The sequence below is a fragment of the Erythranthe guttata genome, chromosome 10 (assembly GCF_056151865.1).
Source record: "Erythranthe guttata isolate IM_541 chromosome 10, IM_541, whole genome shotgun sequence".
NCBI lineage: Eukaryota > Viridiplantae > Streptophyta > Magnoliopsida > Lamiales > Phrymaceae > Erythranthe > Erythranthe guttata.
In genome coordinates, this window is record NC_142542.1 from 16,856,738 (window position 1) to 16,927,421 (window position 70,684).

The window sequence follows — 70,684 nt, forward strand, 5'->3', positions numbered from 1 at the left end:
GAATTCCAAAGCTCCCAAATTGTGTTCCGAAAATCAGAGTAACAACAACAAGATTTATTTTGGAAGATTCCTTTTTGAAGCTACTGTAGAGCTAATATCAGTTTCAAAACGGGTTCTAAAAATTGGGGAAAATTAATTATTCTAACAGTATTCAGCCTATTGTACAATTTTGGTGAAGAAATAAATCCGAAATTGAAATTCGAAGTCAAAATACCTCAAATCGAATTATGAAATTAAAGTAGGCTGAATATCTTTGACAAAATCGAGCAATCGTCACCAAATCAAACGGATAGGAATTTCTACCGAATCAAAGCTTCTACAGCGGACTTTCTAACGCTATACCCCGCTCGCTGGAACTCCATAGGAAGAATCGTCAAGTGACCATCTTCTCTCCGTCGATTGAACCTTAGCTTCTTCTTACTTTTTATTTCTTTCTATGGTTTTTGATATACAATCTCTTGAATTTTTGGGTGGTGTGTAGTTTATATACTGAGTAAGAATGAGAGTCATGAAGGAAATTGAGACGAGGTGACGAGGTATTTATCGGAGGAAGAAGACGCTGGTGACTCTACACCTCGAGACACGCGGCTTTCTCTCAATTTTTGGAATAAACAATATTCCCTTCTCAATTATCTGATTTAAATAAACCTACGTCATTTCGTTCATTGCTTAGTTTGTAATTTTATTATTTATACTTGTACCCCAGATTTATCTATTAATAACACTTCAGCCACCTAATTCTCACTAAATTACTATATTACTCTCATTAATGAATAAACTTCAATAATATGCATGTATAAACTATTATTATACCACATAATAAAAATTAAGGGGTGCTACAGTATTGCTATAAAAGACGATGTCGTCCAAATAGACCACCACGAACTGATCCAAGTATGGATGGAAGATCTTGTTCATGAGAGTGCAAAATGTTGTCGGGGCGTTGGTTAACCCAAACGGCATGACGAGCCACTCGTAAGAACTATATCAGGTGATGCACGTTGTCTTAGGCTCGTCCCCTTCGGCAATGCGGACTTGATAATAGCCCTTTTGTAAGTCCATCTTCGTGTGTATCTTGGCTTTGCCAAGTCTGAAGAACATATCGACTATCAAGGGAATGGGGTACTTATTCTTGACGGTTACCTTGTTTAGCGCCCGGTAATCCACGCACATCCTCAATAAGCCGTCGTGCTTCTTTTGGAATAAGACCGGTGCGCCCTAAGGTGCCTTCGATGGTCAGATCTTTCCCGTCTCGACCAACTCGTTGAGTTGCTTTCGGAGTTCCTCAAACTCCGGCAGTGACATGCGATAGGGAGCCATGGCTCCCGGCTCCAACTCGATGCCATGATCCACCTGCCTCCTAGGTCGAAGCTTGTTGGGTAAGGTCGGCGGCATCACATCTTGATTGGCCTCCAAGACGGTTTGGATGATTGGTGGCACGTCATCCTCTTTGTTGACGGACGGGATGTCATCTTTTAAAGCGGCTAGGAACGTCGGCTCGCCTCGTCGAACTCCCTTGGAAACTTGCATGGCCGATAGTTGCCTTGGTTGAGTACTTTCTTCCTTAGTGATGTCGTTGGTGGTCGGCACCATGCAAGGTGTCCCCTTTTCTAAGATACAAACTGAATTGAAACAAGGCATCGGGATAGCCATTACCTTGCGGAAGAAATCCATGCCTAGCACCACCTTGAAGTCGTCCATTGGTGCTACCGAAAATTACACTTGGCCCTTCCAAGTGCCTAAGTGTAGCTCCACGTCTGGTCCTACACCGTTGAGTGGTTGTGCCTTAGCATTGACAGCTTTAAGGCAACCGTCCCCTTTGCTCCACCGTAGGCCAACCCTCTTGGCCTCATCCTCAGTGATGAAGTTGTGGGTCGCTCTCGTGTCCACCATCACCTTTGTTGGGGTACCGTTGATGGGGGCCTCCACGTACATCAGCCCCCTGCTTGATGTTGCCGGCATCGGATTAGCATTTAAGACGTTTAGAAGTTGGAGTGATCCCATGTTGCATATCGCTTCGTTTGTGCCTTGCTCGGCCTCTTGTTGTTGTAAGAGTGCCGACAATGACCCCATCTTGGGACATGGACTCATCGCGTGCGGCCCCAGGCACACGAAGCATCCTCCTTGGGCACAAAGGACTTCTTCTTCTCTTCAAGTTGTTGGCGTAAGGATGGCTTGTCTCCTCCCCTTGAGGTTGACGCTCGCCTTGGGTTTCGGTTGTCTCTATGGTCCCGACCATGATTGTCCCGTCTCTCTTCCCCGCCTTTAGTTGGGTTCTACTTCTCCTTTCGTGACGAATCTCTCGGTTGGTACTCGTTAAAGACTCGGCGACGACAATAGCTTCATCGACGGATTTGATGTCTCGTCGGTGGAGTTCTTGCTTGGCCCAACCTTGTAACCCATCGGTGAAGTGGAAAAGAAGATCTTCTTCAGAGAGGTTGGGAATTTGAAGGGTGAGAGTGGTGAACTCCTTCACGTACTCGCGGATTGAACTTCGTTGCTTGAGTTCCCTCAACATTTTTCTCCATCCTTCTTCAAGGGTGAGGGTGGAGGTCTATTTGACCGCTTCTTGTGTCACATGTATATGTTTTGCCTCTTTAGCTCCTTATGAATCTTTATTGCCTAATCATTGGCTCATTGATTCTGGTGCATCAAGACACATTTGCAACAACAAATCTATGTTTCTTAATTTTAAAGCTATAAATCATGCTAGAGTAGTCTTGCCTGATGCTTCTTTTATTGAAGTTCCCTTTATTGGGGATGTTCAACTTAGTTCAAATTTGTTGCTGAATGATGTGTTTTTTGTTCCTCAGTTCAAATTCAATCTCTTATCTGTTAGTGCTTTCCTTGGCAAAGCTCCTTACATTGTTAGTTTGTATTCCAATGTTTTTGTCATACAGGACACTTCATTCAAGATGATTGGCAAGGGTAGCAAGATTAATGGACTTTATGTTCTGGATCAAGCCCCTAAGCCCTATGATTTAACTTCTTGCAACCAACTTGGTTTTTGTAATAAAGTTTCTGCCAATGTTTGGCATAAAAGACTTGGGCATGTTCCCTTTCAGAAATTAGGTTTTTTAAAACAACTTCTTGGTTTGCATTCTGTATCTTCAGACCATAAAGACAATTGTTGTTTTGTTTGTCCTATTGCCAAACAGAAAAGGTTATCTTTTCCTACTCATATTCCTTCTGGTTGTCGTGTTTTTGATCTTCTTCACTGTTGATATATGGGGTCCATACAAGGTTCCATCTTACAATGGTTTTAAGTATTTTATTACTTTAGTAGATGATTCTTCCAGATTTACTTGGGTACACATGATTAAATCTAAGTCAGATGCTTTGATAGTTATTCCTAGATTTTTGTCCATGATTAAAAATCAATTTGGCAAGCAAATCAAAGTGTTTAGGTCAGATAATGCTCCTGAGCTTTCTTTTAAAACATTGTTTGCTGATCTTGGAATTCTTCATCAGTTCTCATGTGTTCAAACTCCTCAACAGAATGCTATTGTTGAAAGGAAACACCAACATATTTTAAATGTTGCTAGATCTTTATATTTTGAATCTAAAATTCCAATAGAATATTGGGATGAGTGCATTAGTACTGCTGTTTTCCTTATTAACAGAACTCCAGCCAAAAATTTGGGAAATCAAGCTCCATATAACATTCTTTATCCTAACCTTTCTGTGGATTATGTTGCTTTGAAGGTGTTTGGTTGTTTGGCTTTTGCATCTACTTTGCAGGCAACTAGGGATAAGTTTCAGCCCAGGGCTAGAGCTTGTGTATTCATTGGCTATCCAAGTGGTATTAAAGGGTACAAATTACTTGACTTTCATACTAGAGAAGTTTTTATTTCTAGAGATGTTGTGTTTTATGAAAATCAATTCTCTTTTACTGTTATTCCTAATACTGAATGTTTTGATGATATTCCAAAATCTGTGCCTTTGTTAGTCACTCCTACGTCCATTACATCATCTCCTTCTCATATATTTCATGATGTTATTCAGCCTATTGATCCTTCTTCTGTAGTTACTAATTCTGAAGTGTCTTCTATTGCTGAACCTAGAAGATCTTCCAGAAATGTTAAGCTCCCTGCTTATTTATCTGAATATGCTTGTTCGCAGCTTGTTAAATCCAAGTATCCTATTTCTAATGTGTTAGGTTACGAAAACTTGTCTTCTGACTATAGACATTTTATTATGAATGTTGCTACTGAAACTGAACCTCACACATATAAACAAGTTGCTAAGCATGATGTTTGGATTCAGGCAATGCATGAAGAAATTTCGGCTCTTGAATCCAACAGTACTTGGTCAATAGTCCCTTTACCTTCTGGCAAACATCCTATAAGTTGCAAATGGGTGTATAAAATCAAAAGAAAACATGATGAAACCTTAGATAGGTATAAGTCTAGATTGGTAGCTAGGGGTTTCACTCAACAAGAAGGCATAGACTATACGGAAACTTTCTCTCCTGTTGTTAAACTTACTACTGTCAAAATTTTATTGGCTTTAGCTGCTGTCAAGGGTTGGGAATACACCAACTCGATGTAAACAATGCATTCTTGAATGGTGACTTAAAGGAGGAGGTCTATATGGATTTACCATCTGGTTATCCTCACTCTGCTCCTAATATGGTTTGTACACTTAACAAATCTTTGTATGGCCTCAAGCAGGCTTCTCGGCAGTGGAATGAAAAATTTACAGAGGCTGTTTTGCAATTGGGCTTCATTCAATCTCAGTCCGATTATTCCCTTTTGACTTGAGGGCAAGGTGGTAAATTTATTGCTTTAATAGTCTATGTTGATGATATGGTTATAGCTGGCCCTTCTACTTCTAATATCAGTCAGCTTAAACTTGAATTGGGAAATATTTTTAAACTCAAAGACTTAGGTGATATGAAATTTTTCTTGGGCATTGAAATTGCAAAGTCAAGAGCTGGTATCTCTATTTCACAGAGACAATACACTCTTGATTTACATAAAGAAACTAGTTTTACAGATTGTAAACCTGTGATTTTGCCCATGGATCATAAACTTAAATTGAGTGCTAATGATGGTGATCTTCTTGATGATCCTTCTTTATATCGAAGACTCATTGGTAGATTGTTATACCTCACTTTAACCAGACCTGATATTACATTTTCTGTGCATAAATTAAGTCAATTTGTTTCTTCTCCAAGATCTGTTCATTTGCAGGCTGCACATCATCTTCTTAGGTATCTTAAAGCTGCTCCAGGCCAGGGCTTGTTCTACTCTTCGAAGTTAGATCTTCTTCTAAAAGGTTTTTCTGATGCTGACTGGGGCTCTTGTCTCGACACAAGAAGGTCTACCACCGGTTTCTGCATATTCCTCGGAGATTCTCTTATTTCATGGAAGTCTAAAAAGCAGATGACAGTTTCTAGATCTTCTGCAGAAGCAGAGTATAGAGCATTGGCATCTACATCGAGTGAACTTGTTTGGATTAATCAACTTTTAAAGGATTTCCAGATTCCTTCTTCTTCCACTCTACTTTTTTGTGATAACTTAGCAGCCGTTCATATTGCTTCCAATCCAACATTTCATGAACGAACCAAGCATATTGAAATCGATTGCCACTTTGTTCGAAAGCAAGTCACCCAAGGCACACTGAGACTCATGCCTATTCGAGGTTCTGACCAGCTAGCAGATGTTTTCACCAAAGCTCTTCCTTTACCAGCTTTTCAGTATCTTTTATCCAAGATGTCCTTTGTTAATATCTACAGTCCAAGTCCATCTTGAGGGGGATATTGAATATTATTTTGTGTTTATTATTTCCAGCTCAAGTTGTTTATTGTTAAAGTTGCTATTTAGTAAATAGCAACTTCTATTCTTGTAAATAAGTGAGTAGCACTTTTTCCTTATATTACTTTGTATATATAGTTGTACTCTTAGTTTTAGCAGATTAATAATAATAATAATAGTGAATATTAAAATACGAATAAAGTTGTATCTTCTTTCTCTCTTCTCAAGTCTTCAATGAAAAACCCTAATTGTTGGTTTCAACAATGTTTCGATTTTTTGGAATTACCGAAGATGATGCGACGAATAATTTCCAAAGATGCTTTAGGTTTTCAAACATTGAGGTTTTAGGTTTTTCGATGATAAAAGAAGTTCCACTTTGTATGTAAGCAATGAAAACGTGTGTTAACTTTAATTCTTGTCTATCTGTCGTTCTGTACAAACACGTAAATTTTTAAATATTTGAAAGGCGGACTTATGACAGAAATATTACAAAAATAAATAAATTTAAGAACTAATACATAATTAATTATTATTTTTTAAACAAGTCAAGAACTAATACATATTAAGTATACTATTCATAGCAGCAACATTACAAATCGTGGTATTTTGACTCATTTATTTGAAGTTTCTTTGTAAATATAATGCAGAACTAACACTTCAATTTTTTTTCCTTGTTATTGAATAAGTAATAATATATATATATATATATATATATATATATATATATATATATATATATATTATTTTTGACACCCTTGAAGTAGAAAAAGTGAAAAACCCGAGCAAAGTGTCAAAAAAGGGGCTGAACCGGTTGGACTTGGTAAAACTCGGACTGGACGCACTAGTATTAAACCGGGTTCAACAGGATCACATCGTGTTAGATCCAATTAAACCATTTTTCGTGTTTTTAATTTACAAATTTTAGTTACTTTAAGTAGTGTACAGTGTACTTAGTTAAGGGGATAATTAACTCTTTAAGTAGTGTACTAATTATTTATTACAGGTGCATGAGTCAAATTAAATGGTCCGAATGCAATTACTCAAATTAAACAAAACCTTATTGGAAAATTGGCCAACTGCCCAACATATTGTGTGTGACAAAAGTCAATCCATGAACTAAGCTCGATTGAATCATGATGATGTGTGGATCACCTTGATAGATTTAATGGGAATACGGAGTATGTTTCTTGCACGCGAGTAGATGATCCAGTCATATATGGAGAAAGACTTGATTATCCAATCTGTAAAATCAAACCAGGGTTGATTCGCCGGAAATCCCTCCGACGCTCAAGTCAGATGCTAGCACAGAGAATAGAGTAGAGAACAAGAGATCAATAACACTCGAGAGATTTGTTAGAACGTACATTTTTCCTCGGATTGGAGTGTTATTTATACTTAATTAATAGCAGACTCCTAATTAGAGTGATAATTATGCATTTTTTTTTATCATCCTTCATTAGTGCATGTAATCATTTATAAACCAGGCCAATTTCACTGTATAAAAAATTCCAACAAAATCCCAAAAAAGTTTGCATCAATACTTTGAGTGTTTTATAATATATTTATTGTAATACGTAAGGTGTTTATAGATCAAATTTAACAGTAGTTGGGCCAAAGAAGTTCTACTAGAGCAAGAAAATTAAGCCGAAAGAAAAAATCCAAAGTAGACAGCTTGAAAATCGGAATATTCTACAAATATGTAGATTCTAAAAATATGTAGAAGTTGTCATTAAGTTGTACGACAAATTCTAAGCTCCCTAGAAACCTTTTCATTTTATATATCGACCTTCACCTTCTAGAATGTACATAGAATTCTCATTGAGCCCGCCTCAATCATACGATTAAATCAATTCTCATTAGGCATTATGAAGGTTGAGCAGTATAAATTATGAGAATATTTTATTTGTAAACCAACCAAACATACATATATATAAACACCTAAATCAACAATAATTTGTTAGGTAAGAAAACATCAGGTCATGAATGGTAAAAATAAACACAAGTCTCTATAGCTCAAAGATGACTATTTCCATAGTAACCGGACATGCCAAGTGTAATGTAGAGGTGTATTATCTGAGACTGGATGTGAGATGACGTTTTTCGCTAGAGTTGGATTTGTCTTCGTTTACAGAGAATCCAATAGAGCGGCGGATTTCATGTCCAAGCTATTGAAGAAGGATGGAGAAAAATGTTTCGATTTTTCGGAATTACCGGAGATGATGCAAGGAATAATTTCCGAAGATGCTGGTGTCAAACATTGAGGTTTTAGGTTTTTGGATGATAAAAGAAATTCCATTGGATTGTACTCTTCAAGCTTTGTATTTTGTATGGAAGTAATGAAAATGTGTGTTAACTTTAATTTTTGTTCATCTGTAGTTATGTACAAACACCTAATTTTTAATTATTTGAAAAACGGAGTTATTACAGAAATATTACAAAATAAATAAAATTAATAATCAATTACTTTTTTAAAACACTAAGGGCTCGTTCGGTTACCTATATTGGATTAGATTGGATTACATGAGATTGGATTACCTCCCTACTGACTAATTAATTATTTAGTTAGTAGCATGTTCGGTTTCTTAGATTAGATTTTCTATTAAATTTGTTAAAATCGGTTATTATATATGAATATAAAACCACTTAGTTTACAATAATAAAATATGATTTTAAGGATAAAATTGTTTTTTTCCTTTTTAATCACCCTCTATTAAATTAATCTCAGGGGGAGGGGTGCTACTAATTTAAAGAAATAGTATCATTTAATAGCGGGCTTTGATTTTAGTAGTGGATTTGAAAAACTGTGAATCTTACCAACCGGACATTCTATTATCCCCTATTATTTAGTCAGTAGAACCTTATAGCGGTAACCGAACGAGCCCTAATACTTTAATTAAGTGTACTATTCATAGCAGCAACATTACAAATCGTTGTGTTTTAACTCATTTATTTGAAGTTTCTTTATAAATATAATGCAAGACTAACACTTCAATTTATTTTCCTTGTTATTGAAGAAGTAATAATACTTCAATTAATTAGTTTTGAATACAACACTTAAAATGAAAGGAAAATGAGGGATAACCCCCTCAGTACATAAAATAATAGAGTCCCTGCCCATTTTAATATTAGTCATTTGCAAAGAAATCTAAAATTAACATTAGGAATTGTGAGATCTCCTCACATGTTTATTATTCCAGTTTTGTCTTTTCTTCTCTTACTCTTTCTCACTCTTTCCCCCTCTCTTCTCAACTGTCTATTTTCTCTTATTCACTTTCTCTCTCCCCCTCTCTCTTCCTTAATACGTCTCTGATGATGCTAAATAATAGATCACCTTGAGTAGTGGAGTAAAATGAGTTGGGAGAGTGGAGTGGATCACTGATTCACGAGCTAAATGGTCCTGAAGTCCCGCGAATAGAACACACGTAAACTAAGTCGGGGGTTGATTCGGCGGAAACCCCTCCGATGCTCAAGTCAGACGTACGGATCGTGGAAATTGTAGAGAGAATGTAAACACTTAGATTGCTCTGAATAATAAAAACGTACCTTTTACAAATGAATTAAATCTTTATTTATACCTTGTCGATTGGGCTGAAATTTAATTAGTTGAGATTGTCGGGTCCAAACCTTAATTGAGGGTGATTGGGAGTCGGTAGTAGTGACCTTTCATACTGGGCTTGTGGCCCAGTAAATAAATAAATCGTAGGCCCATTGGGCCAGCCCAATTAGGCATATCAGTTTTTCTATGTTTCTATTTTCTTTATTTCGAAAAATGATTTGATGAGTATAATTGGGTTTCTCTAGGTCAAAAGATAGATGCCCAATCGCACGTACAAACCACGAGTGCATCACACATTGAGCTCGTAGGATTCTTTTTAACATTGACTAATTTTCAAAGGGGCTATGTGTTTATATTTTTAACATGGGGTATTTGTGTCATTAAATTTGTCCACATATCCACAATTCCCCTTTCTTTTCTAGTAACAAATGAAACTATACTTAAATATTTATAAATTAATACAGTCGAACTTGAGAAATTCTATTAATTTAAATAAATATTACAATATTAAATTTATAATATATCATATTCTCATCAAACCAGGGCTAAAAGAAAATATTATTTAAAGCGATATACGCCATTAATATATCGAAGTTCGTTCTGGGTAAGGGCGTACTTAGTTAAGGGGATAATAAACTCTTGAGGTAGTGTACTAATTATTTATTACATACGCATGAGTCAAATAAAATGGTCCAATCCAATTACTCAAATTTAAACCAACTTTGTTGAAAAAGTAGCCAACTGCCCAACATATTGTGTGTGTGACAATAGTCAATGTCTCTCTACTTCAACATTCATTATAATTTCTATTACAAACTTTTCTTGTTTTTCGAACCAATTAATTAAATTTCTCTTCTTTTTTTCTTTTTGTGTGTGTGGAGAGAGAGAGAGAGAGAGAGAGAGGTGGCCATGAATGCATGCATGGAGTTCATCACGTACTTGTGTGGGTATTCGAGCTGGCTTCCCTGTAAGTTGACAAAAAGGAAGTTGGAAAAAGTATTCAAAAGTAGAAAAGAAAGAAAGAAAAGAAGAAAAATTAGTTGGGAAGAGTATATAATTATGCTTGTAATTAATAGGAAGGTGGGGGTGTAGTTTGATTGGGTTATAAAATCTGGAATTGTTGAGTTAACTCTCTGTAGTACTTTTTCATACAATAATTCAATTGTTCATTCTAAGAAATATAATGCAGACCATAAAAATGGGGTTTTTGGGGGTGGTGGTTTTTGTTTTAGTGGTGGGTTGTAATATTAATGTGGAGGGCAGGAAGTTGGGGGAAAAAAATAATGGAGAATTAGTTGATAAAAAGAAAGAAGCGGAAGGGTTTGTTGATGGGGGTGGGTTGAGTTTTGGGCGGTCGTTTAGTTGGGGGAATGGGGGTGGTTTTAGTTACCATTTTGGTGGGAAGCCTGATTGTGTAGGGAAAGGCGGCGGCGGCGGTGGTGGTATTGGTGGTGGGGGGATACATAATGGTGGAAAACATCATCATAAGAAAGGGAAGAAAAAGGGTGGAGTAATTGGGGGTGGGATTGGAGGGGGTATTGGAAAGGGAGGTGGTGAACACCACCATGGGATTGGAAAAGGTATTGGTGGTGGAATTGGTGGTGGTGGTGGTGGTGGTGGTATAGGCAAAGGAAAAGGTGGTGGTGGTGGTGGTGGAATTGGTGGTGGTATTGGCAAAGGAAAAGGTGGTGGTGGTGGAATTGGTGGAGGTGTTGGCAAAGGAATTGGTGGTGGTGGTGGTGGTGGAATTGGTGGAGGAGCTGGTGGAGGTATAGGCAAAGGAATTGGTGGTGGTGGTGGAGTTGGAGGTGGGGCTGGTGGAGGAATTGGAGGAGGAGTTGGAGGTGGAGCTGGTGGAGGAATTGGTGGTGGAGGAGCTGGTGGAGGAGTCGGTGGTGGAGCAGGAGGTGGAATTGGTGGTGGAGGTGGTGCTGGTGGAGGAATCGGTGGAGGAGCTGGTGGAGGAATTGGTGGTGGAGCTGGAGGTGGAATTGGTGGTGGTGGTGGTGCTGGTGGAGGAATCGGTGGAGGAGCTGGAGGTGGAATTGGTGGTGGAGGTGGTGCTGGTGGAGGAATTGGTGGCGGAGCTGGTGGAGGTATAGGAGGAGGCATTGGTGGTGGAGCCGGAGGAGGAGGTGGTGGTGCTGGAGGAGGTATAGGAGGTGGAGCTGGTGGGGGTATAGGCGGAGGCATTGGTGGTGGAGTCGGAGGAGGAGGTGGTGGTGCTGGAGGAGGTATAGGAGGTGGAGCTGGTGGGGGTATAGGCGGAGGCATTGGTGGTGGAGTCGGAGGAGGAGGTGGTGGGGCCGGTGGAGGTATAGGCGGAGGCATTGGTGGTGGTGCCGGTGGAGGCATTGGTGGTGGAGCCGGTGGAGGTATAGGAGGTGGAGCTGGTGGAGGTATAGGTGGAGGTATTGGTGGTGGTGCCGGTGGAGGCATTGGTGGCGGGGCAGGAGGAGGAGGCGGTGGTGCTGGTGGAGGCATAGGAGGAGGAATTGGAGGTGGAATCGGAGGTGGAGGTGGAGGAGCTGGTGGCGGTATGGGAGGTGGACTCGGTGGAGGAATAGGCGGTGGTGGAGGATTTGGTGGTGGTGGTGGAGGTGGAGGATTTGGTGGTGGTGGTGGATTTGGAGGAGGTACCGGTGGAGGAGTTGGCGGTGGTTTCGGTGGAGGTATCGGCAAAGTAATAGGTGGCGGAATTGGTGGCGGTGGTGGTGGTGGTTTTGGGGGAGGAATGGGTGGTGGTGGTGGTGGTGGTGATGATGGAGGAGATGAACCAAAGAAACCTTGAAAACTAAACCAAAATGCTACCACATTATTATTCTTTTGGTCTTCAACAAATATATGCACTGTTTTGATTCTTCCTTCTATTATGTATTTGTAATTTGTCCTCTCAAAAAAATGTATTTGTAATTTGTAACCTCAATATTATTGCATCTGCATTAATTCCATTGAAAACCCTATGATTATAATCATATTTACCAAAGTAACAATATTTTTTTATTCCGAATTTCTAAAGTTTCAATTTTTCGGTTTTATTTGGTACATAACTGGAATACATATTATATTTCGATATTTGATATGAATTTCCTAAAATGTTTACCAAAATTTTGATTTTTTTTCTTTCAAAAATTACGTTTGTAATATCAATATTGTTATATGTTCATCGTCGTAACAAAATCTTTGAGCTAGTATAGATAATTGATAAGTATTCGATTTGTATATATTTGACTATAATTTTCCCGCTTAGAGCAACTCCAACCCATTGTTATCAAAAACTCATATGATAACCAGGATTATACTTTGATATCTCTATACAACTAGTGAACTCCAACCACAAGTATTAAAAATCAATTATCAAACAAATTTATGATTATTTATATATTATTTATTTTTTAGTCCATTTTAAATAACCATACAAACCGATTTTTCTGGTAAACTATCTTCAAAATCAATATTAATCAAAATTTTACCTTTTCAATAGACAAAAAAAATTATATATAAATAGAGATTATTTTTTTCCGTGGAACTTTGTTGAAGCTCTAGAGAAAGAAAAAAAATATATGTTGAAAACGTAGAAAATTTAATTTTATTCTGTTGAGATTTTTTTCCAGTGGAAATTTGTTGAAGATGTAGAAAATTTAACTTTATTCTGTTGAGATTTTTACGTAAAGAAAAGAAAACTCAATTATGTTGAGGTGTTTCTTTTTTCACATGCTCCTATTTTTTAGGAGAATATTCGATAACTATTTATTTGGGATGTATTTTTACCTCCCGAATGATGAATTATTAAAATAGAACCCTATTTTAATAACCCATTGGAAGAGAGAATTTTTAAAATTGGGGAGTCAAATGGAGGTTAAGAGATTTGATAACCCATTTAATAACTCCGTTGGAGTTGCTGTTAGTCATTTATTTACCACTTATTTTGGTTATTTATATATGTAGTAATTAATGGTTTTTGAGAGTTGTTGGAAGAAACAAGCAAAGGTAAGCAAAATAAATGATAAATGTGAGTTAGAGGAGATTTTGGTATTTCAAACATAATTCTCTCATACGACCTTCATTCGACAGTTCATTCAAGTAGGGTTGAAAAGGCCAACTTAAATGGATATAACTTTGGTGTTTTGAATTTTCTCCCATTCGGGCTGCAAGAGGATCAAATTTACGTTTGAAGTTGAAGTAGTGTCCATGTCGCGATTTAAGAATACATATCTAGAGCGCAAAATGCGCACAAATTTTCCCACGTCGAAATAAAATAAAAAATAAAATAAATAAAAATAAAAATCGCGACATAGGAGTGCATAACCGAAAAGTTGTAGTCCGGATTTGACATGGACAAGCCGTCATACCTTAGTTATGTAGGGGTTATATAAGGACTCTCAAGGGAACTTTTACAGTCGATCAGAGGAGAAAGATAATTCTAATTTGTTAGAATTTAAGGAAAACGTAGTTTATAGTTGTTGATTTCGAGAGAAGTTTCTGACTTTAGATATCACGTTAAAAAACTGTTTTAATACTTCCTCAATATCACTCGAGACAAGGATTACGACGAATTAGTGTTCTTGATTAATAAATTGAGAATCAATAATTGGTATACATGTACTAATTCAACATGGTTGATGCATTGGTCAAATTACTCTAGAGTGTTTTACAACTTAATGAAACTCATGTGCTCTTGTTCTTGAGATTTATTGCATTGGTGAAATCAAATTATTGCATCACGTGTCAATTCGAAGGCGATCAAAGTTGAATTTTCTATCAAAACATAATGAATTCAATAAAAAATGCTAAACTCTATACTAATTTTACCAAATCCTGCACATAACTGAAAATATTTGTCTCTAAAATTTTCTTTTCTCTTTCTCCACCCTCCTTTTTCCATAATGTTTTTCACAAAATCACACATTAAAAACGTCTCTAGCATTCCAATTTCGACTTTGAGAAAAATCTTCACATGTTCAAACTAAAATAATGTTGGAATTTGAGGGAAAAATTCGAATTAATATGAATTTGAATAATTAAGAAGACTTAATGAAATTGAATAAATATTAAATAAAACTAAACTCGTTTTTTATGTTATTCACGTCAAAAATTAATGAATTTTGAGTGACTTGGATAAAATCATCATAGAGAGAAGTTAGAGAAAATATGAGTAGAGATAGACTCTTTTTTAATTTATGTGTGGGATTTAATAAATTTTAATGTGGAATTTAGCACGCCCCTTCAATAAAATATATGAAATATATTGGATTCCCGGCCTAAAGTTGGTTTATTTTATTTTTTATGAATATTTTTAGTAAAAATAATAAAAAGAAAAAGAAATAGCATAAGATTGGGCTTTCCTAGTAGCGAGTGATATTCTAAATTAGGCTCCCGACCCACCATATAAATAAATGGTTAATCTCATTAATCTCGAAAGGGCGAATGACAAAAAGGCCCATCATATGGGACTTAAATGCATTTTAGTTCACAAAAAAAAAATAGTCTCTCAATTAAGCCCATCCCCTTGTCTTGAGTCCAAAATACCCTCAATAATATAATTCTTATCAATTCCACCCATTATGCTCTAACTTCCTTAATATTACACATTGACCCCGTATTTAAACAAATATATCACATTAACCCCCAAACCTTTTTTTTTTCAGAAAATAATTTTTTTTCAGAAATACTTTTTTTCCGGCCAGATTCCGGCGTTGACCGCCGGAATCCGCCGGTCTCCGGCGTTGACTTTTTTTTTTTTTGAGAACTTTTTTTTTCCTGAAATTTTTTCCGGCCGATCAACCACCGTTGACCGCCGGTCTCCGGCGTTGACTTTTTTTTTTTTTTTTTTTTGAATTTTTTTTTCTTAGAAGAAAAAAATATTTTAATTAATATTACTGTTTTAGCTACTAAATTACTGTCTCAGACAGTTATATTACTGTTTGGGACAGTAATATTATGAATATTATTTTTGCGAACAGTAATATTATGAATATTATTTTTCCGAACAGTAATATTATTGTCTAAGACAATTAAATTACTGTTGAAAACAGTAATTTAGCATCTAAGGCAGTACTATTAATTAAAATATTTTTTTTTAAGATAAAAAATGAAAAAAAAAAGTCAATTAACAGTTAAATTACTGTCTCCGACAGTTAAATAACTGCTGCAGACAGTAATATTAATTAAAAATATTTTTTTTAAGAATAAAAAAGTCAATTAACAGTTAAATCACTGTCTCCAACAGTTAAATAACTGCTCGAGACAGTAATTTAGCAACGAATACAGTAATATTAATTAAAATATTTTTGACGAAAAAAAAAGTCAATTAACAGCTAAATTACTGTCTCCGGTAGTTAAATAACTGCCGGAGACAGTAATTTAGCAGCCAATACAGTAATATTAATTAAAAAAAATTTAAGAAAAAACAAAATTATAAAAAAAAAAAAAAAGTCAACGCCGGAGACCGGCGGTCTCCGGAGGTCAACGCCGGAATCTGGCCGGAAAAAAAACATTTCAGAAAAAAAAAATATTTTCTGAAAAAAAATATTTTGGGGGGTTAATGTGATATATTTGTTTAAATCTGGGGTCAATGTGTAATATTCTGGAAGTTAGCGCATAATGGGTGGAATTGATAAGAATTAGGCTTAAAATTGGGGTCAAAATTGAAATTAGGGTTAAAATTGGTTAATTGATGAAATTGGGCTAAATTGGGGAGTAAATCATGAAATTGGAGTTAAATTGGGTTTCAATGAATTGGGGGTAATTTTGGTATATATAGAAGGATTTTTCTTATTTGCAAATAAGTTTGAATGGGCTGGATTTATTTGAAAGACAAAATAGTTGGATGTCCCTCTTTTAATTAAGTGCCCTTGTCATGGGCCTATTTGCCATTACCCCATCTCAAAAAACCTCTTGACAATAGGACTTAATTAAAAAAATTCATTCATTTTTTTGTCTTTCAAATATGGGTCCATTTGATATTCACCCCTAGAATGAAAAATATATAAGGATAGTTTCACCCCTAAAATTCTTCATTTGAGATACCCGCTGAAGAGGCAAAAATACTATTGTACCCTTAAGTGCAATTTTCGCCCAACTGTATTCAGTATTTTTGCCCCTGCATTCAGCATAATGCCAAACCGCATGTAGCATTTGTGGCCTCATTTATCATTTTTATAGATTTATTTAATAAAAAATAAAAAAATTTAATTTATTATTATTTTTTATATATACCCTATTTTGTATTTATTTATATATTTATTTATTTTTAATTTGTTTTAATTTTTATTTTTAGTAAAATGAAATTGGGGGACCACAGCTCCCTGCATCTTAGACATTCGGCCATGTTTGTAGTTATATTGTTTTTTTTTTACCCCAAAGTCATGGTCAACAATTATGTACACATACGAATATCAGCGCTTATATAAAAAAAATTCATAAACACCAACAATAAAATTCATAATTTAAATATTATATTATAAATCAACTCATACCAGCAAATACATATCAAAATACACAATTACATACATATGTTACTACTGTTACTCTATGGTACTTTATCTTTATGTTACTATATGTTACTAGTGATGTATAGAATGCGTATTAATATATACAGTCTATAGTCGACGGTAACCAACAAATACAGATGGGACAACACAATTACATGCATATGTTACAACATGTTACTATATGATGTATACAGTGTGTAGAACACTGTAACTTGAATAATAGGTCAAAATCGTCAAATTTGTCTACAACTTCAACCAAATTTTCTGAGACCTTCAAGGAGAGGATCAATGGCTTCCATTAAGTTGTAACAGCAAAATCAAAACAAAAAAAATTACTCAGTTATGTTATTTGGAAAAAAACTAGGTAGTAACATTGAATGGTGTTATTCCCATTAAAAGTTAGTGCACATTTACAAAAATTGACGAAACATAAAAACACTCAAAAATCAATGAAAATTAAGAGAGAGGTCATAGCTGCGGATGCTATGAATTTTAGACCAAACCGCCAAGGAGTCCTCACCCCAAGGTTCCGCGCACGCAATGAAAAAAATCACATAAATATATATAAGAATAAATATTTAATGAAATGACTATAAACATATAGATCTAGATGAAAGGAACCAACGGTGGGTAGCCCGTCAAATTCCGACAGACGAAAAACAAACTACACCTTTTGAAAGACCTGTCGTTGCTGAATTACGCACACACAGTTAAACGACTATAGAAATCGACCCAAAGCCTCAAACCGCTTGAAATCACCACCGAAATAAATAGATCGACGAGAGGAATATAACGGTAGTTAAACCATAAAATTACGACTACCGGAGAGAAAGTTATGACTTCGGAAAGCACCATTGTCAGTTGGAGACCTATGGCGCGGAAATTCAGATGTGGGAGTGGAATAAAAAGAGAGAGAGAGACGGTTGTGATTTGGCTAGGGTATAAAACTGACTATATAAGAATAGTTTAGGTACTTCAAGTCGTCCAGGGTGTATGTCAAATTTCAAACAAAAATAAGGGGGAATGCACAAGGTTGTAATTCAAACTATTTCCCATTTAAGGGGGTCCATAAAATAATTATAATACATGTACATATATGTTTGAATATGGGACGAAAACAGTATTTTAGATGATTGCTCATACTAAAGAACATTGAATGTAAGGACAGTTTAAGATGATTGCTTATATTAATGAACAACGATACTTATATGTAGTGATCCAATATTGATTTGAGATTCATGTGTTTCTCATGTCTTATACTCAATTCGAATTTTCCCACAGACGACGCCACTTGATGGTGTAAGATCTACACCCTCAAGACCTTCTCACAAAAAAATATTCCAACATAAATAAGTTCGCCAATTTTTCCAAAAACTAAAAACAGATTTAAAAGTCTAGAGCCTGGAATTAAGAAAAAGTTTTAACACAGTAACAGAAAACTAAAACCATACAACCTCGACAAAAATTACTTCGAGTTCCCTCCGTTTGTTTTCTTTTTACGGGTAGTGATAATTACTTCACGGTCCCATAGTTTTTTGGACAACTCATAAACATCGACTTCGTGGTTGTTTGATGCAAAATTACTGAAACCTCATTTCTCCCTAATTCTTCCGAATTTCAGTTTCATCCGACGTAAGTTTTCAGTTATTTGATTCTTACTGAAGTGGGGAAGATGACCATTCATGAAGATGTGAAAGCCAACCCAATCATGGTTTCTTTTGCGGATCCAAAAATGCTCAAGACCAATAAGGAGAATGAGTTCTTCTTGTTTTGAAAAGAGGTCACCAATTTTCTTCTTCTTCTCGTTAGTTTCGGAAGACTCGCTTTCTCCATTGAATTCGAGCATTTGCATCTCTTTCGCTGCCTCTTTTGGTTCAACATTCGTGGGAACACTTTTTTCATCAGATATCCCCATCTGATTTTCTTCTAGTTCAACATTTGTGGGAACATTTTTTTCATGAGACATCACCATCTGATTTTCTTGGCTCGAAGACTGTTTTTGGGGCGTCATTTTCTTGACTCGGATATTGCTTTGTGTTTGTGTTTGTATTTGTGTTTGTATTTGTGTTTGTGTTTGTAACAAGTCACCTCTATAAATAAAGCTGAATTTGGTGGGAATTTGAAACACAAAGTGTTTTTTTCATTCTTGATTAGCTGCCAATTTTTTCATCCTAAGCCGCTTAGGGTTTTTTTCCCTACAATCCCGTGTAAATCCTTGTTGAGTCGTGTATTGGATATTGCCGCAAAAATGCTGGCATTTGCACAACAGAGACTTAGATGTTTATGCATCATGTCAGGTAGTGGACCGGTTTCTTCGGTGACACTACGCCAGCCCACAACATCTGGTGTCAATATTACGTTTGAGGTTAATGCATTTTGTACTCGTACAATTCTTTATACTTGTTGAAACCAGATAATTTTTTTTGTTCGAGCTACCATTATTTTATTTTCTGACTTGCTATTTCTAAATAACTAGAGTTGTTTTGAGATACTGTGGTTTACCGGTTCGTACTTGCTCTCTGAAAGTGGCGGGCCCTGCAACCGGACAGGTGGCATCAGCATCTCTGTGTAGTCCTGATGGCCATATGATTGGAGGTGCAATAGGTGGTAGTCTTATTGTAGCGCAGGTATTTGGTCTATTTAGTTTGTTTTTCTGTTTGAAAACGGGTTAGTTTTCTTAGGCATTGTTAGGTTCGTAAGATAAGATAAACCAAGATAAGAATATTAAATAATGTAATGAAAATTCAATTGAATTATTGGACCAATAAATAATGTTTTCAGGTCAACCCACAAAAATATTGGGTTTACCGGACATCAATCAAAGTCAGGTTATTTAATTAGGTATGACTAATCTTCCCAACCTGACGAGGTCTTAGGTGTTCTCTCTGGGAACACCCAAGATGAAAAGCGCCAGTGGGTGGTCTGAAGAAAACCTCTTTGCCGCAGGCTATATCCTCTCAATATAAATCAATATATATTTTTTATTTAATTAAGCCTTAATTAGATGATTTGAATTGATAATTATACCTTAATTAGGTGATTTGATTAGATTCAATCACTAATTAGTGATTTTGTTGGTGATTTGATTAGATTTAAATTTCTATGTTTCCTTTTGAAGCATGGATGGTATTACAACAGACATGATTAATATATATATATATATATATATATATATATATATATATATATATATATATATATATATATATATATATATATATATATATATATATATATATATATATATATATCCAAAAACTAAAAACATATTTAAAAGTCTAGAGCCTAGAATTAAGAAAAAGTTTTAACACAGTAACAGAAAATTAAAACCATACAACCTCGACAAAAATTACTTTGAGTTCCCTCCGTTTGTTTTATTTTTACGGGTAGTGATAATTACTTCACGGTCCCATAGTTTTTTGGACAACTCATAAACATCGGCTTCGTGGTTGTTTGATGCAAAATCACAGAGACCTCATTTCTCCCTAATTCTTCTGAATTTCAGTTTCATCCGACGTAACTTTTCAGTTATTTGATTCTTACTGAAGTGGGGAAGATGACCATTCATGAAGATGTGAAAGCCAACCCAATCATGATTTCTTTTGCGGATCCAAAAATGCTCAAGACCAGTAAGGAGAATAAGTTCTTCTTGTTTTGAAAAGAGGTCACCAATTTTCTTCTTCTTCTCGTTAGTTTCGGAAGACTCGCTTTCTCTGTTGAATTCGAGCTTTTGCATCTCTTTCGCTACCTCTTTTGGTTCAACATTCGTGGGAACGCTTTTTTCATCAGATATCCCCATCTGATTTTCTTCCGGTTCAACATTCGTGGGAACACTTTTTTCATTAGACATCAGCATCTGATTTTCTTGGCTCGAAGACTGTTTTTGGGGCATCATTTTCTTGACTCGGATATTGCTTTGTGTTTGTGTTTGTGTTTGTGTTTGTAACAACAAGTCACCTCTATAAATAAAGCTGAATTTGGTGGGAATTTGAAACACAAAATGTTTGGAACCATTTCTATTTTTTTTTCATTGTTTCCCCAAAACAAAATGGGATTTATTACACTTTTCAAATCATTTTCTCAAAACAATTTCAAAAGTTTCTCTCTCCTCCAGACATGATGTGACTGCTACAGTAAAATGATTTGACTGCTACAGTAAAAAATGTTTTCACTAAAAAACAAATAAACATCACTTCATCTTTCAATTTTTTTCTTCAAAAATACTATTTTCTAACATCTTTAAACATGATTTGACTGCTACAGTGTATTTTGTCTCCTTCCAAAATACAAACAAACATTACTTTCATTCTCAAATTATTCCCCCAAAACATATTTCCTCAAAATGAAATCAAAATAAGATCCAAAACGCTTCCAAACATTGCCAAAGTGTTTTTTTTATTCTTGATTAGCTGCCAATTTTTTCATCCTAAGCCGCTTATGATTTTTTTTCCCTACAATCCCGTGTAAATCCTTGTTGGGTCGTGTATAGAATATTGCCGCAAAAATGCTGGCATTTGCACGACAGAGACCAAGATGTTTATGCATCACGTCACGTAGTGGATCGGTTTCTTCGGTGACACTACGCCAGCCCACAACATCTGGTGTCAATATTACGTTTGAGGTTAATGCATTTTGTACTCGTACAATTCTTTATACTTGTTGAATCCAGATAATTGTTTTTGTTCGAGCTACCATTATTTTATTTTCTGACTTGCTATTTCTAAATAACTAGGGTTGTTTTGAGATACTGTGGTTTTCCGGTTCGTACTTGCTCTCTGAAAGTGGCGGGCCCTGCAACCGGACAGGTGGCATCAGCATCTCTGTGTAGTCCTGATGGCCATATGATTGGAGGTGCAATAGGTGGTAGTCTTATTGTAGCGCAGGTATTTGGTCTATTTAGTTTGTTTTTCTGTTTAAAACGGGTTAGTTTTCTTAGGCATTGTTAGGTTCGTAAGATAAGATAAACCAAGATAAGAATATTAAATAATGTAATGAAAATTCAATTGAATTATTGGACCAATAAATAATATTTTCGGGTCAACCCACAAAAATATTGGGTTTACCGGACATCAATCAAAGTCAGGTTATTTAATTAAGTATGACTAATCTTCCCAACCAGACGAGGTCTTAGGTGTTCTCTCCGGGAACGCCCAAGATGAAAAGCGCCTGTGGGTGGTCTGAAGAAAACCTCTTCGCCGCAGGCTATATCCTCTCAATATAAATCAATATATATTTTTTATTTAATTAAGCCTTAATTAGATGATTTGAATTGATAATTATACCTTAATTAGGTGATTTGATTAGATTCAATCATTAATTAGTGACTTGGTTAGTGATTTGATTAGATTTAAATTTCTCTGTTTCCTTTTCTGTTTCCTTTTGAAGCATGGATGAATATTACAACAGACATGATTAATATATATATATATATATATATATATATATATATATATATATATATATATATATATATATATATATATCCAAACACTAAAAACATATTTAAACGTCTAGAGCCTAGAATTAAGAAAAAGTTTTAACACAGTAACAGAAAATTAAAACCATACAACCTCGACAAAAATTACTTTGAGTTCCCTCCGTTAGTTTTATTTTTACGGGTAGTGATAATTACTTCACGGTCCCATAGTTTTTTGGACAACTCATAAATATCGGCTTCGTGGTTGTTTGATGCAAAATCACAGAAACCTCATTTCTCCCTAATTCTTCCGAATTTCAGTTTCATCCGACGTAACTTTTCAGTTATTTGATTCTTACTGAAGTGGGGAAGATGACCATTCATGAAGATGTGAAAGCCAACCCAATCATGGTTTCTTTTGCGGATCCAAAAAGGCTCAAGACCAGTAAGGAGAATGAGTTCTTCTTGTTTTGAAAAGAGGTCACCAATTTTCTTCTTCTTCTCGTTAGTTTCGGAAGACTCGCCTTCTCCATTGAATTCGAGCTTTTGCATCTCTTTCGCTACCTCTTTTGGTTCAACATTCGTGGGAACGCTTTTTTCATCAGATATCCCCATCTGATTTTCTTCCGGTTCAACATTCGTGGGAACACTTTTTTCATTAGACATCACCATCTGATTTTCTTGGCTCGAAGACTGTTTTTTGGGGCGTCATTTTCTTGACTCGGATATTGCTTTGTGTTTGTGTTTGTGTTTGTGTTTGTAACAACAAGTCACCTCTATAAATAAAGCTGAATTTGGTGGGAATTTGAAACACAAAGTGTTTTTTTATTCTTGATTAGCGGCCAATTTTTTCATCCTAAGCCGCTCAGGGTTTTTTTTCCCTACAATCCCGTGTAAATCCTTGTTGGGTCGTGTATAGAATATTGCCGCAAAAATGCTGGCATTTGCACGACAGAGACCAAGATGTTTATGCATCATGTCACGTAGTGGATCGGTTTCTTCGGTGACACTACGCCAGCCCACAACATCTGGTGTCAATATTACGTTTGAGGTTAATGCATTTTGTACTCGTACAATTCTTTATACTTGTTGAAACCAGATAATTGTTTTTGTTCGAGCTACCATTATTTTATTTTCTGACTTGCTATTTCTAAATAACTAGGGTTGTTTTGAGATACTGTGGTTTTCCGGTTCGTACTTGCTCTCTGAAAGTGGCGGGCCTGCAACCGGACAGGTGGCATCAGCATCTCTGTGTAGTCCTGATGGCCATATGATTGGAGGTGCAATAGGTGGTAGTCTTATTGTAGCGCAGGAATTTGGTCTATTTAGTTTGTTTTTCTGTTTAAAAACGGGTTAGTTTTCTTAGGCATTGTTTGGTTCGTAAGATAAGATAAACCAAGATAAGAATATTAAATAATGTAATGAAAATTCAATTGAATTATTGGACCAATAAATAAAGTTTTCGGGTCAACCCACAAAAATATTGGGTTTACCGGACATCAATCAAAGTCAGGTTATTTAATTAAGTATGACTAATCTTCCCAACCAGACGAGGTCTTAGGTGTTCTCTCCGGGAACGCCCAAGATGAAAAAGCGCCAGTGGGTGGTCTGAAGAAAACCTCTTCGCCGCAGGCTATATCCTCTCAATATAAATCAATATATATTTTTTATTTAATTAAGCCTTAATTAGATGATTTGAATTGATAATTATACCTTAATTAGGTGATTTGATTAGATTCAATCATTAATTAGTGATTTGGTTAGTGATTTGATTAGATTTAAATTTCTCTATTTCCTTTTGAAGCATGGATGAATATTACAACAGACATGATTTAATATATATATATATATATATATATATATATATATATATATATATATATATATATATATATATATCGAAACACTAAAAACATATTTAAAAGTCTAGAGCCTAGAATTAAGAAAAAGTTTTAACACAGTAACAGAAAATTAAAACCATACAACCTCGACAAAAATTACTTTAAGTTCCCTCCGTTTGTTTTATTTTTACGGGTAGTGATAATTACTTCACGGTCCCATAGTTTTTTGGACAACTCATAAACATCGGCTTCGTGGTTGTTTGATGCAAAATCACAAAAACCTCATTTCTCCCTAATTCTTCCGAATTTCAGTTTCATCCGACCTAACTTTTCAGTTATTTGATTCTTACTGAAGTGGGGAAGATGACCATTCATGAAGATGTGAAATCCAACCCAATCATGGTTTCTTTTGCGGATCCAAAAATGCTCAAGACCAGTAAGGAGAATGAGTTCTTCTTGTTTTGAAAAGAGGTCACCAATTTTCTTCTTCTTCTCGTTAGTTTCGGAAGACTCGCCTTCTCCATTGAATTCGAGCTTTTGCATCTCTTTCGCTACCTCTTTTGGTTCAACATTCGTGGGAACGCTTTTTTCATCAGATATCCCCATCTGATTTTCTTCCGGTTCAACATTCGTGGGAACACTTTTTTCATTAGACATCAGCATCTGATTTTCTTGGCTCGAAGACTGTTTTTGGGGCGTCATTTTCTTGACTCGGATATTGTTGTGTTTGTGTTTGTGTTTGTGTTTGTAACAACAAGTCACCTCTATAAATAAAGTTGAATTTGGTGGGAATTTGAAACACAAAGTGTTTTTTTCATTCTTGATTAGCTGCCAATTTTTTCATCCTAAGCCGCTTAGGGTTTTTTTCCCTACAATCCCGTGTAAATCCTTGTTGAGTCGTGTATAGAATATTGCCGCAAAAATGCTGGCATTTGCACGACAGAGACCAAGATGTTTATGCATCATGTCACGTAGTGGATCGGTTTCTTCGGTGACACTACGCCAGCCCAAGTAACGAATTAATACATTTTATTTTTTTCATATAGTTCGAATTAATACAAGTGTCCCATCAATCCATGAAACAAACAAAAATTACAACAAATTACCTCATATTTTTCAAGTAACGAGTTCCAATCTTTTACCAAGCCAGAAACTCGTGCACCGGAATATGGATTCCGTTCGTCGATTGCGGCTGGAATACGGATCCTATTCTTCGGCAATACAAATCGTCGTCGAAATACAAATCCCGTGCAGCGGTGGCAGACGACGGTCAGGGGAGCAGCGGCGACGGGCGGCGGCGGCGGAGGGAGCAGCGGCTCTGTTCTCATCGGGAGCAGCGGCTGCGGGCAGCGGCCGAGGAGGAGCAGCAACGGTGGGCAGCGCAAGTTGGGGGAGAAGCAGAGGTAGGTCACATGGCTTTGGATAGAGATAGAGTTAGAAAGAGAAGAAGAGAAATATGATGGAGAGATGTCACGTGGTTAGAGAGAGAGAGAGTTAAAGAGAGAAGAAGAGAAAGTAGTTGGAAAGATAGAATGACTGAATGAGTGGGAGAGAAAAAACTAGGGTTTGAATTGAAATTAAAAAGGTAAAACAAGTAATTCAAGTTGTTCAGTGGGGTCTCACTAATTAAGATTAGAATGTGAGTTTTTGACTAGGGAAGAAAATTCCATAGAACCTAACCATATATATTTTCAAAACTAGGGGGTTATCCCACATTTCCCATTTAAATATTTCCAATTCATTCAAACTTATATGCAAATAAGGAAAATCTTTTTATATAACCAAAATTACACACAATTTCTTGAAACTCAATTCAACTTCAATTTCATATATACACCTCAATTTAGCTCAATTTCACCAATTAACTAATTTTGACATTAATTTCAATTTGACTCCAATTTTGACCCGCCACCACCAGAAATCGTTGGTCAGCCACCGTTGACCGTCGGTCTCCGACATTCACTTCTTAGTAGTGGTTCTCTAAATTGGACTCGTGATCCAGTAAATAAATAAATTATACGTCCATTGGGTTGGTCCAATTAAATATATGACAAATAAATGTTATGTTTTTATGAGCCAAACAGTGAGATTCTGATTGATTGGGAAGTATTTAGGATTGGGACAAATCTGAAGAACCAAACCAGTGGCAAGTTGTAGTCACATGGCCTTCTGTATTTTTAGATGCTTCTTCCATTTATAGTTTGTGGTCCTAAAACCCCCACATATATCTATATATATATATATATATATATATATATATATATATATATATATATATATATATATATATATATATATATATACAAACACACTGATACATGTGTGTGTGTGATTTGTATAACATGATTGATGGCAAAACAAATAGGAAATGTTGGGGGAAGAAATGATCTATTTATTCAATTTAATTTTAATCTTATCTCCATGAAATTTTTTTTTTTTTTTTTTTTTGTAACTCGTATTAAAAAATAATTTGAAGAAAAAAAATACACAGATGTGGACGGGATGGAATACTCGGGGGGGGGGGGGGGGGGGGGGGGGGGGGGATTTTTACGGGGATTGGGATGTGAATATTGAGACAGGGCGGGGACGGGGGATTGAGAAACCAACCACATTGCCATCCCTTATCGGTGTTCAAAACAACTAAATAGAACATCGATAAATTAATGCTTAATAAATTAATAATCTTGCTTAAATAATAATTTGTCTCGGTTCTGATTTGTTGACTATGTGTTAAATCATTAATTCGATAACTTAATATCTTGCTAAATTAATAAAAATTTTACTAGTAACAATTATAGTAATTTATTAATTATATTACGTAGTTAAACTATACGAAAAACTATTATTTTATTACTATTTGATGGGCCTTAGCCCAAAATAGTAATTTTAGATACCCAAACAGACCAACCTAAATTCAAACATAATGAGCACATTGTGACAACTAGGTGGAGTCTGGCAATCACATATGATGATGAAATTGATGGTCATTAATTCTTTTGATATTTTTTTATTTATTTATTAAAAAAATAAAATCATTTAGTTTTTTTATTACCATCTAAAATTTACTAATAAAATAATTTTTATTTTAATGCTTAGAGCTTTCTTGCAAGAATGGATCTTGCATTGCTTGAGACAATGAAACGTGATGTACTATAATAGTAGCCAATTAAGTGGGGGCTCAAAACCTATTTTAGGATTTTAATCTCACTTTGCACCCTCAAAAACATTTAATAGCATTTTGTACCCTTAAAACATAATGAATCATGCATAATCGTCCATAATGGTTTTTTAAAGCTAATGAATGTAATTTAATATTTTTACTGGTATTGTAGTATTTCAAATCAATATTTTGCTATTCATCAGTCTTTTCGAAATTACAAGGTACAAAAATAAAAATACATCTCATCAACATATTTAAAATTTATACTTTTAACACAAAAATCTATTTTACAAAAATAATAGTAAAAAAAATTCATTCAACTATTTTGTTATCAATTTATTTGAAAATTATATTATCTTCCAAAAGTTAGACCAAATATTTTCAACAATTACGATAAAGATCCACCAATCGAATAATTTAGTGAGGAAACATTACGTTTATTTTTTGTGAACAAAATATATTCGTTCAACTAATCCGGGGTGATTTTTTTTTCCGCGCTTTGTACAAAACATAACAATTTAATTTGTTATTTTGCACCCTGGAAAAAAAACCAATAAAAATAAAAAATAAAAGTGCTCTCGTTAGGTTTTAAACATTTGATTCAGGGTGCATTATGAATGATTTATTATGTGGAGGGCGCAAATTGCTATTAATTTTTTTGCAATGGTGCAAAGTGACAAAGTTCTTCATTTCAAAGGTTCAAAGTGAAATTAAACCATTATTGAGTTATTCAGCCAATAGTTCGTTCCCCAAACCTTGAATCTGGATTCTACTTTGCTAAATTATATTATAAAATATTTTATTTCATGAGTACACGTCAAATATAGAAATAAATTCATTTGTTTAATTATTTTACGTGTAAATAATTGTTTTGGTTTATTTACTTATTGTTACTTGTTTTCACGAGGTATGGCCGTATGGCACGCTTATAGCACGTGTCAATATTAAGATTCTTAACCAATGTGTATCTTAGGAATAATTCTTTCTGATTGAATCTCACAAACATGCTGACATACATGCATGACACGTGTAAAATATTTATAAAATTGCCCCTTTTTTTTGATCTTATATCAACATTTGTATGTATATTTTCATAGTTTTTTTTAGCAATATATTTTTTGTAGTTTCATCAATTAATGTATATGAGTGCTTAAATTTCAATTTGAGAGACAACTATGGACTCAAGAATTCTATTATAATTAGAATTTACAAAAATAATAATAATACAATTAAACCTTTATAAATTAATACAGTTGGAATGGAATAGACAAAAAAATATCAATTTAGCAGTATATCAAATTATCATTAAATTATGTAGAACAAATCCATTTAAGTTCGTCCATGAAATTCATTAAGCTACTAGGTTATCTAAATTAGAGATTATTTTCAGATTCAATTATATAAACAAAAATACCAAAAAACAAAAAATGAAATATTAAATATACCGAATGTAAAATAGGGTTTATACTTATGTTACATCGGGTGAAACACACGGGTAAGATCTTTACCATTTATATCAAGGTTCTAAAAAGTGGTTATCGGGTCCGAGGCGGTTAGAGATCGCCACACGATAAATCGGTACAGCGGTGATTAATCAGTGATAAGTCGGAAATAAATTGATTTTTACATTTAGTATACTATTTTTCTAAATATTATTTGTAAATACTCAAAATATATATTAAAAAATATTTGAACATGATTTTCGTTCAAACAAATTGGGTTGAAATTTGAAAAAATTAGAAAATATAAAACCCTACATTCTTTTCCTTTTAATTAAAAAAAAAAGAAAAAAAACAAATATTTTTATCTGATTTGTTGTCCCGATATAACAGTTTGACCCGTCTCACACCGTTGGATACCGCCTAACCATCCAAAAATCGATTTTTCAAACCTCCTCACCAATATCGTAAAGGTTTACGATTAATGTGTGTAGATCGACAGTGAAAAATCACCGTAGGGAACCGTGCATAGCATAAAATTGAGCCTAAAAGAGAGTCCTAATTACAAATGGTATGTACGTGCCCGGCCACATATACACGTCTACATACAAAGTAGACTCCTATATTATATCAACTACACCTACAATAATTAACATAAATATTATTATTTTATATATATATAATATATATACAATTAAAAATAATCATATAAAATCAGAAAATAAATAATATAAATAAGTTAAAATCCCTTTTCCTTTTCCTGCTCTACCCAAAGACTCTTCCTTCTCCGTGGAGCAAGATAAAAACAAAACACACACTAAAACACGCACACACACACACACGGAACTATATATATATATATATACCTACACCGGCGGCGACTGCGGTGGTTGCTTTCTCCGGTCCGAGGTTATTTATTTTTTTACCGATGCAAATACGATATTAATATTTTTGGAGTTGCGGAAAAAAAAAAAATTAAAAAAAAAAAGGGTTTGACAATATTATAATCTAATCAATCATCCATCGTTCGGAGATCACTTCACGCCATTGTTGGAAGGAAACAGCTATACATACACGAAGGTATATGCATATATTAAGCACAATCGCGCAAGCATAACACGCAGCAAAAATTATAAATTAAAAAAATTAAATTCAGATGGGTTTCGTGTTAGACTTTATTTTCTCTCTAGCTGTGGGTTGGGATTCGTCTTCTTCTCTTCTCCGTATCTGTTTGCTATCGGTTTTTTTGTATTTTAGTTATTGAAGGGCGTTAATTTTAGGTAGTTTAAGTGGATTTTTCTGAATCCCTGTAGTTATTTTTATTTGAATTTTGGAATTTTATGTGATGGTGTGCTTTTTCTGTTGCTTGATTGCAGGGATGCATTATAATTGTGAGTAAAGTTTGTATTTGGTATTGATTATCGGTGGGTGTGTTAAAGAAAGTAGCTGTTTGAAGAAGGATTCTTCTGGTTAGACGGTGGGCGGTGGCAATTGGAAATTTTCGTTGGGTTTCGGCGAAAATTCGATTAATTGCAGATCTCTGAGGAGGGTTTGGGATTAATTGAAGTTTAATTAGTGAAATTTGTATTGGGCTCTAGCTAATTGGGGTTCTTTTGGAGGTGATTAAAGGATCTTGTTAATTTCTGCTGATTTTTGCCATCCGCTGTGAATCTTCGTCAGTGATGCATTTTTGGGGAAGTTCTTGATTTTGAAAGGTTTTACGAAAGATGAGTTCTTCGGGAGGTGTAGTTCAAATGGGAAAGCTTGTGGTTCACATTTCGGAGAATGGGCACTCGTACGAGCTCGACTGTGACGAATATACCCTTGTCGAAGCAGTGCAGAAGTTTCTAGAATCAGTGTGCGGAATCCCCTCAAATGATCAGCTTCTTCTATGCTTGGACATGAAATTGGAATCTCACCGCCCGCTCTCTGTTTACAAGCTCCCATCTGATGAAAGGGAAGTATTTTTATTCAATAAATCAAGAATGAGGAGCAATTCGCCATCTCCTCAATCGGAGCACATTGAAATTGTCGATATACCCGATCCACCATTGCCATCTTCCTCTCAAAAGCCTCATCCACTGGACGATGCTCCGGATCCCGCGCTAAAAGCCTTGCCTTCGTACGAGAGGCAGTTCAGATATCACTTTCAGTGTGGGCATGCTATTTACAGCCGTACGGTTGCTAAATACGAAACCTGTGAGAGGCTGTTGCAAGAGCAGAAGGTGCAAGAACGGGCTTTGGAGATTGCTAGGGGGAATTTGGACTATTTTTACAGGATTGTGCTGCAGAATTATACGGATTTTGTGAAGTGTTACTCTCAGCAGCACCGTAGCCATACGAGCCTTTTGGTGAACTTTGGGAGGGATATGGAGAAGTTGAGATCCATTAGACTTATTCCAGCCTTGCAAACTGCAAATAGGAAGTGTTTGTTGGATTTTGTGAAGGAAGAGAATATAAGGAAGACTGTGGAGGATTGTAGCGGTTCGCACAGGCAGTTTGAGAACAAAGTTTCGGAGTTTAAGCAGGAGTTTGGTGATTTGAAGCGCAACACGGAGAATTTGTTCTCTGGGAAGGCTTCGTTTCTTGTCAAAGACTTGGATTTGGCAATAAAAGACCACCAGCGGTATATCAATGAGCAAAAGAGCATAATGCAAGCTCTAAGGTGTCTCTCTCTCTCTCTCACACACACACACACATGCCATGTATTTTATATTTTCAACTTTTTGCTGCTAATATTTGGTTGGTAAGTCAAGTTCCGTAAAATTAGTATTATACAAAGTGTTTGTCGGCGCTTCCAGAGAAACTGTGCTTAGCGACAATATTGAATGCTCTGTGTTTGTACTTTGTAACCGACTCTTACATAATACGTGGCTTTGTGTTTTATGTGACGTGAGAAATTGGTATTTGTATTTGGTTTATTAGACAGCGTGGTCCACAAAATGGATTTATGATGTATGAGATCTTGACGTCTCCTACCAAATTTGTATATTTGGATTTTTTCTTTTTAGAACTACGACTCACTATAAGGTAACATGCTATAATTTTGTCGTAATTCCACTTAAAAACCGAGTAGATGTAGAAAGCGGTTTTGTGTTTGGACATGAGCCTTGATGCCAACAACTTTTCGGCTGTCTGCTTTGGAAACCTATTATAATTGTTACAAAGCAGAACATATTTTAGACTTTCAGTTAGGCGTGACAACAAATTAATTGGTTCCGTTTTAATCATTATTTCCGTCTATGGTGAAAAGCAGATTATACATAAGATTCTGATATTTCTGAGTAGCCATTAACAGAATAGGGAAAGGCCATAGAAGGGCATGTAGATGGTATCAGAAAGATGTATTCTTTGGCTTGATTTTTAAGCAGGTTCGATATATATATATATTTATATATATACATATTGTTTAACTCAATTTTTGTTACGGTGCAGCAAAGATGTGAACACCGTAAAGAAGCTAGTGGACGACTGCCTCTCAAGCGAGCTGTCATCTTCACTTCGCCCGCACGATGCTGTTTCTGCTTTAGGACCAATGTACGACAGCCACGAAAAAAATTACCTCCCAAAAATGCAAACGTGCGACCGCTCGATCTCCAGCCTCCTAGATTTCTGCAGAGAGAGAAAAAACGAGATGAACATCTTCGTTCACAGTTACATGCAAAAGATCGCTTACATTCAGTACACCATCAAAGACGTACGCTACAAGTTCTCCGTTTTCCAAGAGGCTTTGAAGCGTCAGAACGACCAATTCGAGCACCTGAAAGTCGTACGAGGAGTGGGGCCCGCTTACAAGGCTTGCCTCGCCGAAATAGTCAGAAGAAAAGCAGCTATGAAGATCTACATGGGTAAAGCTGGCCAGCTGGCGGAAAAGCTCGCAACAGAGAGAGAAATTGAAGTTAGGAGGCGTGACGAATTTCTGAAAGTGCATAACACTTATATTCCTCGCGACATTTTATCTTCGATGGGGTTGTACGATGCACCTAGCCCATGTGACGTCAATGTAACCCCATTCGATACGAATTTGCTTGATATAGATCTTTCGGATGTTGACCGTTATGCCCCTGATTCACTTTTAGGACCCTTTTTAAAGAGTGATAAGCTGAGGAGATCTCTTTCGGTATCGAACGATGGCTCTCAGTCAACCGAAGTCGAAGACTTTCACGAGAAGTACGATTTTCAGGACTCACACGAAGAATCGGAGCTGGTGGAGATTGCGGGTACTAGCAAAATGGAAGTGGAGAATGCGAAACTGAAAGCCGAACTCGCTGCCAAAATCGCCCTTTTGTGTTCGATGAGTTTCGAGTTCGATTACGAATCTCTCGACGAGGGTAAATTGGAGAATTTGTTGAAAGATTCAGCTGAAAAGACTTCGGAGGCTTTGCATCTCAAAGGCGAGTACGAAAAGCACCTCAAATCGATGCTGAAGCTGAAGCAGATGCAGTGCGAATCTTACGAGAAACGTATTCAAGAATTGGAGCAAAGGTTGTCCGATGAATATGTGAGAGGGCCTAAGCTTTCGGGCGGCGAGGAGGAATCTATTTCTGCTGTTTCAATTGGGAAGGTTGATCATGATAAAGGGCAAGAAGGGTTGGATGATAATATGGCGGATTCTTCGACTATCGTAAATCCAAATTTGGATTCTTCAATGCTGGATATAAACCGTGACAAAGGGTTTGTTTGTGACAAGGATAAGAAGGAAACACTTGCTGCGAGTAATATGGCTGTTAGCATGACACAACCAGTGGATGAAAGAGGTGATGAAACGGCTTTGGATGATGGTAAAGTAAGTGATAGTGTTGTAATGGAGTTGCAAAATGCGGTAGCGGAAAAAACGAGTCAGTTAGAGGATACAGAAATGAAGATTCGAGGATTGATGGATGAGGTTTCGAAGCTTGGAAGGGAGTTGGAGATTAGTCGAAAGCTACTCGATGAGTCTCAGGTATATTACTAAATGATTCATGAGTTCCTTACATTTTTCTTTTTGTTTTTTATGGCCACATTTAAATGTTTCTTAAGCTATGCATCCGTACTACAACTTTCATTTTGCCTGATTCCTGATTGCATCAAGTAATCTGCATTTTGACAAGGAATAACAAATTGAAAAGTACGGTACTTGTGAAGTCAGATGAAACTAGGATTTAAGAGACTATTCAAGATGCTAACAGCCGAATTAAATAAATCTTTGGTAGCCGAGGTGTCAGTTGTTTTTTCTTTTCTTTTATTCGGAGAAACAAAACTAGAAATCTACATTTTAGAGGACGTACTCGTTTGGAAGCTAGATTTGGGAGGAATTGTTTTGGGGGAAGAATTTGAAAAAATTGGGTACTGGGTACTATACTATAACAGACTTGTTGATATGTGTACTGTTATGATTTTGCTTTTACATATAATGGATTAAAACACTGGTTTTTGCAATTCAGATGAACTGTGCCCATTTGGAGAACTGTCTGCACGAAGCTAGAGAAGAAGCTCAAACCCATCTCTGCGCAGCCGATCGAAGAGCTTCACAGTACAGCGCACTGCGTGTCTCTGCTGTTAAGATGCGCGGTCTTTTAGAGAGACTAAGGAGCTGCGTTTTGTCAGCTGGTGTCGCCACTTTTTCCGACTCTTTATCTGCTTTAGCTCAGTCTTTAGGAAGGTAAAATTAACTAAATGCTTCTTCTTCTTTTCTTCCTTAGCTTTGGCAATGTTTTTGTTGCTAATGGCAATTTGCTGCTCGATTGAAATGCCCCTTTTGTTTCTTTTTCTTAATTATTATTATTATTTACAGTGGTGCTGCAAATGAAAGTGACGATGATGGTACTGCTGAGTTCCGTGAGTGTCTAAGAGCACTAGCTGATAAAGTGGGCATTTTGTCGAGGCAGCGTTCAGAATTGCTCGAGAGACACTCGAAAGCTGAAGGTGCGAATGAGAAGCTGAGCAAGGAGTTGGAAGAGAAGAAAGAGTTGGTCAACACTCTCTACATAAAGCATCAACTTGAAAAGCAGGTCAGCTTATAGCTTTTTATGTCTTGATTTGGCATCTTACGTAGTGCATCAATTTAGGCATCGTTTGCGGATTAGGATAGGACTTGGTCGAATATATAATTAGTTGTGGATTTTAGGGAATAATTAGTTGTCGACAATACCCTTTTAATTAATTTGATATCGAGTAGTAGTATCAGTATGGTAATTTACCATTACCATTCGGTATAAAAAGTTTAGAAAATCGGTATGGTTCCGTAGGGCAATTTGGTAAAATAAATAAATCAAGGTTCGTCATATATTTGGGGTTTAAGTTTCAAGCCGACGAAAAAACATGCCGGAATTTTAATCAAGCATATGAAGGATATTTATATCTTAACCATTTCGATATAATCATAACCAAAATCAATTTTGTCAGTCCCATCAGAATTTCCAAACGAGGCCTTATACTTGAAACATCTTTGTGTCTTATCTGCTTATATATTATTACAGGCGAACAAAGAGAAGATATCTTTTGGCCGTTTAGAAGTCCACGAGATAGCTGCATTTGTCCTCAACACTTCTGGCTATTTCGAGGCTATAAATCGAAATTGCCCTTATTACTATCTCTCCTCAGAGTCAGTAGCTTTATTCACCGACCATCTCCCGAGCCGACCAAACTACATCGTAGGGCAAGTTGTGCACATCGAACGACAGGTGGTGAAATCACCACCGTCGGATTCGGATCGTGAGATTGGGTTGACTTTGACTTGTGGAACGGGCTCGAACCCCTATGGTCTTCGTGTGGGATGTGAATACTTTGTAGTGACCATAGCCATGTTACCTGAGACCACTATTCATTCACTTCCTTGCTGATCTTTTTTTTGTTGCTAATTGGTGGCAGATTAGATGTGATGTGATGGAAGTTTAAAAAAAAAACAAAGTGTAAATATTTTTTTATTTTATGGTTTTTCTTTTTAATTTTTTTTTTTTATTTATTTATCGTTTGATTTTCTTTTCTTTTCTTTTTCTTGTATAGCTACTGAACTAATTCAATCCATCTCTTTGTACATATACTTTGGCATCCAATGTACATTTGCCAACACTTTTTATTTTATTTTATTTTAATCAACTATTGCTTCAAGTATTTATTGTTTTATTCTAGGATTATTTTTGTGCATTTGAAGAATACAAAGTCTTGATATAGTATGTGTGGTTGCAAAAGCTTTTGAACATGGCTTTTATTTCGTGTAAATATTGTATTTTTTTGTTAGATCGGTTTTCTGTTACTGTTCTGTCAAGTGATGCTACGGTTGTAAAATTATAAATAAAAAAGACGATTTAATGAGATTCGGAAATAATTGTATTCTAAATCTACGAGGAAATGAATTTCCACTATTACTTCCTCCGTCCCCTATTGTATGTCGTTGTCGTCGTCTTGGATGGTTGCGCGCATATTAAGAAACTCAATAAATATGCATAGATTATATATAGGGAAATAACATAGTATTTTACTGAAATACCATTATCATTAATTATTTTTCAATTAACTCATTTAGAGTAATTGGGGCAAAATTGATAAAAATGCAATTAATGTTTTATTAAAACTCTAAAATAACAAATAATTTGGGACAAAAAAAAAACGTAAATTAAAGACTTTCTTTCAAAACTACTGATTCTGATTATGTCAAGCTCTTCCACTCTGCACGGTTGAACTTCCTTCAACGTTCAGTCGGCGAATCGACCTACCGAGATCTTTTAAATCCCTCTCCCATGGATTCGGTCTTCTTTTTGCGTAGAGGATGAAAAACTTTGAACTTAATTGTTGCTGAGTCCTTTAGTCGCAGCAAAAGTAAAAGAGCATAAATCTTCTCTCGTCAAATAGGTGTTTCTCTAAACTGGAGCACTAAAACTACTCCTCTTTTATAACTTGTGAAGGCCTAGAAAAATTCTACGAAAATAAGACTACGCACAAGACAAGAAAATAAGACTGCTCCTCTTTCAATAATTTAACATTTTTTGTATTTTTCGTCAATTTTTCGCTAGTACTAACGGAATCAAGCATGCGCCCACCACTCTCTTAACTGAGTGGCTGATTGTAAATTGAGGAAAATGACCAAAAGTTTTAAATCATTGAAATATGAGGGACGAATTATATTTTTTGTGAACATGAGGACCAAATGTAGAATCTGTGCAAATTGAAGGGGCGAAAACTGTAATTTTCACAACTGTATATCAGAAATCCAATTGCCCAACTGTAGCTTTGTTTCCTCCACTTCTTTCAAACTTCCGTTATCCCCTCTCTCTCTCTCCTCTCTCTCTCTATACACTTCCACTCTCCGATCAAAGGTACGATTTTTACTCGCTTATCAGCTGAACTCCGCTTACTTGAATCTCAATTAAGAATCGAATATCTTCATTTTCATTTGCTACCGATTCCAATCAATGATGATGATGAAGATGAATTCGAAGAATTAGTACCAATTGAAGCAGAGGCCACTGAATTCCATGGCCTCTCTGAAACTCTCTGTTTATCCAGAACAAAACTCTTTCCACGAGTCGAAGAAACTAACTTCTGCTGTAATTCCCTTCAAATTTGCGTCTAGCGTTTTGTTTTCGGGCTATTTCAGTACGAACGGGGCGCTCATTGTGAAGCCCTTTTGTGAATTGAAGCACATTAGGGTTTCTAAGCTGAGGGATGAGTTTTTAGATACCTCCGATTCGATATTGGATGGCTATTCGATCGATAATCTGGAGAAATGTGTCGACGCCGCCGATGATAATTTGATTGTACAAGAGCAAAACTCCAATGGGGAATTCGATAGAGCGAGGATAGATATCTGGAAAACGTTCCGCGGTGTGAATAAAGCGAGGAGGAGCGCCAATAGAAATTTGGATACTCGTAGAAACGGTAGTAAATACAAGAAGGGCGAAAAATTCACAACTCCATTCGAAAGAGACCGTGTTTTGGGTGGTGATCAAACTTTGGTGGATATAGATTTGGATGATGTGGGGCCCGATTTGAGCTCCGAGCGTTGCAATCTGATCTTAGAACAGCTCGAGAGAAGCAACGACAGCAAGGCATTGACGTTTTTCGAGTGGATGAAAGCTAATGGAAAGTTGAAAAAGAATGTGGCTGCGTATAATTCGATTCTCAGGGTTTTGGGTAGAAAAACGGATTGGAATGGAGCGGAAATCATGATTAAGGAGATGATTAGCGATTCGTCTTGCGAGCTTAATTATCAGGTTTTCAATACCCTTATATATGCTTGTAATAAGAGCGGGCTCGTAGATATGGGTACTAGGTGGTTTAAGATAATGTTGGATTATAATGTTCGGCCAAATGTTGCTACTTTCGGAATGCTGATGTCACTCTATCAGAAGGGTTGTCATGTTGAGGAGGCGGAATATACCTTTTCCCGTATGAGGAATCTGAAAATAATATGCCAATCTGCTTATTCGTCTATGATCACAATCTATACACGCACGAGATTGTATGATAAAGCAGAAGACGTTATTCGCTTCCTCAAAGAAGATGAAGTTGTCTTGAACAAGGAGAATTGGTTGGTTGTGCTCAATTGTTACTGCCAGCAGGGCAAGTTAGACGACACTGAGCTGGCGCTTCGTGCGATGAAAGAAGCCGGTTTCTCTCCGTGTATAGTTGCGTACAACACTATGATCACTGGATATGGGCGAGTTTCGAGTATGGATCAGTCAGAGCGATTATTAGACAACCTTAAAGAAACTGGTCTTGTACCCGATGAAACGACGTATAGGTCGTTGATTGAAGGCTGGGGTCGGATGGGCAATTATAACAAGGCAAAATTTTACTATATGGAACTCGTGAAGTTTGGGTTTAAGCCCAATTCATCGAACTTGTACACATTGATAAGATTGCAAGCCAAGCATGAAGATGAAGTGGGAGCCATTAGAACTATTAATGACATGTTGATGATTGGTTGCCAAAAGTCATCCATACTCGGGATTGTTTTACAGGCGTACGAGAAAGCTGACAGGCTTATAAAGATGTCTGCAGTTTTGGAAGGTCCTATGTACGATCATGTTCTTAAAAACCAGACTTCTTGCACGATTCTTGTTACAGCTTACGTGAAGAGTTCTTTGATTGATAATGCAATGGAAGTTTTGCGTAAAAAGAAGTGGAAGGATCGTGTATTTGAGGATAACTTGTACCACCTTCTAATATGTTCGTGCAAAGATTTGGGCCATCTTGAAAATGCTGTGAAAATATTCACTTGCATGCCGAAATCTGACAAGCCAAACATGAATACATTCTGCACGATGATTGACGTGTACAGTAAAATGGCTTTGTTTTCCGAGGCGGAAAAGCTTTATACAGAGCTGAAGGCTTCGAATATCAAACTGGACATGATAGCCTTCAGTGTTGTAATAAGAATGTACGTGAAATCGGGGTCCTTAAAAGAGGCGTGCGCGGTTCTTGAAATAATGGATGAAGAAAAAAATATTGTGCCTGATGTTTACCTTCTTCGTGATATACTTCGTATTTATCAGAGGTGTGGAATGGAAGATAAATTGGCAGATCTTTACTACAAAGTGTTGAGAAATGGTGAAATTTGGGATGAGGAGATGTATAATTGCGTCATAAACTGCTGTGCTCGTGCGCTGCCGGTTGATGAGCTGTCGAGGCTGTTCGATGAAATGCTCCAGAGAGGATTTTTGCCGAGCACCATCACGTTCAATGTGATGCTGCATGTTTACGGAAAATCGAGGCTGTTCGAAAAGGCGAAGGGTGTGTTTTGGATGGCTAAAAAACGAGGCTTGATTGATGTTATTTCTTACAACACACTCATAGCCGTTTACGGGAAAAATAAGTACTTAAAGAACATGTCGGCCGCTGTAACAAAAATGCAGTTCGACGGTTTTTCGGTTTCTCTAGAAGCCTACAATTGCATGCTGGACGCGTATGGAAAACAAGGCGAAATGGATAAATTCAAAAGTGTTTTGCAGAGGATGAAGCTTTCGAACTGTTCTTCCGATAGGTACACTTACAATATCTTGATTAATATATACGGAGAGAAAGGGTGGATTGAAGAAGTTGCTAATGTGTTGGCGGAGTTGAAAGAATATGGAATTGGACCCGATTTGTGCAGCTATAATACGTTGATAAAAGCGTACGGAATTGCAGGTATGGTTGAAGATGCTGTGGCGTTGGTCAAGGAAATGAGAGAAAACGGAATAGAACCCGATAGGTTAACTTATACTAATCTGATCACTGCACTAAGGAAAAACGACATGTTTCTCGAAGCTGTGAAGTGGTCCTTGTGGATGAAGCAAATGGGGCTGTGATGCTTTTCGTACCAGACTTTATCGTGGTATGAACTTTTTTTTTTTATTTAAGACCTATTTAGTAGCTTCACTTAGAAATCAATGCAATAAGAAGTCAGTGACAAAATCGCACTTTTTTTTTCTTTTCTTTTTTTTCTTCAGGTAGTGGCTATAATCTTTGTTGTGTAGTGAAATGAGATATTCAACTTCGAACGAAATGCTGAGGTTCCGTTGAGAACAACGAACTTTTTGAAGAGACTGTTGTTTTTAACAATAAGGTCGAGCGATCGTAATTTTAACTCATATGTCGAGAGATATTTTAGTTGTATCAGGTTATGTAGTTCAATAGCAGGGTTTCTACACTTTTTGATATATAGTTAGATAGATTCGTTTTCGTTGTTAATTTTCCTCGTTCGATTTTGTATTCCCACAGCCTTCGACTCTCAGTCATTTGTATCGCATCATTCCATAAAGACGGGATAAATACTTATTTACACACAACCAAATACATAATAATAATGTTTCCTAAATCTGAAAGACAACTGAAGAGAGAAGAGTTGCACCAATCCTATTCTTGCACTATCAATCATTATCAGGACCCTTCATAAACCTCGATTTCAGAATCCTATCTCAACACCCAAACCGCACTTAACCAATCAAAACACTTCTAAACCAACCGAGGATACAAACCAAAATCAGCTACATAGCTATCAACATATACATAATTATATATAAATATCGATGGATCAACAAATAACTATATGTATATGTAGAGCTTAGTATTCACCATCTTCTTCTATGCCAAACAAGAACTTTGGAAGTTTCGGAAGAGAAGCAATACTCGGAAGATGGCTAAGCAAGTCACTCAACGAGTCTTTTCTTGTCAAGCCAGGTGCTGCTGGCTTTAAATTCCCATCAGAGACCTTCTCATTTGTACAAGAGTCGCTCACAGAGTCAAAGCACGTGTTCTTTCCTCGATTATCAGCAGTTTTGTAATGGTTTTCTCCATCATTGGAAGCTGTGACAGGATCCTGTAGTAAGCAGCAAAGAGAATTCACCTTTTTCATGAGCGACTTTTCGTCCAATCCCGTTGCACAATTGTTGTCGCTTAGCAAAACTTGGGCGATGTTTTCCAGCATGTCATGGCATTCTGATGCGGTTTCTGACGGTAAATTTCCTGAGGTCATCTGCTCTGAAATACAGTTTTCAATGTGGTTCACAAGATCACTCATTGACATTGAGGGGCGTAGCCCTTGTATCTTCAACGAGTCCCGGCTTTTTTGTCCTTCCATTGCTTGGGTATCCATCACTACTGGTATTAAAGAACATCATCAGTTATAAGTTGAATAAAAAATACGAGAAAATGTGATAAGGCAACCAGAAATTATTGGACATGATAGAAGTTATAAGAAGTGTATTATTCAGCTTTCGCCTTTCAAGAATTAATAAAAGGCTGAAGTGGAAGCACAAATGAAGCAATTAATTATCTTGCCAACTTCTCCCTCATGGTTTACTGTTTTTATGATTAAAAACTAATGACTATTAGATTAGGCAATGACTGCAATGTTCATTACATAGATGATTAAAGTAGGATCTGAAAACAACCTTCACATATCCCAAAAATAGTAAATCAATTAAACCTGTAAGGCTATGATTAAAGACCAAGTTCGAAATCCACTGGAATAAATAAATAGAGAAAAAGAATTTTGACAAGAAGAAATTAAGTACCTGAGCTAGGTGATGCCGCTTCTTTAGAAACATTTTGAACTGCTGAAGAATTCTGTCCAAAACTGGAGGAAGATAACTGTGCAGTAGCTTCTGGTGCCGTATCTTGGAATACGGAGATGGGGGATCCTTTAGCAACTGCTGGCTGCTGTTTGGATCCATCGCCTTTAGATTCTTCTGAATTTTCGGAAAGAGAAGGCTGTGCTTCGAAGAATGGCGAATCCATAACTAGTTCAGGTTGTCGGCTCAAAATATTAAGGCGCATGTCACATTGGATAAGCTTCTCATAATGCTTGTCTAACACGCCTGGAGGGCACTGTATGTAATGTTGCCTATTCAAATAACATCAAAGATTCATCAAATTATGTAAGCAGTCAGCCTCTATTTTCAACTTAAGAAGATACAGGTAAGACCTTTTCTATCAATCATCTCAACTTAGTACAGCCATGATACGGTAAATTAAATATTGATCTTAAGTTTCATGGCATGCAGGCTTTTCCAAAGTGTTGCCATTCTTCATAGATACAAGAAAATTGAAATCCCGACCAAGTTAAGTCCTGCAGGAACTTGGAAGCCAAGGCACTGCACTTTGGATTATTTTGTGTTTTGAGAGAAAAAAACCACCACAGTTATGGGAAATAAAGAAATTTTAAAGTCAGAAAGAATCATGAAGAAACAATATTCAAGCACGCATGACAAAAGCTCTAAGGATTGCCAATCACCTTGTACGCAAAGTACAGTCACATTAAAAGCAAAGCATTTATAAACTGTTACAGCAATCTACATAAATCCACTTTAAAGATGTTGGACCATGTCTCCTTACATTAAAATACAGAAATATGTGTGAACTCGCAATTCAGTCGTTTGATTTATGTAAACGATAGGTCAAAAGATCATGAAAGCCCAAAAGGAACAAGGTTAGACAAGCAGCATCGATTATTAGCACAAGTTCAGATTGTTGCTGTGAAAATGAAAAAAGGATATAGAAATCTAAGGGCTTACTTGTTTATGCTAGCCTGTTCATCAGTAAAATCGGTGGTTGCCTGCCACAGAGTATGTTTTCTGGGTTGTGGATTGGTCTCCCGGTAAAAGACAGGTGGCCGAGCTAACTGGAAAACACAATTTTAAAAAAATGAGTTATTTTTTCAGTAACAAAATAACAAAAATCACCAATTCTAGTAGTTGAAAACGTCTCTACGATACAGGTAAAGTAAGATTGAGTACCACTATGGTTATACTGCCAGGAGCATCACTAGGACAGTCAGCTTTCAGAGCTGTAATATCAGACCACTGGATCTCGATTTTACTCTTTAGACCACCTTCAAGAACTTCCCAGACAAGCTTATGCTTCGCAAAATAACACTTCGCCACCAGATCACCTTCATATTTTGACACATACTGCAAGAAAATCCGGTATCAGAAATAGGCAGGAAATGACACATTCAACACCAATACATATAAGGCAAAAGTTCATAAACAGTACCTCCCAGCTGCCGATTCTCAATAACGAAGCGGGAAAATTCGAAGCCTTCAACTTGTCATTAGCACTTGAAGCAGTACTCCCTTTGACCTCTTTCTTGATTCCAGTGTCAGCAATTTCACTAGGTGTCATCGAGACTGAAGCACTACCTCCTTGAGAGAGCCTCATTTGGATCAAATCCAACAATGACGGACTTTTTCTGAGCCTCAAACCCAACGGGCTTGGCTCGTCAAGTGGATTGTACTGCGAAGCCGGGACTGCAAACACATGGTTCCCAGTGCTCAACTGTCGAAAAAGAACGCACAAAATTTCAACAGTGAGTAAACAACAACCAAATAATACAAGGTAAATAAAAAATACAAAATTGAACAACCCACACTCATGGACACATATATATAAGCAAGTGCAGAAAGTATTCGAGAAAAATATCAATGTAGTCATGCTTCTTCAAACACCATGAATTTTGTTCAGAATCAGTCAAACACTTAGGACAAATTAATGGAAAACTGTCAATTGCAGGAGCTTCATTTCTCTTCAACCTTTTTTCAGACTCATTAATCAGCCACCACCAAATTAATTAATTAATTAATTAATTAATTAATTAAAAAACCCTAAATCATGATCTCGAAAACCAGATTTAACAAAAATTAGACAAATTAAAACCCTAAAAAACTCGACCAATTAGAACCAACAAAAAAATAAATTCTAAAAAAGGAAGACCTGATCAAGAGGAGCGGCGGCGAAACGAGACCGTTTCGCGAGAGATGCATACTCTTCTTCAGTAAAATCCTCAATACTCTGCGAATGCAACGATCCCATCAGCTGAACCATTAAAAAAAATTAAAAAATAAAAACCCTTCACAGATTCCCGGAATCAAAATTGAAACCCCAAATCTCAAATGCAAATTCAGAATTTCAATTTTGAGATGCAATAAAATGCAATAGCTTTCTCCCCAAACGCCCAAAAGTGTGAGATTATTCAGAATTTTATTTGAATTTTTTTGGGGGTTTGTTCTTCAGAAGAGAGAGAGAGAAGGGGGAGAAAGCAGAACCGATTTTCGGAAAGTTTGGAAATGGATTCATTTTTTTTTTGCAGTCCAAGATTTATATAATACTTTTCTCAATGGATTCAGGTGATACTGTGAATTGACCAAGTTACCCTTTTTTTATAAAAAGTGATGTCCACTCCTTTCCAGACTGTCTTATTAAATTATATTTGCTTTTTTTGCCTCCAATTTTGTATTTATATTTGGTAATTGACATAATTCGTATTTATTTTGTCGAAATTATATTTTGTATTTTTGTAAATATTAAGAAAAGTGACAAATATGAAAGGATTATTGGAAAATATATATAAAGTTACTAATTATTTCCGGATTAATTTTTTCTTCGACCGAAGAAGAGTAATGAGGGAATATTTGAGAAAAGTGCAACTAATATATCGTTAGAATTTCCTTTTTGGTTTTTTGGAGAAAACGAGTCGTCATAATTCTAAAACGACAAATAATTTAGAAAAGAAAGATTGATAGTGACAAATTTTTAACCCTCTTATCTAAAAGTTGAATAATAATATATTGTAACAATCTGAAATAATAAATGCTGGACAAATTTTAGAAAACGCGTATTATATTTTTTTTAATCTTGACTATTAACCTCACCCATATAGTCGACATTCTTAATCTTACACCTAAATCGGATACGATTAGTAGAATCGTGTATCAGATTTTGGCGTAAAATAAGATATTTTCGTCTTTTTTTCTTGAAATTTATTATTTATGTTGAAAATTCTACCTTGTTTACGATTGAATTATTATCCACATGATATAAAATGTGTCTTATTGGTAATTAACAATTCAAAATTACTATAAAATAATATTATTGAAAAATTACATAAAACATTTTGATAATAAGATGTGATGGATATAAAATTTTATTTTATTTATCATATGAAATTAATATGTCAAAACATATGCATCTATTCAATTTTTAGGATTTCAAATAACAATATTTTTTTGGATAACCTTCTATCTCACAATGAGCACAATACTTTGCAGGCATCGTTTGGTTGCCAAAATAAGATTGGTTGAAATAAAATTATACAATTTTATAATAATTCAACTTTATTTTTTTGGTAATAAAGGAATTCGTAGCCAACCATATTGGTGCACCTCTACAACAAGAAATATCGTCACTAAAATACAAACTTTATTTTATTTTTTTAAATCCCCAAAAAATATATATTATTTTAATACATATACATTACTATTACAGATTATTAGTCCATGGAATTATGAATTGTTTACTAAAAATGAAAATACTGCTTGTTTTGCATTTTGTACAATATGCAGGGGTAATTTAGTAATTGTGGTATTGATGCATGCACATGAGAAATGTTGACAGGTGTACGTTAGTGGATAAATGTGTAGGTCCAGATTCTCTCCACCGAAAAGAAAAAAAAAAGGGAAAAATAATAAAAAGAAATAAAGTACAGACATGTTCACACGGGTTTCAAGTGGCGTTATTTAGACACGTGCTTCTTCTGCCCTAATTTTAGTATCAAACAATACAAATTTGTCCCACTTGCTTTGGAAATTACGTCTAAAGGGTTTAAAACGACGCCATTTCAACAGATGATTTATTTATTATTTTTAAAAGGGGTAGAATTGGCTAAAACTCCCCAAAAAAATATTTTATGTAACTAATAGTCGGCTAGCATATTTTGAATTTGCTAATAGTCCATCGGACAACTCTCACTGAAAATTGACTTGGAGTCGGAGAGTACTGAAAATAGACAGTCTAAACTAAGAGTAGACAGCTTGATTGGATAATCTAGACTGAAATCGATAAAAATAACAATTTTTCAGTGATGCTACCAAAAATTAGTTGGTCGGCGACAGGGGACTGGTAGAGATAGGCAGATGAGTGGAGGAAATAACATTTTTTTGGAGGGAATGTTGTTTCCATGACAGATGCGTTAAAGGAGAAAGAAGTTTTTTCGAACTAAACTGCTCAGGCGGACTTTCAGCAAAATGTGAATATATAGTTGTGTTGATCTGAAAGATTATTAGTGGCCAAGAGTGTTCGGCAAGTTATCCCTTTTAAAAGTTCGTTCTAACCAATCCCCATTAGGAGAGTTAGTACCTAGCTTTACCAATAGGATAAAAAGATCTAGGGTTCGAGTCCATCTTCCTCTACGTTCCCTTGTAAATGACTTGAAGAAGAAAAAAAATTCATCCTAAAAATTGAGCTTTCTTTAGGGCATCTTCCATCCATCACTATTTCTTATTTTTTTCATCTAATTCAGGTGTTTTTAACCTCCCAACTTATTTAGTTTTAGTCTCTCACTGTGGCCAACTCACATATCACCATATTACCAAATCTTATATTTTCACCAAAATGTTTGATGAAGAAATTTGCAACTCCCACCCTACCACTATTTTACCAATTTTTTCACCAAATCCTATTATTTCTATCAAATATAGAAATTAAAATAGGATTTGGTGTAATTAACACCATTTTAACGTAACATAATAAATTAACATGTTTATTATCAAAAAACAACAAAAACATAACATTATAACGTAACATAATAAATTACAAGACAAAATATATGAATGAAATATACATAAACTACATAAACAAGGTTTTGATGAGATCCCTTTGACCTTCAAAATTATCAATGCAATAATTTGTTTTGGCCAAAAAAATGTTGTAATGTTTTTTTTAAATCGTGTTGTAATATTTTTATGCATTTAGTTATGAAATTATTGTTTATGTGTGGTTTTATTATATGTATAATAATTTATGTCGATTTTCATTCATGTTTCAATAGTTTTTTAAAATTTAATATAATTCTAAGATTATATAATCAATAAAATTATTACTTATAATCGGATCTATAATCAATATTTTTAAAATTAAAATAGATTAAAATTATGATTAACATCAAATTATAATTTTGTGATATATTTTATGAAATACCATAGGAGACCAAACCAAATGCTATTCTCTATAAATAGGAAATTGGTGAAATATTATTATTTTATTGTTTAGTGTAAAATTTGCTGGAATTGGTGGGAGGCCAAATGCACTATTTCTTCATCAAAAGTAGTGAATTATAGAATGTTGTGCTAAGGGTGGGAGATAAACCCATTTTTTCACCACAAAAAATAGGATTTGGTGAAAAAATGGTGATTAGGGTGGAAGATGTTCTTAGGGTGAAAATTTGAATGAATACCAATCAAAATGTAGTTTCAGAAAATAATTCATAAAACAATATTCATGATATAAATATTACTATTTACTTATATTAGGAGTATAAATCTTAATCAACTAATTTCAAAATTCCACCGATTTTAATCAATTTTCTTTTTTTATCCCAGATATCCCAGATTTTTACTTTCGGATGGGATCCCCTAAACCTAGGTCCGGCCGTGTCTGAATCGAACTCGTAAAACGACAAATAAGATGCGAAATAATGTAGTTGCTAGAGAAAGTGTCTAATGTGAATGACACGGATTGAACAAAACCTTGTACAAAACAAAACCTTCATAAAAAGTATTCAAGCAGCAGCAGTTTCGAAAGTAGTGCTTGTTACAACTGTGGGCAAAATGTAAGGTGACACAAGATAAAGAACATGAATCAAGAATTAGAATACAATCTACCTTAACAAGTATGAAACGTCAAGCTTTTACATGTTAGTTGCAAATGGTGAACGAATCGGAAGTTTTAGTTCGACCGGTTTACTTTCAGATACGGCAATGCACCAATCACGTTGTTGTAGTCACTTCGATCCACTTGCAACTACGTATACCAAAGAGATACAATGGAATAGCCTTAGCATTAATGAGAAAAAATTAAAGGGCAAAAAAGAGAGAAACGAGAATGAAAAGGGCCCGATCATTCTAATCTATCGAAAAATATCTATTTAAGGCCTCGTTTGGTTGCCAGGATAAGATTACATAATCGAATGATAATCCAATTATTTTATCGGATTTCGGGACGTCCAACAAAAACACTCTCTAAAGGGCAAGATAAGTCGTGATAACATAATATTTGCGGGTCGACCCGACAAGTTATTTGGGGATACCAAACATCAAACAAAGTTCAATTATTTAGTTAATCATGGCTCCAACCAAACGAGGCCTTAGTGAAAAATCTAGTACAATAGCCAAGAACAACATGAAGCATCTCAAAAATCAATCCGACTCTTTACAGATGTCGGTAAATTTGAAGAAAAAAGCAAACTCGAGGTTCATTTGGCCATAAAATACATCCACGTATGCACTATTATTCTTTTTTATTTCAATCTTTTCCGATCAGTAACCACTTTCTTTCTAACTTAGCACCAAATTTCTTCCATTTGATTAAGGCCTAATTCTTTTTATTGTTTACTTTACAACTATAAGCAAATACACTCGTTTCTTTATCGTATGTCCTCTGCTCCCACTTAACAACTTCTTCACTTCACTTGATTAGAATCAATTTAAATTTAATGCATTTCTGCTGTGTTTATATTCTATTAAAGACGCTTATATTCCCGTGATACATGTCTCACTATACATCTATATTTAACTCCTAACCGAACCAAGATCGAGTAGATTGTATTCTGAACCTTAACTCTACGAAAGAGCACTTAATAAACCCCCATTACCTATACACCTCCCACCTATGTAGCACGGACACGGAAACGGAAACGGCGATACAAGGAAAGGGGAAGACACGGGGAAACGGCATGTCCCAAAAATTGGGATACAGAGCTTGGGGAAAATGTGTAAATATTGAAAATACAGGGGTTTACTTATAAATATGATATATAAACATATATAACTATAAGTTTTAATTTATATATAAACTTTTTTTTTTCATATACAAGCACATTCAAAATATATATTACTATCAGCTATCAATTTGCAATTGATCATTAAATCATGTAAATAATCAGTGAAGCAACAAGAATATTTAAAAAATTGCTATTCAAACACGTCTCTAACTTTTTAGAAATTGCAAAATGACCCATAAGGTGGACTCCTACAGGTGTCATCGAGTGTCGGACACGAAATGTGTCCGAAACAAAGAAACGTTAAGAAACTGAAGTTTCCGTGCTAGATAGCCTCCCACAATATGAAGGAGCATCGGTTTCATGCATTGTGATAAATAAATACTTGCTTGTTCGAATCCAAAATTTACGCCCGTAATCTCCCGATTTTATCGTTGTATCAATATGATTCAAATCATAACAGAAGCAAGTACTAATGCAGATGAAAATTGGTAATAAAACTAAATAAGAAAGACTGGCATCGAAAACGGGGAGTCGAAAATCGAACCATTTTAGAGAGTCTGACTCTCCTCTTAGTGTTCTTCTTTCTGAGCAAATGCTGTTTCCCTGCTCTTCTCCTCATTATCTTCCCACTCCCTGTTACCCGAAACCTCTTCGCCGAAGCCTGAAATTTTCAATCCAAAACAAAATCAAAAACCCTAATCACAAAAAAACACCATCCAACTTCAAAATCAAATTAAATGGAAATAATTGCCTTGTGAGTCTTCATTTTGTAGCCTTTGGCGCAAACAACTGTCAGCGGCTGTGAATTCCGACGATTGGGGGTTAGGTTTTTGCCGGCGAGAACGAGGGCGCGAATTCCGGGAATGGAGCTCGACGAGCTGAGTGTGAGAGACGAGGCGGTTTTCGCGGCGAACGGTGTGAGGTGAACTGTACCTGGACGGAATGTTTGGTGTGGGGTGAGTGTATTTTTCAAGCCGAAAGAGAAAACGGAGGTAGCCATTGTTGATGCTGTAGCCATGATTTATCAATATATGATGATTTTTGTGTCTGCACGGAAATTGGGAGTTGGGAGCAAATGGATAGAATGGATTGAGCTATATTTTGTGGCCTCTTCGTACAGAAATGATTGGAAATATGAAACCATTTTCTGGGCTAAATGGTGAAAATAAATTGAATATTGGGGTCGATTTGTAGTTATGAGAAACTTTTTTGTATAGTGATGGACTAGTGATTGTATATGGGGCAAATTACGAAAAAACTACTATTGTTTGGTAATTACAGCCACCATTCATTTTAAATATTTTTATAAAATTTATGTAATTCGGTTATTTACCGAATCAAATTGTATATTCAGTTCCATAAACGGTATGAAATGTTGGCGTACCGAAATTTCGGTTAGGTTTTACCGAATTAACATCCTTAAATTTACCTCTAGAAGGGTCTTTTCGTAACATAATAAATAATTGAGGGGTGACTGTAATTACCCAAACAGTAAGGAGTTTTTTATAATTTGATCATTACTCAGAGTTGACCGTAATTTGCCCTAAATAATAAATATATATGATTGGGCAAATTACGGTCACCTCCCCGTATGCTCAAATTAAAAAAAAAAAAAAAAAAAACCCCATATGTTTGGATAATTATAATCACACATCAATTATGCAAAAAAACAGTTTCTGATGCACCACAATCTGATATTTACAAGCGAAGAAACACATCTTATGATCATCTTGTTCCAGAATGTGGAGTTAAAATAATATAAAACAGGTACACGTTGAGGAATATTCAATATAATCTAGAAGACTCCACAAAATTTGACACCGCAAGAGTGGACGTATAATAAGATTCATAGTTAATGGTGATAGTTGTAATTACTCAAATATGAGAGATTTTATGTAATTTAACATTACTTTATGGGTTGGCTATAATTTACCATTTATATTATAACTTGCAGTCTTGCATTACATTATGGATTGATAATGTTTCTACCTTTAGTTCTATTTTCGAAAATATTGTAAAGTTCAACTTGCTGAAATTCGGATGGATCAGATTAGCATTTTAAAAGAAACTAGTAATTGTACCCGTGCGATGCACGGAACAACAAATTGCATTGTTTTGATGTTTTAAGAATATAAACAAACGTTTGATGTATCGTATGATCAAAATTCTATTATACTGGAACATCATTAAGTATACTACACACAAAAAAAAAAGAAATAACTTTACTGTTGAATAATTTTCCAAATGAATTGAATCAGCTAATACCAGTAGATTGAAAATTTGAACCAGGAAAAAAATCATCAACTATGTCTTTCATGTTGAGCTTAAATGTAATTAGATTTAATAACTTAGTTAACATAATCAAAACTAAACTATCGACAACATAAAAGGCCATCTATACATCTTGCATCGGAACTAAGCCCTTCTCCACTGCCTCATTTTCAGGCTGTTTTGCCACTGGAATTAACAATTGGAAAATTAAGAAACAAAAATAAATATAAACAATAAATTAAATATTGCATACAAACAATAAGTCTTGAAGGTCGACTTCCAATAGCTTGTGGCTCCGCCCATTTTTGGTTAATTCTCTCAAATCGTCCATTTCAATAACATGTCCAATAACATGTCCAATAACATATAAAATGAAATAATTGTTATACATAAAATTTGAAAACTTTGGTATAAATTAATGAAACACATAATTTAACAAAATGAAATTACCTATAAGCCATGATGGAAAAAGATGTAAACTAATTGCCACACATTCAATAGGATGAAGAAGATAAAAAACAAAATCTAAAGTCGGGTTACCAAAAGAAGAAGCCTTAGGTAGGGAAGAAATAAAATTCAAATGTTGCAGACATTATGTAAAACGATGTCACAAAATTCGCTAGGGATGAAAATCAGATTTATTTACCCTTTTCTGTAAAAATCGAAAATCAAATTATTATAAATAATATCTAGGAGAATTTGATGAAAATCGATAATAATATTTAAAATAATATTTAGGAGATAAAAATTTGATAAAAAAATCAAAAAATAATATTTAGGAGATAAAAATCTGATAAAAATCGAAAATAAAATTTAAAATAATAGTTAGAAGATAAAAATTGGATAAAAATCGAAAATAATATTTCAAATAATGTTAATGAGATAAAAGTTGATAAAATACGAAAATAATAATTAGAATAATATTTAGGAGATAAAATATGATTAAAATCAAAATTATTATTTAAAATTATATTTAGGAGATAAAAATTTGATAAAAATCGAAAATAATGTTTAGGAGACAATAATCTGATAAAAAAAAATTAATATTTAGGAGATAAAAAACTAATAAAAACATGATAAAACTCGAAAAAAATATTTAAAAATATTATTTAGGAGATATAACTTTGATAAAATTCGAAAATAATATTTAGGAGATAAAAATCTGCTAAAATTTGAAAATTATATTTAAAATTATAGTTAGGAGATATAAAATTGATAAAATTAAAAAAATATTATTTATAATAATATTTAGGAGATAAAAATTTGATAAAAATAAAAAATAATATTAAGGAGACAAAAATCTGATAAAAATAAAAAATAATATTTAGGGGATACAAATATGATAAAATTCGAAAATAATATTTAAAATAATATTAAGGAGATAAAAATTTGATAAAAATTGAAAAACAATTACAAATATGACATTAGGGTTTCTTAGGGTTGCCCTAGCGTTTCTTTCTTTTATATATAAGATCCATTTTTATTTCTGATGTGAAGCAGACAATATTACCTTCTCCACCCCGATACACCCCGATACCACTCAGGCAATGCCTTTGCGATTGGTTTGGTATTTTCAAGTCGCCTATAATCTATAATAATATTGATATGATAATGTAATTTTCAAAATGAAATCCGGATAAAATTTCTAAGAATAAAATCGGACCAAAAACAAAATCTAACACATGTTCCAATTTCGTTCCAAAACAAAATTGGAATAATCAACTATCAAAACTTTCGGTATTCAAAATGAAAAATATTGCTTCAATGTTAAAAATATTCAAATCAAAATAAATGGAATTCAGAAATTTGATTCGAATTCCAGAAATTTGATTCGATTCGAATTTCCACCCCGAGTTTATCTCATCAATAGAATTTTTTTAATCTTTCTTAAATGTAAAAAAATAGTATTTGACATAAATTTACTTTTAGTTTTAAAACATCTATCTAAACTCTTATATTTCTTCCACCAATTTTTATAAGTGAATAACCAGCAACTCCTCCAAAAATACTTAACACACACACACACACACAACATATGCACACCTCAACAAAATCAAACTCCACAACTGCAGATCAATATAAAGAGTATATAACATAACTAAACATAAGTTCACAATCAATTTCATCGACACTTTGTCACAATAAGAAATGCCGACCACAGTCAAACTTACGGCCTCGTTATGATGGCTATCGATTCCCACTCTAAACTGCACATCACATCCTGCCAAGAAACACCGTCCACACCATCAAAATCAACAACGTTTCAAGAAAGAAAACAAGAGAATTAGATGGTAAAAATATTCCACGCACCGATGGATTTTGTCTGTCGATATCGAAGCTATTTATTGCACAGGGCTCAGCCAAAAGCTCGGTCGGTTCTTCACCTAATCGAGTTGAAAAAACGAAATACACATCATCATATGATTTAACAACTCGTGCATCGAAAAATAACAAAGAATTTTGTGTAACCTTGTTCAATCACGGCAAGAATTCCATCTTCGGAACAAATCATAGCAGGAAGGATCTTAGACGAAGAAGATGAGTTAATATTGGACGGGTGTGTATAGTTGTCGTACTGAACCTCCCATATGTCGCTTTCTACGAGTGAATTTGCATGTGGGTTTTCACTAACACCAAGCCCGGATAATAAAATAGGCTTTTTCGGCCAACGTGTATCCCATGCAAATACAGTACCATAAGATCCTCCTGCCTTTACACAACAAATATTAGTAAACTAATGGATGCTTTAACTCAATAAAACCCTCCAAAGTATTAGCAATATATATATACACACACACATTTCATTTTTCTAAATTTACACGCATTTCGGATAAGAATAATAACCTCTCGGACCAAATACTAATGCCTATCACAAAAGGTGGGTGCATATTTTTTAGGGTAAATTCCACTTTACCCCCTTCTACTCTCGATCCGATTGCATCGAGTGCCCCCATGTACTTGAAAAATTGTCTCAATGTGGCAATGTGGCCCTCGATGTTAGTTGTCAGACATTTAACCTTAACACAATTTGATCTAAGCTCTGAAATTACAAAAACGCCACCTCTCTCAGTATAAATAATTATTAAAAAAACAAAAAAGAAATTAAAAATTGAAGACAATGAGAAAACATAGTCCACGACGCCAGCCACAATTTATTTTTAATTTTTTAAATTTTTTTAATAATTATTTAAACTGTGAGGGGTGGTTTTTTTTTTTTTTGTAATTTTCAAACTTAGATCAAACGTTATTAAGGTCAAAGGTCTGAAAACTAATGGCGAGGGCCACATTGAGACAATTTTTCAAGTATAGGGGCAAATCGATGCAATCGAGAGTAGAAGGGGGTAAAGTGATATCGAGCCAAAGTACAGGGGGGAAAGTCAAATTTACCGTATTTTTCAAAACAAAATCGGACGAAAGTGATAAAATAAAGAAGCATCTTACAAGGCAAGTGTGTTTTCGTGATGGATGAATATCAATGGAATGTACGATGCCGGAAGCAGTTCCTCCTGTCCTGTTAATGTCGTGGAAAAAACACGTTTCAGCAAAATTACAGCATATTAAATATTAATCTCGGGAAGGAAGAAACTAATTATAACACCAGAACCTTAAATTAACACGTATTATAGGTTGTGTCTGTAACGTTTTCCGAACAAAAGAGATACGAGATGAAAGAAACCCGAAACCATACTTCCAAAGAGCAATTATAAAAATGATCAATCTCTAAAGTCAAACCAGAGTAGACCAAATCAAGCAATATTTTCGATTGTTACGACATCCTTTATTCTTTTTTTAATAATTTCATGAACTTTCGAATCTTTAAACAGGTGGTAAAAAAAGGTCAACATAAACTACTCCATTGCAATACATGAACATAATACCACATTTTTTAAGACAAGGCCCGAGATTACTACACATATCACTAGTTACGACTTACGAGCCATCGATTGATACATCATGGAACGAACATCATACACACACTAATTTCAGAATCAAATCCATACATATAACATCTTTTACGAATATCCTTCGGAGAAGAAAATTTTCGCTTAATTGGTTTATAATTAACATAATACGAAAAACAACGTAAATTAAGTAATATATCCAATTGAAAAAAACAAAATTGTTATTCTTCTTACCAATTGTCCTTAAACAAAGCCACCGGTCCACCGGGTTTCCGCTGATCCCACAAATGAAGGCCGAATCCGAACGCACCGGTGACGAATTCGAAAGGCGAAGCCCACTTAACCGAACTATACGAAACCAACCCATTACTGTCGAAAACCCTCCTGAAACCCTTGTTCACAGACAAATTGACCAAATTAACCCTCCCATCCTCCCCAACGCTCACACACTCCAACCCATTATCATTCAAATCGATCCCGGAAACGGGGCCCAAATGAAACCCCTTTTCCGGCACGGAGAACTCGAAATTCAGAGACCCGTTTACAAGATCAGCTGAATAGAAGAGCACCGTGCCGGAGACGGTCGCGGCGGCGATGAGGGGTTTGGAGGGGGATGAGGGGGAGGGGCAGACTTTGAGAGAGGTGATTCTCGAAGGGGCGGCGGCGGAGGATTTCGGGGTGAGGGAAGGGGTTGTTTGGGAAGGGGGGGAGAGAGTGCAGGTTTGGAGGAGTGGGGTGGAGGTGTCGGAGTCGTAGGTGGCGAGGATGATGTGGCGCGTGAAGGCGGAGAGATGGGGCAGCCACCGGAGCGCGTCGATGTACGTGTGCTGGGGGAGTTTGTGGATTTGTATGGAGTGGGAGGAGGTGATTGCCATTGTTGAATGTTGAGTGGTGGAGTTGTGATTTTTGGGGGGTTTTGGGGTCTGGCCTCTGGGGTTTTGGCTTTTGGTGTGTGTGTGTGTGAGAGAGAGAGAGAGAGAGCAGAGAGGAGAGAGAGAGCGCATGGAGGGAATAAGAATTGTTTCCATGTTTTTAATTCGGCTCCCTTAAGTTTGGTGTAATTGCACCTAAGTCTTTTTAGTTTGGAAAATTAGAAATACATTTCTTAAAGTTTGATATTAGCTAAGAGTGCGTTTGGATGGAAGGATTTGGGGAGGGATTTGATTTGGGGAAGGGATTTGAAATGACTCCAATTTTGGAGTCATTTGAAATCCACCTTAATTGCTCAAAACATAACTAAAAAGGAGGGGTGTGGATTTGAAATCCATCCCCAAATCCCTCAATCCAAACAAGTCCAAGGGATTTGTTATTATGGATTTGAAATCCCTTCCCCAAATCCTTCCATCCAAATGCACCCTAATAGTACCACTTAATCTATTTGGTCATTGATTTTTTGGGTAAATTACAACCACCTCCGGGAGGTAAAATATTATTAGGAAAAACTCTTATTTTTTTTAAATTACATCCAGCTCCCTTTAGTTTGTACATTTATTACATCCACCCCTACAAAAGGGTGTTAGGTGGTGTTTGCAAATGCTTTTAGAAATGTATTATGAGTTTTTTTTCCACACATAATCAGTTTTTAGGTGTTTGCAAAACAAACTTTTGTTTTTGCTTCTCTTAAAATAAATTGTTTTAAGCTATAATTATAAAATCATCCATATACATGTTTTTTCTAATTTAGTTTATTTTCCAGCTAATGTGCAAACACCCCAAACTTTTAGGTGGTGTTTGCAAATGCTTTTTGAAAGTGATAATGCGGTTTTTTTTTCTCATAATCTGTTTTTAGGTGTTTGCAAAATCAACTTTTGCTTTTGTTTCTCTTAAAATAATCTGCTTTAAGCTATTTTTTTTAAAAGCACCCATAACCCTGCTTTTTCAATTTTAGTTCATTTTCCGAAATATTTGCAAACACCCCCAACTTTTAGAAATAAGCACTTAAAACTAACTTAAATCACAATCACTAACTTCTGCTTTTAAATAATCATTTGCAAACACCACCTTAGAAATAAGCACTTAATTCCAACTTAACTCACAATCACTAACTTCTGCTTTTAAATAAGTTTTTGCAAACATCACCTTAGGTGGTGTTTGCAAATGATTATTTAAAAGCAGAAGTTAGTGATTGTGAGGTAAGTCAGTTTTAAATGCTTATTTTTAAAAGTTGGGGGTGTTTGCAAATATTCGGGAAAATAAGCTTAAATAGAAAAAACAGGGCTAGAGGGGGCTTTTAAAAAAATAGCTTAAAGCATATTATTTTAAGAGAAGCAAAAACAAAAATTAATTTTGCAAACACCTGAAAACAGATTATGAGCAAAAAAAGCTCATAATCACTTTCAAAAAACGTTTGCAAACACCACCTTAGTGTAAGAAATCTACAAATTACAAGGGGTGGTGGATGTAATTATGAAAAAATTAGGGTTTTTTCGTCAATAGACCTTGCTTCAGGGGATGATTGTAATAGACCACCCCTGAAAATAGATATAATTACATATACACCACTTGTATCTCAAAAATATTATAAATTATATTTGGATTATCATATAGTGTACTCACTACTCCCTCCGTTCCTAAATAATTGTCGGCTTGACACAAGTTTTAAGATTTTTAATAAATATATCTTGATCTTAGGAAAATGAATATTAATAGACCAAAGTACCATTGTTTACTAATTAATGCTTACATAATATTGGAGAATTAATAAGGATATAATTGAAAATATGTAATTAATGCAACATTGATATTGTAAAGTGATAGATAACATCGAACAAAAAGAAATTTCAAAAGAGACAGACATTGCGGAGCACAAGAAGTAGTTAATTTTGATTCATAATTTTAATTTGGTCAGTTAATATTTAATTAATTAAAAACACTTCTTTCGAACAAAAGAGACTCCATTAATTAATCTCTAGAAAGTAATTAGAATACTAAGTGAATGCACTAGAGAATAAGTGGCAGACGTATGATTAAATCAATCACCGTCATTCTTATGATTATAAGTTGATGAAGAAAATGGTGTTGAAGATTGGGAATAATGGGTTTTGGAAATGAGCTGAGTATTTGTGTTGGGTATTTGTGTTCCTATATAATCCAATCTAAGTTTAGCACCGTAATATTGTTATATTATTATATTACTATCCAATATAATAATATTAGGGCTATTTTGATTGGAGGGATGGGAATGAATGGGATTCAAACTTGTATTTCAAAAAATACTATTTGGATTAGTTTTTATTGCCCTGAAACTCGGATTTGGTTCACTTGATCGGGCACATCCAGATTTAATCCGGTTGTATCAATCACTTATGAGATTTGACGGATTTGTTGTACTTTTGTGTAAAAGACACTAAAGTCCTTATTTAATTATATTAAAAAGACTTGTCTTCCGGACAATGAATCCCTCTTGCAGATCTTCACTGTGTTTTCCAAAAAAGTTGTCAACCTCACAGTTGAAACAACTTAATTGTCTCTTGTTGTTGCGAAAAAAACAAATTTGCCGAAAAAAATCAAAAACCCAAGTCCAACAGTATAAGCACTAGCACTTCGATGTAAACTTATAATTATTGTAATAGTTATGTCCTAATATATGCCATTCTATTGTTACATTGTGCATTTGTTAAGATAACTTAATTGAATGAAATTTCTCTTTAAATTTAATTTATATTACGAACAATGAAGTTAATATAATCGGCCGAATAAATAAAACTAATCCATTGACTAAAGGACTCCTCGAGGAGCCCGACGATGTTCTGTTTACGTGTTACAATTTTGAGTGCCGAAATTTTGAATAGTGAAGGTAGTATAATCGGTCGATAACCATTTAAATTTCTTTGACTGACTTGGTCGTCGAGGAGCCCAACAAACTTCTGTTTATGCGTAATTTGTTTTGCGACGATGAAGGCCAACGAACTTCGTACACCGCTAACACGACAATTTGTTGTTCAGGGCTGTGCGCCATTAAAAATTGTAGTGATGCACTTAACTGTAAGCAAAATACCACACAAAAAACATTAAAAAAAAATGTTTCAATTAGTTTAATCATTAGTCCAATGCACCCGACACCGTAAAATCCATTAGTTTATTGAGCTTCAATTACTGCGAATTTTCAAAAGCTATTTGTGTGCGCACATTCATCTATAGCTTTAAATAACGATTTTTTAGCACAGCTTGTTAACATTAACTCCATCAACAACAACAAATTGAACACAAATGAGCCCAATCCTTCCCAGACTTGTCTAGCGTCTATTCTAAGCTACTTTTTCAGTTTATAGGCCAGGATCTCGACTGATAACTAACAAAACATACCAAGTATATATTCACCTTTATACGAAAATTAACAGCACATATTTTCTATACTAAGACATAAATACTCTTCCAAACAATAGAATTTAAAGTTAATAAGTTATATAGTTAAAGTAAAACCTGAGCGCGGGTCCTGGAAACGGCTTCGATAAGGAGAGTAGCTGAGCCGAACCGGTGGGGGTCCAATGGAACGGATTCATCAGACGACTAGACATGCAAGCTGCTCTCATCTGCATCATAGTAAACAAATTACGGTTACGTTCGAAACCCCAACCTCTTGCTAGTTCGATCCAGCACGCAATTATTTATATATGGGGTATATTTGTAAATGTGAATAAATGGTTAGGGCATTTAAGTAAAATATTCAGAGAGTTGGGCTGAGAGAGGACTGGATTACCCAATCTCACCTCCATAGGCGGGATCTGAGATCCGGTAATTGAGGAATGAGAGCTCGAGCCCATGATCAATCCGGAAATGGATTGGGCTGAACCAAATCAAAGATCCAAATGGATTGTGAGATCAATCGCACTAGATCAACCCAACCAAAATGGCCCTTAATACAGTAATATCACTATGTTACATAATGAATTTATTGTGTAATACAATAATGTTATTATGCTGACAACAAAGTCAAACAAAATAAAAGGTAAAAAAGAAAATGCACGTTGTAGTTGACAGTAATATTACTGTCAATGACAATATGATTATTGTGTTTATAATTAATTTACTGTCAGCCACAATAATATTACTTTCAAAAGTCAGTGGCGGAAGGATAAATAAAAGCCAAAAAAGAAAAAGAAAAATCAATACCGGAAACCGACAACAAAAATTAGAATTTTGTTTTTTCAAAATATATGAAATTAGAGTCACAATAAGAAATTGGGTTTAAACGGTCGGGATAAGTTTATGAACATTAAATTTTCCTATGCTTATTATATATTTATTTTATAGAATAATAAAGGTGGTTGGTAATGGATTTATAAATAAAAACCTCCAGTTTAAATTGAATATGATAATTTAAAAACTATTTTTGGATCAAAATTCTAAATTTGCATTCATTAGTGATCTATAATATATAATTGGGTAAATTACAACCACCCCTGAGGTATGGTCAAATTACGAAAATCCCCCTCTTGTTTGGATAATTACAACCACCCCCTCAACTCCTCAAATTTAGTGAAATCTTCGAGATTATATGGATTATTATCACTTTTGTACCCGTTTTATCCTTTTAGAACTCTACATTTTGAAGAAAGATGATCATAATATGTGTTTTTTGGCTTGTATATATCAGATTGTGGTGCATCATAAACTATATTTTTACACAAAACATATACAAACTAGAGCACATTCCACAAAATCTAGATGATTATGTTGAATTTGACACCGTAAGGGTGGAGGTGTAAAAAAAAAACATAGTTGAGGGGGTACATGTAATTATCCAAACAAGAGGCGGTTTTTTTGTAAATTGATCATACCTCAGGGGTGTTTGTAATTTACCCTATATAATATAAAATGTAACTTTCAAAATATACATAGGAAACAGATCGAAAATCGAAATTTTAGTATTCCAATTCCGTTCAAAAAAATTAAATATGTATAATAAATGAAACTTTTTTTCCATGAACAATATATATATATATATATATATATATATATATATATATATACATAAGAATTAAGCACACAGAAGTTTGTACATCTAGCTCATAAAAATAAATAAAAAAATTAAAATTACAATGACTACAGTGCTGCCAATCACATGCTGTGAACTTATGACAGCCACTCATGAAAATATAGATAAGAGTTAATTTCCAGACTTAGCCTTAGACAATAAAAATGTTCATCAAATGCAGCAGATTTATCTGCTGCAATACATTTTCTTGTCTGATTTCTAACAACAATGGCAGTAAACCACCATATGTAGCCTTCTCAACTAAGTCTCAGAAAAAAGATTTCTCCGAAAAGAAATCGAGTAATAAAGAAAACAAAGCCTTGTTCCCATTGAAGCTCTCCAGCACTAAGATTCTTGTTCAATCTGCTATTGGAGTATTTGCGCTAGGGTTCATCGATGCCGGGTATGCTTACGAAAAATCTCCTTACACAAGTTTCTTACAATACAAAAATGGCTTTTCTTTTTTCTAGGGTAAAATACGACCCACCCACTGAGGTAAGGTTAAATTACAAAAAAAAACTCTCGCATGCGGCTAATTACAATCATTCCATCAACTTTGAATCTTCTACACGTCCACTGTTATGGTGTTAAATTCAATATAATCTTCTAAAATTTTGAGGAATGTTCTCTAGTTTGTACTCGTTTTGTGCAAAATGCAGTTTCTGTTGCACCACAATATTCTGACATTACTAGTCAAGAGACACATCTTTTGATCATCTTGTTTCAAATTGTGGAGCCCAAATGGAGTAAAACGGGTACAAACTGGTGAATATTCCACATAATCTAGAAGATTCTACTAAATTTGACACGCAAGGATGAATGTGCAAGAAGATTCATAGTTGAGAGGGTGGTTACAAATATTAAAATAATTAGGGGTTTTTCGTAATTTAACCTTAACTCAGTGAGTAGCCGTATTTTACCCTTTATTTTTTTATGGTAATTCTTGAATCACTAATTAGAATATGAATGTTTGAAATCCTCAGGTATAGTGGAGATTGGTCAAGAATTGGTGTGATTTCAAGAGGAACAGAGGATTTGCTCAAAGCTGCAGCCTTTTTAGTAGTCCCTTTGTCCATTTTTCTCATTTTTAACTTGTTTGAGAAAGATATTGAGGAATTATGAAGAATCAATCGTGGGATTCTGTGAATATTCACTCTTTCAAGAAATTTGTGTGCTTCGAGTTATTACAGACAAAAAATCTTACCTTTGAAATTGTTTTTTTTTTTTTTTTTTTTTTTTTTTTGGGTGTGTGTGTGTGAAGAAGGGACTGATTGGGATGTATTAATAATTATGGTAAATTACGGCCTCACCCTGATAAAATTACAAAAAAACATTTCTTGTTTCGGCAATTATAATCACCCTTCAATTAGGAATCTTCTTACATGTTTATCCTTATGGTGTCTAATTCAACATAATTTTCTACATTCCGTGAAATGTTCTCTATTTTGTACTCGTTTTGTGAAAAAAAAAAAAAAAAAAAACAATTTCTGATGCACTATAGTCTGATATTTACCGACCAAGAGACACATCTTATGATCATCTTGTTTCCACAACGACAACCATATATATTTTTTTAATAAATATTTAAACTGGGAGGGGTAGTTTTTTTGTAATTTCAGATTTAGATCAATCGGAGCTAAGGTCAAAGGTCTGAAAACTAACGGTGAGGGCCTTATTGAGACAAAAATTTCAAGTATAGGGGGTAAAATCGATGCAATCGAGAGTAGAAGGGGTAAAATGATATCAAACCAAAGTATAAGGGGAAAAGTGGAATTTACCCTCATTTAATTGGACGCAGTAAATAGTAATATACACACACCGAGTGAGAAATTATTAGAGAGACGAATCAGTTGCCACTTCTAACCAACTGTTTTCCTTAAACCCTTCGCCGTACTCGCGCGATCCCTCCACCGTGCTCCTGCTCGCCGCCGGCTATTCTCCGCCGTCCGTCAGGTCGCCGGGAAAATAAATACATCCTAACAATTTATCAGCATCTCAGTTGTCGCCCCCTTCGTTCGTCCGGCTGTCTCTCTAAGTCTCACCAGTCACCGCTGCGGCGACGCCACCCCATCCTTCCGCCGCTACTGCCCGCTCACATCTGCAAAAATCCCCAATTTCAAATTAGGTAAATCCTTTTTTTTTTTTTAATCCTTTCATTATTTATGAATTGAGCTGTATCTTGTATGTGTAATAGTTTGTGCAAGGTATGGACTTGAATTTATCTCTCTTTTTCAGTCAGTTGCAAGAAATAATTGCTGTAGTTTTTCTACCATTTTAATTTAGCTCGCAAAGGTATTTATGGGCCGTACTATGAGTTGGTGGAAGAAATTTGATATTTAGGTATATTACCAATGATTTAACCCAGAGACGGAAATCGGAACATAATCTCCGTATTTTGCAGTTTTTTTATCATAAAAACTCTTAATTTACAATTTTAATTTAATTTCCGAAATTCTGTTCAAAATCAGTAATATATACAAGTTTCGATTTTCAATCCAGTTCAAGTTCTGAAAATAATTCTGAAAGATTCCTTTTTTTTTTTTTTTTTGAGATTTATAATATCATTATTATTGTGTGTTTTATATGTAAGGTGGATAAATAAATAGAATTTCCCACTTTTGCCAGTTCGGATAGAAAAATTCAACTTTGGAACAAGTTAATTTATTCCAATTTTACCGAAAATATTTGGAACGAATTTGGAATTAGTTTTCCAATCTCGAAAAGAATGATTTTTTTTTTATAGTTAAAATGCTAAATCCAATGCGATCTATTCAATTTGCACCCTAATTTGACAGAATACACACAGCACCCCTGCAAGCTTTCACCTTCACACCGCTACCACTCGTTGTTCTAGCTTTGCCAGCAGCCACCTTAGAAGGTATATGCTCCTCTCTAGATTTTAGGTTTACACGATGGTGAACGGATGTATTTTTACTTGCACATAAGTGAGTTTGCTGAGAGAAATATTGGGCCGATAAATTTCGGAGTTGTCTAAATTCAGAGTTAGGTCATTATTAATTAGCAGTTATTTAAATTTTTGCCTCGTGATTTTTTAGTTATGACTTATGATAGATTTTACTTCTATGATTTTCTAACAAATTTGTTTAATTTTTGCTGTTATAAAGAAATGAAAACATGATTGTTTTCTCTCACTTCTTCAGAAAAAAATCAATTGTACTGGAGATTATAATTGTTTACCAGAATTATTTCAGTTAATGCCGAACTTTTTTCTTCTTCTTCTTCTTCCTTTTTTTTTTTTTTTTTTTTTTTTTTTAACTCAGCTAGGCGAAACTGTACTGATGAATCATTTTTATCAAATTGTTGTTACATTCGATTCGGGTTCTCCAAATGCAGACCTGTATTTAACCCCATGTCCTTTAATTACTTAATGCTTCTTAGTATTTTTAGGCACACGTAATCTAATTTCTATTTTTTCTTCGTGTATGATGATACAGGTCGTCCAATTGCTACTGAAAAATGGTGTCGAAGCTAATACAAAGATCCAACCACGAGGCAGAAAACCCGTTTGATATAACTCTGAGAGAGGCCTTCTCTCTTCTTGAACCTAAACTCAGACCCCCTTTTCCCCTCTCTATCCCGACTAAAGAAGAGTACCAAAACCTCAACAGAGCAATTCTTTACGGTATTTTATCCGAACCCCACCTCGCAAAGGTTCACATTAAGCATTTACATGGCATTATAACTGATGGCTACCAATATTTCACGAGCTTGCTTGTCAAGATTGTTAACGAATTGTACGTTAAACTTGTCGAGCCTGTGAAAAGGCAGTTGATTTGGCTGACTCATGAGATGGTTAATGTGTCAGCGATCGGGTTCGATGGTTTATTAGTGGCTCTTTTGAGGCAGATTGTCGGTGGGGATTTCGGCGAAGAGAATTTGCATTTGTGTTTTGAAATGGTCAACCTTTTCTCGAGCAAATGGTTTTATTTGCTAGAAGAGGAGCCTTTGGTTTTGACCGGCGCTTTATATGTATTTCTAAGGTTATTGACCGATCACTTTAGGGTGTCCAATATTCCAAAGATGGAGTCTTTGCGTAAAATGCAGAGTGATTTTTGTGTTAGAATGTTGAGATATAATTTTTCCTTGTGTTTGAAGATCGGGAGGGATCTTCTTCGACTTTTGCAAGATTTGGTTCGTGTGCCACAGTTTTGTGCCGTATTGAAAGACATGTTGTACAATCCAAGCGCCTTTAGAGTTGATGGATTTACGGATATATCGCAGTTGTACAATACACCGACTCCAAGGTGGTATTTTTTGCTTAGGTTGACTCCAGAGATGGAATCTCAGTTGACTTTTTTGCTGACTCGAGTGAAATTCGGCAGCCAAAAGCGGTACCAGGTTTGGTTTGCAAAGAAGTTTCTTTCTGCACCTGAGAGAAACACAGTTATTATCGACATTGTGAGATTTATTTGCTGCGCCCACCATTCGCCTAATGATGTCATCCGTTCGGATATTATTCCCAGATGGGCTGTTATAGGTTGGCTACTGAAGTCTAACATGAAAAACTACGTCGAGGCAAATACGAAACTTGCTTTGTTTTACGATTGGCTCTTCTTTGATGAAAAGGTGGATGATATTATGAACATCGAACCTGCAATTTTGCTGATGGTGCATTCTATCCCCGAGTATATTGACATTACGAATTCTCTTCTTGAGTTTCTGTTTATTTTGTTGGATAACTATGATCCCGAGAGAAAGGAGATTTTACACCGAGGAATATCAGCAGCTTTCAATGCAATTGTTAGAAAACGCATGGTTCAATCACTCGACATTTTTGCTAGTGATATGATATATCCAGTTCTCAAGGAAAGGCTAGGAAAACTTCTCAGACATGCCGTACCAGAAGCACAGCACCAAAGCCGAAACATAAAACTGGCTTCATGAAAATAGCTTGCAATAATGAATGATAAAGCTTAATCGAAATAGCTTGCAGATTCTCGTAAAGCACGTTGTTGGATAATCTGAACTCTTCTTGTAAAGCTTGGAGATCGGAGAAACTTAGAGCATGATTGGTAATTAAACTCTTCTCGTTGAGCACGTTTTGCATTTGTGTAACTCAATTAGCATAATGTTATTTTGATCGATAGTTGTATGGTCAGTCGACATCATACTTTATTGTAGAAAATTCATCTATTATCATTGTCATAAATTTCTCAAAACACGGAGATCGATGTTATCATATTTTCACTGAAACTTATTCAAATACAATGTCATTAGGTCGAAATCATATTAGACAGTCGTCATTGTCACTGTAAGGTTACTGTTGTCTTCCGACCGACTATTTTGTTTCTTGAACTTATTTTTTTTTGTCGGAATAACTACAAAAGAATTAATCGGCATATTCATTTTACCTTAAGTCATCTAGATATATGGATTTAATCAGATAAATTTAGAAGTCTAATGTTATATGTTGATTGAGCAGGCTATGACAGAGGAATATTACAAGAAGCTCGAAAATTGAAGGCACAAATGCAATCATATTTTCCGTGTGTTGCAGCAGGTTTATTTTCTCTCGACTTAATAACTGAAATATTGTTAAAGTATCATTTGAACTTTGTTTTGTCGTGGTATTTTTAACACCTAAAGTTCCGAATGTATTCCTTTAATTCAAAGTAACGGTGATGATGTAGTTTGGTGTTATACGAATAGTACGTCTTACGTTTTTTTCCTCTACCGTAATACATCATTTCATTTCAACAGATAACTCGTGCCGAAGAAGAAGTTGCTTGTTGGCAGCATAATATAGAATTGCTGTACGTTTTGGACACTAGTTTAGGCGTCCGTATGATGCTGATCTTGCAGGGTAAGTTATGCATCTCAAACTTATTATACGAGTAGTGGGTCCCACGTTTGGCTCCATATATAGCATGATCATAAGTAAATCAATTTTAGGAGAGGATTGAATGTTAGCTGTAAAATGATTTAGATTTTTTATAATATTTATTCAATTACAAATTTTAAAGAAAATTGAAATTTACATGCTGAAAATCGAGCAACTTTTTTGCTGGAGTCGAATCTTGTGATTTCTAATGCATTAAGGCCTCGTTTGCTTATCTGTATTGGATTAGATTAGATTGGAATAATTTCTTACTGATTAATTATTCAGTTAATAACATGTTTAGTTCTTTAGATTATATCTTGTATTAAATTTGTTAGATTCTGGTATAATATGTGAATTGTCTGTATAAAATTCTCTTATTTAACAAAATTAAGTTATTTCATAAGGGAAAAAAATGTATTTTATTTTTCTTATTTAACAAAATTAAGTTATTTGTTAAGGGAAAATATATTATAGCTAATGAAAACAGCAAATAATACAAAACCAAGATAGGACAAAGAGTACAAAAGCCGGTTTGAGACGGCTGTTAACGGTTAATCAATCAATTAGCCGGCTAATTAATCCTGCTATCAATCCACAGTTTTTTCATGCACTGCACCTTCCTTTATTTTTTTTCTTTATAAGCCCCTTCTTTTTGTAGACTCAGTCATATATTTTCCACCAATTTAATCGCAAAACAACAACAAAACCCGTAATAATCGAGCAGTTTTTTATGGCGAAATTATCGCAGAAGAAGAACACGAGGAACACGACTACCTTGATCGCTACTGTTAGTGCTAATCCAGTGACTAATCCTGGGATTAAGGCGAAACGTACTAGGAAAACTATCCCTAGAGACTCTCCACCTCAGCGTAGTTCCGTTCACCGTGGAGTGACGAGGTCTAAAATTAAACCATGCATGCACATTCGAAATCTTGATTGTAGTACTACTAATTAATATTAATTCATTTGTATGTTTTAGGGTTTTTTAAAAAAAATTAAATATTTTTTCTTTAATTTATTAATGGTTGGTTAAATTTTAATTAGGCATCGATGGACCGGAAGATATGAAGCTCATTTGTGGGACAAGAATTGCTGGAACGAGGCACAAAACAAGAAAGGCAGACAAGGTTATATAATTTGTGTCTATCGTCTATATATAAATAGATACATATATAATTAAATATTTTAGCATTAATTAATTAATAAAATTTCTACATACAACAATCTCATTTGATTTTTTTTTTTTTTTTTGGTGTTCCTTTTGTTGGTGGATTGTTGATTGAAAAATGCAGTCTATCTAGGTATGTTAATTATCAATTTATTCTTCCTTAATTGGTAAATATTCATCATAAAATATTTTTCAAAAGGATTAATTAGTTAATTAATATTATGATATATTATCAGGTGCTTATGATGATGAAGAAGCAGCTGCACATGCCTATGACTTGGCTGCACTGAAGTATTGGGGTCCAGATACTATTCTCAACTTTCCGGTAATTATTTATATATACAAAACCACGTTTTTTATCGACTCGTTATTAATTCATCTTCAGAAATTAAATATGCATTAATTGATTTTAATCTAATATATATTTTTTTGCGATTATGTATATATAGTTGTCGACGTATCAGAAGGAGCTGATGGATATGGAGATACAGTCCAGAGAGGAATATATTGGATCATTGAGAAGGCAAGTCTAGTGTCATATTGACTATGATTTTAATTAATTAATTAATTAATTTTTATTTTTTATTTTTCGATATTACAGAAAGAGCAGTGGCTTTTCCCGGGGAGTGTCGAAATATCGAGGAGTGGCAAGGTATAAATATATCCAGTGATACATATTCTGCCAATCAACAATGAGATAAAATAAAATTTTATTATATATGGCTGCATTATAAATTAAATTCCTAGTTAATGGTTTGAGAATTATAAATCATCAATATATTCTACGTATAAATAATATTTTTTTTTGAATTATATCACAACTTGCAGACACCACCACAACGGAAGATGGGAAGCTCGAATCGGAAGAGTTTTCGGAAACAAGTACCTCTATCTCGGAACTTACGGTAATTATTATAATTAATTAATTAGTACACTAATCCTCATTGCCTAATGTTAATTTTGAATTACACCATTAAAATAAATAAACAAATTATCGCAGCCACACAAGAAGAAGCTGCGGTCGCGTACGACATGGCGGCTATAGAATACCGTGGGCTCCACGCAGTCACAAATTTCGACCTAAGCCGTTACATCAAATGGCTGAGACCTAATAATAACACCACCACCGACACAAACTCACACCACGACGCCGGCGGTTCAGCTTCCTTCCACCACCTCCAACAACCTTCCGACACCACCGTTGCCGCCTTACCTCAGCCGCGGACCGCCACGTCAGCCCTAGGGCTTCTGCTGCAGTCGTCAAAGTTTAAAGAAATGACGGAAATGAACTTGGCTGCAGAATATTATTGCCCTTCCATGCAAGATGAACAAGAATACTCTGACATGGTAACACAGAGCAGCAATAATATCTCTGATGATATAAAAACGTATTTCGAGTCGAACGATTTTTGCGAATATAATAATGAAGAGGGCGTTGAAGATATATTTGGGGAGCTCGATTCTTTCATGCATTGATCAACCTATGGTTCGGTTTGGGTCAATGCTTATTAATTGGGAATAAATTTATTTAATTTCTTAGAATTTATTATATATACGTTCTGCTGATATATATTCATAGGCTTGCTAAAGAAAGCTACTATGTATTCTTTGAATTTTTCATATTTGTTTTGTAGATAGAAATGTAATAATTAAAGTTCGAAAAATTGCGACTATGTAAGACTATAATTATTAATTATTAAAATATTTCGTTAATATATGTTCCGTTTCTCACCTTTGATCTCCTCGATCGTATTCGTGTTATTTTCCAAAAACCCTTTTTTTTTCTCGAACAATGTACATTTAAGGGTGGAAATTGGAACGGGATTTTCGATTTCTGCCGATTCCAATACGAAATTTTCCGATTTTGGAACAATAGTTTTCAATACGAATTCCGAAATTCCGAATTCCGATTTTTCCGAAATTATTTGGATTGGAATTGGAATAAACATGAGATTCCGATTTCCGATCCGATTTGAAGTTCCGAAAATTATTATTATTTTTTTTTTTTCCGAATATTACACCTAAAATACCAATATTATTGTGTATTGTAGCCTGTAGGTGACCAAAGAATAGAAATTCCGAATTCTGTCGATTCCGATCCGAAATTTTCCGATTTCGGAACAAACTTTCTCATTCCAATTTCCGAAATTCCGATTTTTCTTTGGAACGGAATTATAACTAGTTTTTCATTTCCGAAAAAAATCGAAATTTTCCAAGAGTGCTTATTCCAATCCCTACATTTATGAATTGCAAGATGAGAGATTTTTAGTAATGTAAAATGCAAGTAAAGAACAGAAAATTCAACTCTTACATGTCCACTGTAATTAAAATAAAACATGCAGTTAAATCCTGTTTAAAAAACAAGTTTTAAATAAAAAAAAGTTCAAAAAAAAAAAAAAAAAAAATTAAAGGAAAAACATAAAGATACTATAGTACAATTTTTAGTACTATATTTATAAAATGCAAATTAAATAACAACTTGTTCTTAGTTTCTGTCCCTCTCTTTGTGCCATAGCCTCTGGTAATAATTTCATTCATTATTATCATTTGTAAAGTCTTCTACCCATGATTTCCAATATTCATCTCCCTGATCATTAGCCGCCTCCGAATTATTCTGTCGCAAA

At 35.0% G+C, this 70,684-nt stretch overlaps 8 protein-coding genes and 1 pseudogene across 12 annotated transcripts in view; 5 read left to right on the top strand and 4 right to left on the bottom strand.

Annotated features, from left to right (window-relative positions):
• Positions 1–29,372: 29,372 nt before the first annotated feature.
• Positions 29,373–35,753, top strand: LOC105958396 (autophagy-like protein). The gene is made up of 6 exons (XM_012982409.2): positions 29,373–29,744; positions 30,041–31,329; positions 32,100–33,606; positions 34,088–34,305; positions 34,438–34,654; positions 35,123–35,753. Exons 2-6 carry the CDS (start codon positions 30,392–30,394, stop codon positions 35,483–35,485), a joined length of 3,243 nt encoding a protein of 1,080 aa, XP_012837863.1. The 5' UTR covers positions 29,373–29,744; positions 30,041–30,391; the 3' UTR covers positions 35,486–35,753.
• A 1,077-nt stretch (positions 35,754–36,830) lies between these two features.
• LOC105958394 (Tetratricopeptide repeat (TPR)-like superfamily protein) lies at positions 36,831–40,316 on the top strand. The gene is made up of 2 exons (XM_012982405.2): positions 36,831–39,960; positions 40,076–40,316. Exon 1 carries the CDS (start codon positions 37,118–37,120, stop codon positions 39,932–39,934), a length of 2,817 nt encoding a protein of 938 aa, XP_012837859.2. The 5' UTR covers positions 36,831–37,117; the 3' UTR covers positions 39,935–39,960; positions 40,076–40,316.
• A 61-nt stretch (positions 40,317–40,377) lies between these two features.
• On the bottom strand, positions 40,378–44,199 carry LOC105958395 (ATP-dependent DNA helicase). 2 transcript variants are annotated; one of them, XM_012982408.2, is made up of 6 exons: positions 43,839–44,199; positions 43,122–43,403; positions 42,863–43,036; positions 42,641–42,747; positions 41,642–41,970; positions 40,378–41,222 (listed from the first exon to the last, which is right to left on the bottom strand). In XM_012982408.2, exons 1-6 carry the CDS (start codon positions 43,947–43,949, stop codon positions 40,690–40,692), a joined length of 1,536 nt encoding a protein of 511 aa, XP_012837862.2. In that variant the 5' UTR covers positions 43,950–44,199; the 3' UTR covers positions 40,378–40,689. The 2 variants fall into 2 exon arrangements, with proteins under 2 accessions (XP_012837862.2, XP_012837861.2); XM_012982407.2 differs by having other exon boundaries at positions 40,378–41,225.
• A 3,449-nt stretch (positions 44,200–47,648) lies between these two features.
• Positions 47,649–50,067, bottom strand: LOC105958393 (large ribosomal subunit protein bL35c). Its single transcript, XM_012982404.2, has 3 exons — positions 49,652–50,067; positions 49,445–49,561; positions 47,649–47,921 (listed from the first exon to the last, which is right to left on the bottom strand). The coding sequence occupies exons 1-3, from the start codon at positions 49,916–49,918 to the stop codon at positions 47,847–47,849; spliced, it is 459 nt and encodes a 152-aa protein (XP_012837858.2). The 5' UTR covers positions 49,919–50,067; the 3' UTR covers positions 47,649–47,846.
• A 3,154-nt stretch (positions 50,068–53,221) lies between these two features.
• LOC105958392 (Transducin/WD40 repeat-like superfamily protein) lies at positions 53,222–56,071 on the bottom strand. The gene is made up of 5 exons (XM_012982403.2): positions 55,308–56,071; positions 54,613–54,682; positions 53,641–53,881; positions 53,482–53,555; positions 53,222–53,392 (listed from the first exon to the last, which is right to left on the bottom strand). Exons 1-5 carry the CDS (start codon positions 55,946–55,948, stop codon positions 53,339–53,341), a joined length of 1,080 nt encoding a protein of 359 aa, XP_012837857.2. The 5' UTR covers positions 55,949–56,071; the 3' UTR covers positions 53,222–53,338.
• Positions 56,072–61,099: 5,028 nt separating this feature from the next.
• LOC105958390 (DNA-directed RNA polymerase subunit beta) lies at positions 61,100–62,419 on the top strand. The gene is made up of 2 exons (XM_012982402.2): positions 61,100–61,453; positions 62,034–62,419. Exons 1-2 carry the CDS (start codon positions 61,215–61,217, stop codon positions 62,170–62,172), a joined length of 378 nt encoding a protein of 125 aa, XP_012837856.2. The 5' UTR covers positions 61,100–61,214; the 3' UTR covers positions 62,173–62,419.
• A 458-nt stretch (positions 62,420–62,877) lies between these two features.
• On the top strand, positions 62,878–67,780 carry EMB2739 (embryo defective 2739). 3 transcript variants are annotated; one of them, XM_088823882.1, is made up of 6 exons: positions 62,878–63,175; positions 63,857–63,928; positions 64,506–66,083; positions 66,494–66,571; positions 66,772–66,874; positions 67,641–67,780. In XM_088823882.1, exon 3 carries the CDS (start codon positions 64,528–64,530, stop codon positions 65,953–65,955), a length of 1,428 nt encoding a protein of 475 aa, XP_088680008.1. In that variant the 5' UTR covers positions 62,878–63,175; positions 63,857–63,928; positions 64,506–64,527; the 3' UTR covers positions 65,956–66,083; positions 66,494–66,571; positions 66,772–66,874; positions 67,641–67,780. The 3 variants fall into 3 exon arrangements, with proteins under 3 accessions (XP_088680008.1, XP_088680007.1, XP_088680006.1); XM_088823880.1 differs by having other exon boundaries at positions 63,041–63,175; positions 63,846–63,928; XM_088823881.1 differs by lacking the exon at positions 63,857–63,928 and having other exon boundaries at positions 62,891–63,175.
• LOC105958389 (AP2-like ethylene-responsive transcription factor At1g16060) lies at positions 67,608–69,773 on the top strand (annotated as a pseudogene). Its single transcript, XR_016033800.1, has 8 exons — positions 67,608–67,789; positions 67,937–68,019; positions 68,185–68,193; positions 68,297–68,385; positions 68,510–68,583; positions 68,662–68,712; positions 68,889–68,965; positions 69,061–69,773. The product of XR_016033800.1 is annotated as an AP2-like ethylene-responsive transcription factor At1g16060 (transcript).
• A 586-nt stretch (positions 69,774–70,359) lies between these two features.
• The window catches only part of LOC105958386 (two-component response regulator ARR1-like), a 4,048-nt gene continuing 3,723 nt past the window's right edge, over positions 70,360–70,684 (bottom strand). Inside the window, exon 6 of the mRNA XM_088824020.1 lies at positions 70,360–70,674. Coding sequence (XP_088680146.1) covers positions 70,591–70,674 — 84 coding nt within the window. The 3' untranslated portion in view covers positions 70,360–70,590. The remainder of the gene's footprint in view (positions 70,675–70,684) is intronic.

Bases quoted from the DNA above. Each gene is read 5' to 3' on its own strand.
- LOC105958396 (XM_012982409.2), top strand. From the start codon at position 30,392: ATGAGTTCTTCGGGAGGTGTAGTTCAAATGGGAAAGCTTGTGGTTCAC. The intron at 31,330-32,099 runs GTGTCTCTCTCT...GTTACGGTGCAG, and splicing joins AGCATAATGCAAGCTCTAAG to CAAAGATGTGAACACCGTAA. The intron at 34,306-34,437 runs GTAAAATTAACT...TATTATTTACAG, and splicing joins TTAGCTCAGTCTTTAGGAAG to TGGTGCTGCAAATGAAAGTG.
- LOC105958394 (XM_012982405.2), top strand. From the start codon at position 37,118: ATGGCCTCTCTGAAACTCTCTGTTTATCCAGAACAAAACTCTTTCCAC.
- LOC105958395 (XM_012982407.2), bottom strand. From the start codon at position 43,949: ATGGTTCAGCTGATGGGATCGTTGCATTCGCAGAGTATTGAGGATTTT. The intron at 43,404-43,838 runs GTCTTCCTTTTT...CTTTTTCGACAG, and splicing joins CCGCCGCTCCTCTTGATCAG to TTGAGCACTGGGAACCATGT. The intron at 42,748-42,862 runs GTACTCAATCTT...TGTGTTTTCCAG, and splicing joins CTGGCAGTATAACCATAGTG to TTAGCTCGGCCACCTGTCTT.
- LOC105958393 (XM_012982404.2), bottom strand. From the start codon at position 49,918: ATGGCTACAGCATCAACAATGGCTACCTCCGTTTTCTCTTTCGGCTTG. The intron at 49,562-49,651 runs GCAATTATTTCC...TGAAAATTTCAG, and splicing joins ACAAAATGAAGACTCACAAG to GCTTCGGCGAAGAGGTTTCG. The intron at 47,922-49,444 runs GTTCGATTTTCG...TGGTATACGTAG, and splicing joins GAGTCAGACTCTCTAAAATG to TTGCAAGTGGATCGAAGTGA.
- LOC105958392 (XM_012982403.2), bottom strand. From the start codon at position 55,948: ATGGCAATCACCTCCTCCCACTCCATACAAATCCACAAACTCCCCCAG. The intron at 54,683-55,307 runs GTAAGAAGAATA...CGACATTAACAG, and splicing joins GCTTTGTTTAAGGACAATTG to GACAGGAGGAACTGCTTCCG. The intron at 53,393-53,481 runs GTGCGTGGAATA...GTTTCTTGGCAG, and splicing joins TCGACAGACAAAATCCATCG to GATGTGATGTGCAGTTTAGA.
- LOC105958390 (XM_012982402.2), top strand. From the start codon at position 61,215: ATGTTCATCAAATGCAGCAGATTTATCTGCTGCAATACATTTTCTTGT. The intron at 61,454-62,033 runs GTATGCTTACGA...TGAAATCCTCAG, and splicing joins CTAGGGTTCATCGATGCCGG to GTATAGTGGAGATTGGTCAA.
- EMB2739 (XM_088823882.1), top strand. From the start codon at position 64,528: ATGGTGTCGAAGCTAATACAAAGATCCAACCACGAGGCAGAAAACCCG.